Source organism: Notolepis coatsorum (assembly GCF_963971535.1).
Source record: "Notolepis coatsorum genome assembly, chromosome: 19".
Lineage (NCBI taxonomy): Eukaryota > Metazoa > Chordata > Actinopteri > Aulopiformes > Paralepididae > Notolepis > Notolepis coatsorum.
In genome coordinates this window covers 81,915,188-81,987,276 of record NC_140183.1, presented here as the reverse complement: position 1 = coordinate 81,987,276, position 72,089 = coordinate 81,915,188, and the positions used below count along the sequence as shown (strand labels likewise).

The window sequence follows — 72,089 nt, the reverse complement described above, 5'->3', positions numbered from 1 at the left end:
TTTTCCGTAGCAGAATTTCACAGAGACGATCTCTGATTGGCCGAATCCAATTTCTAATGTTCCAATTCTAGCTTATTCCAATTCTAGCTTATTCCTAGGTTGGTGATGCAGGCAGCTGTTTGTCTTAGAGCGTGCCGTGCCCGTGACTGCAAGTTCTTTAGACTGTTAAGCTTAGGCACTCTTTCAAAGTTGGTTAAGGTTAGAGTTTGTCTTAGAGCATGGCGATAGAACGCCAGGTAGTTTGCAGTCTGTTCGAGCGGAAATGGACAAAGGAATGAAGTACTTGTGTTGTGTGGTGCTTCTGCTAACAAGCTAACACTTGGCTAACAAGCTATATGGCGGATGCAGTCTGGACACAGTGGACAGTGGTCTGGAATTAAACATCAACAGTGGATTATACACTTTATCAAGGCAAGCCCTGGACGTGTCAACTAAACAGTGAGTCTCTCTCTCTCTCTCTCGCTCGCTCTCTCTCTCTCTCTCTCTCTCTCTCTCTCTCTCTCTCTCTCTCTCTCTCTCTCTCTCTCTCTCTCTCTCTCTCTCTGTGGTTAACGTTAACGTTTGTAAATAGTTTTTTTTAGGAGCAGTACTGTTAGGCTACTGCTGGCCATTCATGAAGCGAGACATTGCTGATTGTTTATTTATTTTATAACACAAGACTATGACTACCAACTGCCTAGCCAGCCGTGTATCAATCTTGGATGCAATAATAACGTTACCACACTGACTGTGTCGATGGCTCATTGATTTAACTACTGCAGCTCTCTCGGATTGAAAATACGTGGATTATGGCTTGTTCAATATCGTCTATGTTTGAATGAATGAATGAATGAAAACTTTATTAACAGATTGCAGAATGGGTACAATACAGTACGGCTCAATACACACAATTGTTAAGGGGATGCAGACCAGAGAAAGACGTTTGTCTTGTTTACATCAGGGTCCCAGATTTTCGATTCATATCGATAGTTTAATAGCTAGCCTTGGCTCGTTTAACAATATGCAAAATATGTGTACAGCCCTGTACTCATACTGAAGTTATTCTTGGTATATAATAGGTCTGATTGTGTAACGAATCGATTCCACGTCGCGCTGTGTGTGAGAGAGAGAAGGAGAGAGGGAGAGATCTGCCTGTGTTTGGAGACGGGCGAGTTTTGTTTCTAACTTTTCTATTTATATATTGTGTTTCAAGTTGTGAATTAGAGTCTAGACTATACTTTATTTGACTGGTTGTGTGTTGTTGTAGTAACAGCTGAGCGACTCGTTCATAAGAGCCGATTCATTGCCGTGAGCGTGAGTCGAATCGCTCACGTCTTGCCATGAGTCTGTTGCGTGGTACTACCGTACTGTACATGTTTGCAAAATGTTTGGTATAGCGCCCCTAGTGGCGAAGCACCCACCGGCCGCCACTGGACCACAGCGAGGCCTGGCTGGAGACGGAGCTACAAGCTAACTTGGAAGCTAACACGATGAATATGCAAGCAAACATTCGGATCAGGCTAGAAGCAATGCAGAACGCTAACGATGATAACATGCAAACCAACACGCAGACTGGACTCGATGCAATACAGAATATTCAGAGGAGCATGGAGGCTAATTCAAAAGAAATAAAACAAATGACCCCCAAAAGAAGGACAAAGAGACGCTGGATACAACCGGACCAGCCAGGGCTCGGGCACCGAGGTCAACCGGACCATCTGAGATGCAATCATGGAGATCGCCCAGACCGGCCAAGATGCGAGCATTGAGGCCACACACACCAACCGGGATTCGAACAACGAGATCAACCAGATCAGCCAGGATTAAAATAACGAGATCTCACACACCAAACAAGACTCGAGCACTGAGGTCACACACCGATCAAAATTCAATACCACGTATGCATATTATTTGATAGTGAATGGATGTTATGACTCGAGACGCCGTGCAGATAACACACAGACCACTGGGAATACAGACAAGGCAAGCACATTAGTTCGGAAAATTGGGTCTTGATTCGCGACATATAATATAAATAACACGTACTAGACTAAACTGTAGACACTAACACACATGACGCACAACTAAGACGACGGGGAACATGGGGAAACACATTCGGCGACCTGACCGGGAGCTCTGGAACTGTACTATCATATGAAAGATAAAAATTCAAATAAAATGTTGGACAATAATAGGGGCATTGGAGAATCCCCATTGGGGATATCTCCGTCGTTATAGGAGGGCCCTCTCCAGGAGAGTCTTATCCCTCCAGCCCGCCAAACGGGGGTAAAAACCTGGGAAGTGCCAATTGTCTTTAGTCTTTTTTTTTCCTTTCTTTGAGTCATGTTTAGGCTGCGGTTACACTAGGGCCAGTTTCGTTTTCAGTTTTCAGTTTCAGTTTCAGTTTTTTCAGAACGCTACGTAATGGCAGGCAAGTTAGACATCGTTTTGTCTCCTGACCACCGAGTGATGTATATACATGTAGTACAATGCCAAAGCAGTAGGTGGCGATGTAGTTCAAACATGAAGGCCATTTTCAACCAATCAGAAAGGTTGAACGAGTCACTCCACATCCTGCTCAAAATCTCAGAAAAGCCACCATCTTTATACCTCGCATGAGCCATTTAGCTACATAGCATTTATTTTTCAGCAAGAAATAAAGTGCAATAAACAAAAACGGATACATTCACTGTGTGTTCTGCCTCATTTGTTGATGATTTGTTGATGAAACAAAACTAACATCAACACAATTGACCACCAAGAGCGGAGTTTAGTCTCACAAAAAGATCGCAGATTTTGTTAGCTTACGTGCTAACGTGATTGGGATATGCCATTATAACAGTATAGCATTGTGGCTAGCAGCGTAGTAACGTTAATGCTAGCAGAATAAATGGATGTAAATGTTATTTAACATTTGGGTGCAGAATGGGTACAATACAATACGGCTCAATACAAACAATTGTTAAGGGAATGCAGACTGTTGTAGTTTGGAGTACTGGGTTCCTTATAACAATAACTTGACAACACGTTGGTAGCCGCAGCTACTTGGGACAGCTCTGCTGTAAACACTGGAAATAACCGTGCAGGTCTCTACTGCGCATGGGCATTGGGCAGAACGTCTCCGTATCCGGCTCATGCAAATTACATGGCACCATTGTGTGCGAGTTTCGGCGAGTTTCCAAAACGAAAACACCTTTTGAGCGTTGCCACTAGGAAAACGCGTTTTCCTGCCAAAACTGTGTTTCTTTTTAACTTGGACATGCACACGTAATCATTCGAAAATAGAACGTTGCTGTTTTAACCCAGTGTAACCATGGCCTAGCAGTTGCTTTAAATGTACATATTGACATTGTGACATGGGAGGTAGCAGGCTTGGCTCGGTGGGGGGGAGTGCCCATAGATATCTATATAGAACACTAGATAGCTTACCCGCGCTGCCGGCCAATGTAGAGCGACGTCGTCGTAGGGCGGCCATCTTGCTCGAGGCAGCTCAGCTACTGATAACATTCATGTCTACTTTTTTACTTAAAGGCTGTTTTTTTTTATTTATTTTTTACAAACCGCTTGAATCATAGCCACGTTAATAATGCTTGTAATAAACCAACCCGTTTGTAAATCCGTCAATATTTCAGCGAGTTATGAGTATTTTTGTCTGTGCAGCTCACTCACCCTCACTCAAGGCTGACTCGAGCAAGATGGCGGCGGTTCAGTGACGCTGGACCGCTGGTGACTCCGCCTTAAGCTATCTAGTGTTCTATATAGATATCTATGGGAGTGCCCCTCTCCTCTCCTCTACTGAGCCTAGCCCAATAATTCAAGGGACCCATGTCACTGTATTGTTGTATGTTTAGTGTTGTTTAAAGTAGTGTCTAAGTGTTTTAATTTGTGCCAATTGTCTTTAGTCTTTTTTCCTTTTTCTTTGAGTCATGTTAGAATAGCAGTTGCTGTTGTATGTTTGGTGTTGTTTAAAGTATTGTCTAAATGTTGTAAGTCAATAATTGTTAATAAAAATGTAAATAAAAAAGAAAAAGAAAAAAATCCTTTTTCTCGTCTTTTTCATGGAATTAATCCTGGAACGGTATAAAACGGAATCGTACCGATGAAAAAAACAATCTGTTTCGGGCATGTTGACTAGAAGCAACTCACTGTGACCCGACAGCGTTATTAGACCCATAGATATAATATAAGATATATTTTAAGCACTCGCAAATGTCGCAGTCTAAAACTATATCCATTGAATAAAGACCTGGTGGTCAATGTGTTAATTCAAATTCAAATGTTCAACATAGAACATTTTATCAAAATATTGACCTAGCGGCCTAGAGGTCGCTGTTTACTATGTGGTAAGAACGCCACCGCTTTAAAGAATAGGGATACATGGCGGTGTTTGCAGGGCTCAAACTATATTTTATATCATAGCAATGGATATAAAACTATTGCCCATTTGACATCGAGTATCTATCGTTCAATTTGTGAAAAAGAAATAATTATTTCATCCATACATTCCCGTTTTATACCGTGGTGAATATGAGTATGGTTTTAGAGTAATCCTGTGTAATCCCAGAAAATGCCTCTATGCAGCGTTTAGTGCATTTCACTAGAAACTGTGGCGTTTCTCGCATATATCAACAATCAATCTGAAATCAACGCTATATTATCGGTATTATGTTTCATCATGAATGCGTGAAAGGGTGGGGGGGTGGTATTTCTTTTTTGTATCCACTTTTTCTCCTTATTTTTCTATTTTTCTCCCATCCCAATTTCGCCTCGCCAATTCTCCCTTCAATTCTCCCCTCCCCTGTCTCGAACGTTGCTAGACTATGCCTCCCACTGGTCGGCTGCAGTGAGGACCAAGCCTTGCATCACGTGTCCCCTCCGGTACACGAGGAGGCAGCTGTCGCATCTTTTCACCTGAACAGCGTGATCTCTCAGTGGCGAGGAGTAACGCGTGGGAGGCTCACGCTACCCCCGATACTTCCTGATTCTGCTGTACAGGCGCACCAACCGACCTGTAGGAGTCGCTGGCCACAACGTCCAATCCCCACCCACCGGCTTTCCCACCCTCTAACACTGCCAATTGTGTTAGTATGACGACTGGCCAAGCCGGTAGCAACGCAGAGAGCTGGGCTTGATACCAGCATCTCCTGCGTTAGTGGCGAGCGCCTTGCCCACTGCGCCACTCAGCCGCCCTAGTTTTTTGATGCTCTGATCGCCACCAACGGCATACATTGTGGAGTAATGTTACAGTAACACTTTCGGATCACAATGAAGGCATGCTCGGATCAACGCAAGATTGATACCATATAGCCCTTACCTTGACTAGGATGTACTGCAAAAAGAATATTCCAATTATCTGATCGCCATTCCAAGTATTGATGCTGATTGTGTTGCCAACATAATCCACCAAAGAACATGAACCGAAAGTGCTTGATTATCCTCAATCCATGTGTTATAACCGCTCGCCATGCCCCACTAGGAAAACCCGGACCGGACTTTTTAGATCGACGTACAGGCAGAGCAGAGTTTTCAAGGATGTGCAATACCGGCCGCAAGGCGGCAGGCGGCGGTATTGGACGTCTGCGATCTCAGACTCATTCCCAATGATAACATCAGGCTCCCTCGATGGATTATGAAGGGGAATATAGAATAAAAGAAATAACGATAGAAAACCCGACTTTTCTCGGGTTTGGCGCTCAAGCGATGGCGAGTTAAGGTTTTGTTACAAAACACACACACACACACACACACACAAACACACAAACACAATCAAACTGAAACATCTCTTACATGCAGTCTGTCTGCAATTACATGCAGCTATATAAGAAAATATAACTCAAAGTAAATAGCACTCAGAAACACAAGGATGAGGGGGGAAAAAACAACATTGTCCCACAGTGCATCGGCAGCAGAGCACTCACGCTGATTCTGTAACTGAGGGAACTGGGCCTTGCATGTCTGGAGGCTGCACACCTGAGCGGACTTGGTCACCACCTCTTCAGTCTCTGGGTGACCTACTGGCCCAGCCGAGTCTAGAGGAGAGACAACGTCTGTTGTCAGGAACGACTTCAAAAAGAATGGTCAGAACAGCAAAGCATTTGGATGAAAAGTTGTTAACCACAAATCAACACTGCAGTGCAATCCTCGCATACCAGCGCATCCCTCCCAGTATTCACTTGTTTTTTGTGAAGCCAGGGAGACCTACATTCAATTCATAATCAGCCTCGAGTCCATGAACATGATCCAACATGGGCTCCGTTTTCACCCCTGTTGCCATTGATCCAGGTCTGTGTCCCTGGGAATACTCACATTTCATTCCCAGGATGAGGATGACCAGCAAGAGGAACAAGCAAGTTATGCTGAGGAAGACACACACGGCATGGTACACACGCACACTCCCAAGGCCCTCCTTATCTGGTGGGGGGGGGAGAGAGACCATGTTATTCTATCAGCCGCCACCACAAGTCTAGCCTCAAGGCATGCATACCGCTTGTACGGGCCTACCTGTCAAGCTCCTTCAGTTCCACCGATTTGGGTGATAATTTAGCATGTGTTTCATCTGATCGTTTGGTATCCACAGCATAATTCTGGCAACATTTTATATAAATGTCTTCTTCTGTCTGTAGCCCTTCTGTCTGTAGCTTGGGGGTGTCTGTGAAGAGTTGTTTACTCCGCCTGTTCCCCTCTTCCTGTGTGGCTGGTTCACAACCACAGACAGTGCCAGAGAGCGGTTTTTATACGCCCTCCCCATGGTCTCTATAGTGTGTGTGTGTGTGTGTGTGTGTGTGTGTGTGTGTGTGTGTGTGTGTGTGTGTGTGTGTGTGTGTGTGTGTGTGTGTGTGTGTGTGTGTGTGTGTGTGTGTGTGTGTGTGTGTGTGTGAGTGTGTGTGTGTGTGTGAGTGTGTGTGTGAGTGAGTTGTGAGTATTTTTCTGTTTGGGCATGCATGCTCATGTCATGTTACAAATGAACACATGTGCAAGGCAATACTGCTTGTCTGGGCTGCATTCCCCCTGAAGACTGGAGAGATAAGATAATACAACAACATGAAGACGTGGAGAAATTAACATGGAAATCTCACATAGCACACGTTAAAAAAAAAGATGTCCAAGAGTATTTTTGTTATGAATAAAGTAAAGGATGTGTTAGAGTATGAGGCAATGAGAACACTCTACTGTCCACTCATCTCACCTTATCTCAGTTATTGTGTTGAAGTATGGGGGAATACTTATGGGACCAATATAAAACCATATATACTACAGAAGAGGGCTGTAAGAATCACACAAAAAGTGAATTATCGAGAACACACAAACACATTATTTATTAAATCTAGAATAATTAAACTTGAAGACATGGTCCAGTTTCAAACAATGTTAATTATGTTTAGGGCAAGAAATAATACACTGCCAGAAAACTTTTCATTTAGAAAGTGAGTTTAGTAGGAAAAAATACTATTTTAAGTTTGCACGTACTTAAACAGATGTGTCCTTCAGTTATTGGTGTAAAGTTGTGGAATTCTCTCCATAGCGAGCTTAAGGGATGTAATAGTGTTTGTCAATTCAAAAAGAATTATAAAAAAAAAAAAATTAGTCAGTATGAAAGTCAAATGTGATCTGAATAGTGAGATCTTTTCTTTTTTTTTCTTTCTTTTATTATTTATTCTTTATTATTATTGTTGTGAAGGATCAGATTAAACCGAATATATATATTTATTTATGGATATATATTTAATAGTATTTGTATATCGTTTGATATCCCCTGTATATTCCTTGTACAATATGCACTGAATATCCCTTTAGTCTACTAAACAGCCCATAATAGTTTCATTCTACCATTGGACGAGAACCTGGCGCCAGCAGCCATACCCCTAGGTTCAAGTTCAATCGTGCCGCCCAACATGTCGTGGCAAGCCCGGTTCCGCGTAGGAATACGTCTGGCGAAATACGAATGGTACTATTTGTTCACAGCGCATATATATATGGCGCAAGTAAAGTAGAACTTTCTTTTAGTCCATTAGTTCTTTACCCTCCAACCGAGTAACAGACGCGAAGCCTCACCCACGACGCACGTGTGGTGCAGTAAGGCCTACTTGGCCTCAGAATAGGCATTGAGATATCGTGTGGATTAATAGTTGAATTGTCATAGTTTGGCACTATACCGTCGAGTTGGACGTATTTCTATTAAGCTAATAATAGTCTATTATGTATGGTGCATCGTCGGTTAGAGTTATAAAGTGAGCAGCACCCCCATCGTTCCTGACGTTATCTGGAGTCTTAACCAGGCTGGGCAGACCACTAGTGGTGCTTGCATCCGAGGAGCTCCGGGCCAGGACGAGGAGACCTGTACATTGGATTACTTTACCCGGACGACGGCGAGCCTTCCACGGCTTGGATTATGCTTTGGGTGCTTTGATTATTCCATGGATAACGGCCAACACTGCTGAGTGTTGGAACTACCCCCCGGAGAGGAGTCAAGGTGAGACGGCGCTCTACACCAGTGAGGTCGCCTCACGTCTCTCCGTTGTGGACCGGCAGCTACCGTCCACCAGAGGGTCCAGCTGTATTCATCTGCGGACCGAGGTTCTGTGGGCACCGTGTTCAAGACTTTGAATTCTCCCAAGAAATCGTCGGCCAGATGGGATACCGCCAGCGGCTCTTCTAACCCCCCCCCTCCTACTGTCTTACAACCAGCGGGACCCCCCCCCCCCTTAGTGTATCCAGCTATAATCATTTAAGTACCATCGCTATAGTTCCCTAAAGAACCGGGTTGTATACTTACTCCCTGCGTAACCAGAGATTGGACATTCAATGTTGATTTACCTACGAATACTCATTTGCCATACAAGTGCATTTCAAATCATAAGTGTCAACAAGTGAACGTTGTATATACCTTTTGCTATATTAAATATTCGATTTGTACATTTGTGTGGACTTCGTTTCATCAGGTGGGAAAGTGTTCATCATATCTATATCATGTACTGGATGGCCAGAAGTTAAAGTACAAGAGGTAGTGGTTTAATAATACCATACTTATCAATACAGTCAGGGAATTGTACCCCTCAGTTACAATTATTATAAAAAATATTCTTGTTTAAACTGTGGATTGTTTGTTTCTTGTATATGGTATAAATTATTATTTTGTGTAAATTAGGTTGTACGCTGACCATCAAGTAAATACTTGTTTAGTTTAGGAATAAGGGGCAGGTTACGGTAACTATAAGATTTATTCTTCTTCCTGCTCCTTTTGTCCATGGTATGATATTTATGATTGTGTATGAAGAAACTCTGATTGTATTGATTCCATGTGGCAAATAAAACTCTGAATCTGAATCTGAAAAATCTGAATCATATCAGGGCCTACAGCGTCTGACTGTGGTGGTGCAATGTTGTTCCCCAGAGTAATGAAACAGAAGCACTTGATCTACTGTAGGACCACACTGTGACGTGCACAAATACATGATACACTCAGACCAACGATGGAGAGATGGACTCATAGGGTTACGTTACAGTTAGCTTTGGGGGGGTTTGGTGGGGTTTGGTGATCAAATATTGAATATTGAACTATAATAATCAGTGCAGGAGCTCACTTATCCTTGAAAGACACTTTTGCGCAACGGTAAAAAATTATAAATAAAAGAAAAATAGGCATTAAAAAGGGCACTTTTTTATGCGGCACAAAAGGGCAGGTGCTCAAGCACCTTTTGGGCTCTATGTGTGCACGTGCCTGGCAGCCTGTACAGAAAGGTCATGTTGTACCTGGACTTTGGTTTAGTGCAGCAGGCCGGCCAACAGCAGCCTGTGCTAGATATCCTCAGATGGCCGGCTCAGTTTGGAATAGATAGAAGGCCTCTGCTTCCTCTAAAGCCAGACAAACACAGACACGCAAAACAGAGACAGACACAAGAGAAAGTGAATACATTGCAAACACAAAGAAATAAATCCCATGCATTGCCTTAAAAATATTTTCCACCAAAGATGATGTTGTTGTTGTCTTTTTTTTTTTTTTTTTTTACTGGTTGAGGCGCAGATCAATATGTATCAGTTGTCAATGTCAGCCACCAGTTGTTGGATCATTACCAGTAATAATCTATGTGTGATGTGATAGAGGAACATATTTTGGACCTACCTTCATCTTGGGTCTGGAGCACTGGACCACTTATCCTGGGTGATGTGCTGCATCTCCATGGCTCTCCCTCCTGCTCTGCTCCTATAACTCTCTATTTCCACAGAAAGTCTTTCAAGTCTGTCAGGCCGACCAACTGAAAACTGTTACTTATAATAACTGTTCTCTCTCTCACACACACATTCTAGTTACTGCACTCGTAAGACGGCACTCCTTATTGCTCAGTATTTGCAATTAAATCCTAAACACAAAACTAAACAAAGATTTTGAAAAAAGATGCTTGGAATATCCCCAAACTCAATAATGTCCTGTTGACCATATGCCTCATCTAGTCTGACCACTTCCCTACTTCTTCTTTCTCTTTCCCCTTTGTTTCATCATCACCCGTACCGACACCGTCACCATAATCACAAGTTGTTTGTGGTGAGAACTTTATTGGAAATTAAATGGGAGAAATTCAAGCAATATCATTTTGAAATCCTTTAGTGCAACAAAATCATACTTCTTAAAAGAAATAAAAATTGAAATAGTAAACCAGTAGTACTAATTTTGTTACTTTTAGATTTTACCCCCCTCCCCCCTCCTTACAGTTTACTGTAAGTGACAGTACTAAAATAAAAATAAAACCTATTCAAGTGAAAGTAGAAGTCAATGATCAATATCAATCAATTTAAAGGTAGCTATAAACAAGCACTTATGGACACATAAGAGAGGAGCTTGAGCAGTAATGCGACTGCCTATTATTTTGGGTTAGGGTTAGGGTTACTATTATTACTTTCCGGCAGTCTAGACGCCTGTCGGCGTATTGCTGCATCCGGTCGGCCACCAACTGTTTGGGGCATTACCGCCATCTTCCACATCTCCTTTGGAATAACCTCATCTTCAAATTGAATCACAATAGTCTCCGTCTCCTTCTTCTCTGCTGCTCTTTTAATCCTTTCAGCATTTTTTACTTTCCCATTACGTTTGTCACTCTTTAAATCTCCCACCACCTGCTCCATACTAACCTCGATTGGTATCCCAGTTATCACCCCCTTACACCCACCATCCCTCTTCTCCCCAACTCTTACTACTTTAGAGATATTGACTTTACCAATGCTACTCATTTTCCTTGCATTATTTTTTCTCATTTGGATATATAAAAAACTGTACCTTTATTTTATTTTTCATTATTTGTTATATTATTTTTATTTTTATTAAATTATGTCAAATATTGTAAGGAAGGGGCAGGGCTTGATACGTTGTTTTACTTCCCCCTGTTCCTTCTCGAACACTTATTGTATGGAAATAGTCTTTGACTTGTTTTATGTTTCTATGTTCGAGACAAATAAAAATCAAATCAAATGATTAGAAATCGACTCAAATAGAAGTACAGGTACAGGCTTTTGAAAATACTAAAAAATATTATTATCTAAAGAAGGATGACTCAATAATACAGAAAAAAATTTAACCAATTGTGAATTTATCTTTTAACCATTAGTATAGGAGACTATAGAAAAAACTGGACTCCCAGCTAAAGATTTTATATCAATAGCTACTTGTCAGTGTATTGATATAATATTGGCATGTGATATTATCGCAATACTATGCTGTATCAATTCCCCCCTAATGTGCATGCATTAGGATAATAATGATGATAATGATTAAATTACTAGTTCCTTTTAGGCCTATACTTTAAAGCAGGGGTGGGCAATTATTTTTCCCGGGGGGCCGAATGAGCAACTGAAAATATGTTGGAGGGCCGGGCCAAAATTCCAAACTCAATTATGCATAATATACATTTTATTTCTATATAAAAAGCAGTAAATGGCATTGTTTTGACCCATGGTAAGAGTGTATGTTATTATTTGGCAATTAAAATGTGAGGTTAGCTTTCAAAAATATCATTTATTCAAATAGAATTTATTTCCAAAATGATAAACAAAATGTGAAACATTAATAACAAAGGGCATGTGTGAAAAAGTGCTATACAAATAAAGTTATTATTTTGAGTTTCATATACTATTGAAACAAGGATTTTCTTAGCTTTCTAAAGACATCACATCATCTTATAGCCAAAATAAACAAGACATGTCACTGAACTGTGTAAAGAAAAGTGTCCCAGTAGCCTTTTTTACTTTACATGCCTATATTAAACATTTAATGTTTTCAGAACTGTGAAAAAAAGAGAAAAAGATCAAGTGTCCCATTTCACTTGTTATATTTCCACATTTTAGTGTTCTTCAGCTTTTTTTTTTTTTCATTCAGTGTGATAAATCCAGTCTCTGTTGAGCTTTAACAAGTCCATCAAAGTCAGGTTGCATGTCTGAGGTGGAGATGCGAAGCACAGCTGCCAGATGTTCATCAGTGAGAGAGGATCTGTACCTGGACTTGGTAAACGTCATGACTGAGAATGTCTGTTCACATATAGGTGGATCCAAAGAGAACCAACATCTTCTGAGCATGTCTCCTCATGTTTGGAAAGTTCTCCTCCTTGAGAGCAGAGTAGAACTCTAGCAGTGATGCGGACTTAAAGTGCTCTTTCAGTAGTGAATCAGACTGCAGGTCAATGAGTTCAAGCTGAACATCAGTGGGTGCACTATCAACACTGCAGGTAAAGGGAGAGGAAACCAGCTGCATTTCATCCTCAACCTTTTTGAAATCTTGAAAACGCCTTGAAAATTCATCATGCAGTGCTCCCAACATGGATGAGTACCTGTGCCGGTGATCAGCTGATGGTGACTTCTTTCAGGGTTTTCATGTGTTTGAGATTGTTGCTGCCTAGCTGCCTTGAAATGTATTGCAACTTTGTCATGAAGGCTTTCACATGGCTATGCATTTCATGAGCAAAAATGCTCTTGCCCTGCAGTTGTGTGTTCAGTAGGGATGGGTACCGTTCACATTTGAACCGATACAGTACCGGTACCTGTGAATCGATACCGGTACCCAACGGTACCCTTTTTCTGTACTTTAGTCTCCAAAAATGTAATCTACCTACCTCAGTTGTGAAAAAAGAAATCCAAACTTCAAATAACCACACTTTCTACCGTTTTCAGCTTGCCCCGACTGCTTTGTTGTTGAATCAAGTAAAATCCTAGGTAAGCGTATATTGTGCGTGTGAACGTTGACACAAAAAAAAAAGTTAAAAAAAAATATATATATATAAAAAAAAATATTTTTTTTTTATTATCATATCTTTCGCGGGCCGGTCAGAATCATCCCGCGGGCCGTACAATGCCCAGGTCTGCTTTAAAGGCTGCACATGGAGTACTGTATTGTTAACAGTTGTTTTGTACAGTTCAGTAACAATGCAATATATGCAGAAAATGCGAAATAGCCATGGAAAAGCAAAGTGAAAAATATAGAATATATTGTGAATCGTGAAAATGTGTAGAAAAAGTTTGATACATTTTGGCCACATCACCCCCACACACACAGTGAAAACAGGGTAAATCAGAAATTCATGCATTTTCATCTTTATTTTCCACAAAAGTTCAAGATATTAATTTACAAAAGAAATACTATTTGCATTAAATACAAATGAGTGAGAGAGAAAGATGAAAATTAAGAGAGCTCTTCCCTTATCATTCAAATAACTTTTCTTTAAAAAAAAATTTAATTGTCTTTTCACTTTTTCTCTTCCTTATTCAACCAATAATCCTAAATGGTTCAAAGTATACTGACACACATGCTCACCCCCCACCCAAATACTGCTAATGGTAGAACCCTGTATATAAAACGTTCCCACCCACACCCCACCCTGAAGCAACAGGTAGCTTATCAAAGATTTAAAAGGGTCAGTTCACCCAAAATAAAAACAACCCAGAGTCCCGTCGTACATCCAGATAGTTTCAGTGTGATTCGCCACATTTAGGAGATACTGTATCTGCCGTCACTCCCAATACAATGGAGCTGAATAGCACTCAGTTTGTGTGAAACAAAATACATTTTAAAAACTCAAAAGCAACATCTCTTTACAGCCCCATAATAATGAATGGGGATGTTCCTATGTGACACTGCTCACAACAAGGTCTGTGAATTATCTTGAGTAACCGGGTCATGATTTATGGAAAGAGACATTGCTTAAATATCTCCAAAACCAAGCATATCGCACCAAAACTATCTGGATGGATAGATAGCACCCCGGGTAAAGGGGAAAATATGTTGGGTTTGTTTTCTAATTTGGGTGAACTGCCCCTTTAATATCAGGATAATAATAGTGGCTTGAAGCGTTACAAACACAGCCTTGACTTTTCACACTAGCCTCTCCGGGCCTTGTCTCTTCGTCTCTTAGTCTCTTCGTCTCTTCATCTCCTCTCTCCCTCGGCCCCTCCATCCTGCCTTTTGTCCTCCCTCAGGCACCATAGACGCTCTCGTTGCTGTAGGTCATGTACAGAAACAGGTCCTCCTCGTGGTGTTCCTGGAACCAGACCGGGGTGAGAAAGAGTCATCAACACATTGAGCACATCCAGTATACAGTGTGATGATGAGCACACAGTAGGGGTGCAGCGGTAAGTGTATTCGTCCCGCGACGTCAGAATAAGTCTAGTTTTGTTGAGTTATTCTGCTCCTAAAGACCTAGTGCAACGTGCATCTGTCGCCACAAGATGGTACTAAATGATCATAATAAACATCTGCAAGTGTGACCCTGGTCAGGAGGTGAAGGGTCAGAGAGCAGATGTCTCCGAGATCTACATCCAACCATCAACCATGATGGCAACTGTTGAAATATGACACGTATATCACGTACATTTATAGCAGAGACATTCTCCCATCACTCCACCATAAAAAGCCCAGTTCCCTTAAATTCTCTCTCTAGCCCAGCCAGAGGGCCACTCACAGATTCTTATCAGTAACCATAAAAAACACACACACACACACTCACTCCACACCCCCCATACTCTCAAAGCACACACACACAAACCTACACACACACACATACATACACCCTCACTCTCAACGCGCACACATTGACTCCTTTGGTGAGAGATCTCACCAGACTAGCCCGGATCAAATAATTCAACTCATTGTGACAAAATGCCACAAGCCAACTAATATACGACCCGGTCAGTTACTGGTCACATACTCCAGTCTCCATTAATCACAGATCGTTATCATAGAGACACACACGCACAAATGCGCACGTAAATGTGCGTTCCACGCACTTGTGCACGGCGGACATACAGGCGGACCAATACACACAGACACACAACGTGCACGCAGGACGAAAACCACAACCACACTGATCGATTGGGGGACCAATAAAACACCCTGACAGAGAAACCACTGGACTTCTTCTTCACTGCTCTGCTTGACTTGGACACGACTGCACTGACTGGACTGGACAGACGAGACTAGACTGACGGAACAATAACCAGACTGCATTTTCTTTCTTTTATATTCGACCGGCCGGTTGTAACAATCTAGATTTCAATTGTACCTTGCTATATTCACCTTTTATATTACATTGCTTGTTCACTTTTTATAATAAATACATTCAAAAGTGTTTCATCTCTTATATCTTTAAATATCTTATTACAACGTTCACGACTGAGTCTAAAACGTGACAATTTGGCGTCCCTGGGTGGGCCTTCATTCGGACTTGCCAACCTTTTCCGCGGACAATATTGACTGAACATCCACTCAAAGGATCCACTTTCAAAGGTAAGCAGGACCTGTTACCATAAGTCGAAATCTGCATAGTTAAAACAGCCGTTATGAGTGGATGCATTCTCATTGTCTTGTGAATAAGTTGCTAAAAATATAAGTAAACCCATTGAATTGTGTTGTTGAAATGAATATAAGCAAGGTGCAATCTACACTTCTAAAACTTTTTTTTTCATTTTTTTCCCTCACACCTGCCACTCTCTCTCTCTTTTTATTTTTTTCTCCCCAAATACCACTATTTAAGTTAGAGCCGCAGGTGGAAATACCACTATTTAAGTTAGAGCCACAGGTAGAAATACCACTATTTAAGTTAGAGCCACAGGTAGAAATACCACTATTTAAGTTAGGGTAACCCAAAGACCTCAGGGCCTGGCTGTAATGTACAGGGACTTGAACCCTGGCCAGAGTTATTAAGTAGACAAAAACATAGGATTGTGGGTCAACGTTATAGTTCAAAATGCCAAACAGTCAAAGTTATCTTCGTGTCTGTTATTATACTACATGCTACAAGATGCAAAAATGCAAAGCGGATTCTTAATTCGCACATCATTTTGGAATCGTTAGCATTAAGTCATCCGTGACGGCAAGTGGACTTAAGCCGAAATAACCAGTGAAATAGCCACGCTTTCTCAAATCAGCTAAAATAATGACAGAAAATGTGGATTTTTTACCAACTTTCTTGGCAAAGATTGGATGGAATATGGATCAGGCATATCTCGGGGCTCAGCTGTCTTTGTAATCGATACATGAATCATACAAATGTTTATATATTCTCACTACTTCTGATAATATTTATTGTAATTGGTTCATGTTACAAATTCAATGTAACTATCAAATCCAATGTAACTATCGATATCATTAACATTAGTTAGCTATTTTTGGATCTGGGTAGCAAATTTGAGATATTGGGCCTCATTCAACAATACTCTTATTATTTTTCTTATATTCTTGCTTACCTGTCTGTTAAGAGAACAATAAGAAAAGCCACCGCCACATTCATCAAGCCATTCTTAAAGTCCAAATCTGTTCTTACCCAGGTTTTTGGAATGGTGAATCCCACTCATTCTAAACTGGATGCGCATTCTCGCGCAAGGCATTTGCATACAGAGACACGCCTCGCGGGCTCATTATAATACGAGAGCCGTGGGTCTGCATCGGATCCCCCGGCCGTATTCAAGCGCTGGAGCGCTTTGCGATGGATCAAAATTAGATAGGAATCAAATCTATTGTCATCATACAGCACCTATAGCTATATTATAGGGGTGTAACGGTACGCGGATACGTACTGTACCGCGTCAATGTGGACCTCCGGTACAGTACGGGCTGTGCACCGTACGATTGCAACGGTACGGAACCTTTTTTTGCAGAACTTAAATCCCCCCGGCCCCACGTATTTATCAACAACACTGCGGTCTGCTGTGAGCATTATAAAACAAACGTGTTTAACCAACCGTTAAAGGTTTAGCCATAACGTTACCTTGGCTAAAGTTGAGGCTATTCATAATCCAGCAATAATGGCTGCAGACCTGCAAGCAAAGTACAGCAAGTTGGCAAAGGAATATTCCAACGTAAATCACATTTTCACCAGTAAAGTTACAGTCTTTCCATCTCTCGGTAGCTCATGCTAGCTAACCTAGCTCACGTTAGAGTCGTCACTAAACCACCTCGCGTACACAATTAATGACATGTTGCGGACAGCCATATCGGTGACAATGTTTAGCTTTTAGTGCCAAATGATAAGAGTCTGAGGCGGAGTCTCAAAAGAGAATGTTGAATATTTATTGTGCAAAAATCACAACAGATCCTCTGTGCTACTTCAACGGAGCCTTGTAGACTGAGTAGGGTATATTTGCAGAGCCACTGGGTAGCGAGTGCAACACCGTGTAATGTCCGTGTGTGGATCATTGGAGTAGGGCAGGGGTGGCCAACCAGTCAGAGACTAAGAGCCACAAAAAAATGACTGTGGTACCACAAAGAGCCACACCATATACCAGCGTTTCTCAACATTTTTTTTCAGTCACGGCACCCTTCATGTGTTTATAGGTCTCACCCTCTGGCCTTTGAAGTTGCTAATGTCTTTTTTATTTGGGCCTCACAGGGTTAAAAGTACCCTGTGAGACCCACGGTTGCAAAATTACAAAATCACTTTTAGCCATTTAAAAAAATAATGTTTATTTAAAAAATGTTAAAGGGGAACTATTTTACTATTTCTTTCACTATTTGGGCACTTTTACACAATTCCTGTGAGTCTATGGAACACCTAGGTTTTTTTCAAAAAAAATGCATTGTTTTGTATTTCTAATCAAGTACTAAAAACCGCATTTTTCTACCTCAAGATCTTAAGCCGTTTTGAGGCTGGGCTCCAACCACTGTGTGGCCTGGTGCCAACTGCCACATCAACTGCCACATTATTATGCAGCTGAGAAATCTCTGACATCACAGATATGCACATTTTCAGATGACTCAGTTCAGTGAGGGTGAATATTGTGAGAGGAGAATTGGAAGAATTCGCCAATATGAGAATTAGAGACATATATCCTATTAATATAAGTTCACATAGCTAAGAAACAATGGTAAACACTGAAAAAAGCCATTTATAAGATAGTTCCCCTTTAAGCACATGTATAGTCAATTGGTCCTGTTGTTCAGCCTCACAATGCTATTTGATAGTAAATGTGTTTATATGTCCCACCCTCTGGCCTCTGAAGTTGCTAATTTCTTTTTAATTTGGGCCTCACAGGGTTAACCTCTTAAGCCCGAGATATACAGTAAAAGTGTATATTTTCAGCATTATGTTTGTTTACCAATTATTTTAACTGTTATTAGTGAAATATAAGATTATAGAAATCTCAGGGCATTGAGTCGGAAACCGGCGCATATTGACAGGAGGAAGTGGCACAGCCAAAAGTGAGTGTAGTCTTTTGAAGGAAGAGACTCAGGGCTTTCAAATTTCGAAAAACTACCCTACCCAGCTCACACCAGCCCCTGTCAATCATCTGACTTCTGGATTTACTTTTTAATTTCTCTTATTTTTTGGGATTATCTCCCACAAACCTGAACGTTATTGCCATAAAACAGAACGCAGTTAGTTTCTCTACCTTTCTGTGAACGTCTTGCAAAAAATGGTGTTGCAATATGATGAAAAATGGTGGAGAAATTTACATTATAAAAAAGATGGCAGAATTCAGTACTGTATCTACAAAACCTTCTGTTTAATCATCTTCCCTTTATTCATTTGCTTAGATTTTTCAGGTCTGGTCAATTTTAGCATGGTGTTATTTACAGTCAAAGATTATTTTTTTTTAAATAGAATTGATATTCTCCTTTGGTTCATTACAATTTACTCAAGCCTAGTAACAGACACTATTTCTGACACTGATCCATATATGTCCCTAGATTCAGATACCAAGAACATGCAAATGGACCATTTAAAAAAAAATTGTAAATGTTTATTCTACGCCCTTATGGAATGAGTGACATAAAAAAAAAAAAGTAAAAAAAAAAAAAAAAAAAAGTTAAAAAATAATTAAATTTTTTTTTTTTTTTTTTTTTTTTTTTTAATGGATGGAAGAGCCGCACATTGACGGGCAAAGAGCCGCATGCGGCTCGCGAGCCGCGGGTTGGCCACCCCTGGAGTAGGGTATATCTGCAGTGCTGCAGCCCCATACTTATATAGATTTGTATTAGCATCATTAAGCAATCACCTGTTGTTGAATAAATACCATTACTTTCTAGTTATTACTAAAAAACAGTATATATAAAAAAAAGTATAATTTATATATTTTTTTATGTATGCACTGGTATCGCCCCCCCCCCACTGTACCGAAAAAATACCGAACCGTGACTTCAAAACCGAGGTACGTACCGAACCGTGGATTTTGTGTACCGTTACACCCCTACTATATTATATAGCCTATATAGTGGAATATACTGTATTAATATAGTAATATAATAGTTGGCTAGTTGCGCGCTTCTGGCCACCTCCCACAGTGCGCGCATACACACGTACTGTATACAGTACGTGCAAAATGAATCGTTCCAGCAAAGTACTGTAGGCTTTGTCAATAGTACGACTGTGCGTTGTCAAGAGCCAATCGCACAGGTTGCTACTCATCTGGCTCTGCAAATAGATCTAGAGTCTGAATATCTCCGCATATAGCCTGATGACTGGCAGTGCGCATAGTGCGTGCTCCAAGTCAAACTGGATGACACATCTCTCTCAAATCCATTCTGAGAACGGAACGCAGTGCCCGCGACGCGGGTCTTGATTGATTGAAAATTGTATTAACAGATTGCAGAATGGGTACAATACAGTTATACAGTACAGCTCAATACACACAATTGTTAAGGGGATGGAGACCAGAGAAAGACTTTCGTCTTGTTTACATCAGGGTCCCCCATTTTCAATTCATCATAACATATAGGACATACATGACATACAGATAGACAGTACTGCTACATCTAGACATTTATGACATACCAGATTTACAAATACAGTACCGTTTGTGATACAAAAAGAGTAAAAAAAAAAAAAAAAAAAAAAAGTATATATTTGATGTAGAAACTGTACATTGGATGAGGTGGGGGGGGGTTGGGTAGGTGGGGTGGGGGGGACTGTACATTGGAGGTGGTTGGGTGGGGGTTGGGTAGGTGGGGTGGGGGGGGACTGTACATTGGAGGTGGTTGGGTGGGGTGGGGGTAACTGTACATTGGATTATCAACAAAACCTGCTTGGTCCAAGAAGAGGGTCTTGTGTATTACTGGGTTTAACACTTTAAGGACCAGCCACGTATATATACGTGTTTCGGTGCCATGCGTTGTGGACCAGAGGCACGTATATAGCCGTGGCAAGTTGTTATTGTTTTATTCCATATTAATAACCGGATCAAGATCCCCGATCGACTCTGCAGATCTACCCGCCTCTGTGGAATCGGCAACATGCAATACCGGCCAGATCCTCTTAGGGGCGCCATCGATGCCTCCTGTTCGAGCCCCGCTCTCCACATTGCTTTCAGTTTAGCTGGTCGTCCACAGTAATACACATTGGCCGTATTACGGGGAGGGAAACTGAAGGGTGGGGATTGGGCGTTGTGGACAGCGACTCCTACAGGTCGGTTGGTGCGCCTGCGCAGTAGAATCAAGAAGCGACGGGGGCGGGGCGGGGCCCCTCCAAAGCCCAGACCCCCGACGCTGAAAGATCGAGCCGCGCAGGTGAAAAGATGCGACGGCTGTTACCTCGAGTATCGGAGGGGACTCGTGCCATGTATGACTTAGTCCACATTGCAGCCGGCTTGTGGGAGGCAAGAAACAACGTTCAAAGACAGGGGAGGGTTGAATTGGACGATATGAAAATTGGGATGGGAGAAAAATAGAAAATTGGAGAAAAAGTGGATAAAAAAAAAAGGGCATTTCAGTATCTCATTTGTCAGTTCGTCAAATCCCGAGGCTTTTCCCACTTTCAGAGTAGGGCTGGGCGATAAAACGATAACGATAATTATCGCGATATATTTTAACCCTTTAATCGCCAAGGACGAGTTAACACGTCATTCTCTGCCATGCGTAATCTGCCAATGACGCCGTAACACATCATTGAGATCAATATTTCAAAAATCTGTGATGGCAATCATATTTCACCCGCGGAGACTTGAGATCTCCTGTTGATCTCCTCTCAACTCTCCAACGGTTCAAGAGCGCCATCTGGTGGCCGATCGGCGGATCGCCCAAACAGCAAACCGGAAACAGAAAGTGGTGCTCATCCAAATTCGGTCCGGCCACTCGCTATAGCTCCCGGGGCTCCATCTCGACACACTGGATAATCAATCGCTCGCCCTAACTCAATAAACAACGTTATTTGGACGTATATAGTATTATACAACCTGGAAATGGTTAATCTAGATCAACATCCCATAATAGCAAAATGTCTACTCCAAGCTGATCGCCTAACGGCCCGAGGAGACTGGGGTAAGTTTCAGCGTTTATTATTACCGTGTTCGATACAAACTGCTCTGATGATCATATCACCCACACTACATGAATCATCGAACGTTGGCCACGGAATTATATACGACCCCCCCCCCCCCATCCGGTCAACATCAGATGATGAGTAGTAACTTCTAGAAGCACGTACATTTGAAATTTTTTATCTGGCGCTGATCGCTATCAAACTGTATTTGATCATCAATATAATGCATTTATGGCTATAAATCACGTTCTGCAGAATGCTGCAGAAAACGATAAAAACATATTTATACTTTAGACCATATTTTAGTATGAATATGTGAATGAAAAAGTAGAACGTTGCTACATCCTAAACGATAGATACTTGACGTTGAATGGGCCATAGTAATGTCAATTTAGCAATACAATTTAAAAAGTTATAGCCCTGCAAAGAAGGGGAACATCTCCATAGACTTTCAACAGTGGCAGATAGGGGTATATGATCAGAATAATCCCTGGCAGATAAAGGGTTAATACTCGATAATAAAAATAATATAATATAATTTTTTGTATTGTGACCTGCAACAGGGCAGCTTTAAAACTAAAAGATTTTATCGCGGATTTCTCTGGAATTACTAGAAATCTCCAAAACTATACTCAATATTCAAAAGGGTATAAAACGGAAATGTACTGATGAAAAAACAATCCGTTTCGTACATGTTGACTGCAAGCAAGTCATTGATAAGCGACGGGTGTATTAGACCCATAGCCATAATTTAAGATATACCGGTAGTTTAAGCGTTCGCAAATATCCCCGTCCTCCCATTGACTTCAGTGCTGGCACGCTAGACCTAATTTGGTCATATGGGTGTAGTGTTGTCACGATACTGGAATTTCTACTTCGATACGATACCTTGAAAAGTATCGATACTTTCGATACTTTCAATACCAAAAAAAAAAATTATAATCTTTTTTTATTATACATTTTATTTTATTTTTTAACAAATTTTGCTTTTGTTGCTGGTTGATTCTCCTCAGCTTCTCTCTGGTACTATACGAGAAGATAAATACACTTTTAAAACCCTTTGTTTATCTTTAGATCAGAGAGAGAGAGAGAAAGAGGCTGCTGGAGATTTTAGGTCTACTGAGCGCACCTTCCTAGTTATGACGAGAGAGAGAGAGAGAGAGAGAGAGAGAGAGAGAGAGAGAGAGAGAGATTTCTCCGGAGCTATGCTCGGAGCATTTATTAACGTTACGCGTGTACTGGTGTAGGATGGGCTCCGGCTCCGCTCGACCGAACGTTGGCAACGGGGTAGTTGTGTCGAGTTCATGCGTGTACTGGTGTAGTGGGCTCGGCTTGACGTTACTCCGTTTCCATGAAGTAATAGGTGGCCAGCTAGCTAGCATTAAGCTAACGGAGGAACGACAGCTAACGTTAGCTAATAATAGCGTTGTTTACAAACTGAAGACAGGGCTGCCTGCCCGGCTGTGAGGGGGAGGAGGAAGAGAGAGAGAGAGAGAGAGAGAGAGAGAGAGAGATTTCTCCGGAGCTATGCTCGGAGCATTTATTAACGTTACATAGCATAGCATAGCTCCGATGAAATCTCTCTCTCTCTCTCTTCCTCCTCCCCCTCACAGCCGGGCAGGCAGCCCTGTCTTCAGTTTGTAAACAACGCTATTATTAGCTAACGTTAGCTGTCGTTCCTCCGTTAGCTTAATGCTAGCTAGCTGGCCACCTATTACTTCATGGAAACGGAGTAACGTCAAGCCGAGCCCACTACACCAGTACACGCATGAACTCGACACAACTACCCCGTTTCCAACGAGGAGGCTGCAGCAGCTTGTGTCTGTTGCTCTGAGCGAGCAGGAGGAGGAGGCGGAAGGGCCAGGCTCTGGCAGCACGTCTGTCTGTCAACAACTTGCGGGAGCAAGCCAGCTGGTACCGATACTGCAGAAAGTATCGGTACTTCGGGAAATGAGTATTGAAGCCGTTTTAAATATTCAGTATCGATATGTATCGATACTTCGATATTTTTGACAACACTATATGGGTGTGGCTCTGAATGAGTTAATACTCATCAATAATTATCTATATCAAAACATTGATCTAGAAGAGGTGAAGAAAGCTATTGCCACCCTGAAATAGAGCTGGGCGATATGACCAAAATTTGGCCCTATTTCAGGGTGGCAATAGCTTTCTTCACCTCTTCTAGATCAATGTTTTCATTTAAAGCATTTCCGTCGGTCCTGGAGTGAGATGGTTGGTTCTCTATGAAGGAAATCAATGATTTTCATTTGGTTTATAACCGATATATAGAGATGAGCTTTAAGAGGATAATACCATTATCATCATTTTTAGCATGTACATATGTCTCCAGTCAAACTGGGCAGAGGGCCGTTATCAGCTGAGTGAAACAGAGCAGAGAGGTGAAATGGTAAGCGTCCAAACAACAGCCTAATTAATTGAAAAACCAAGTAGTTTGTTGATCCTGAAGGTTGATTAAGGATGTCTATGTTTTTCTATATGCATATAATGTATATATATATCGGTGGGTGACAGCGTCTACTGAGACGGATCTATAGATCTGTGTTGCAGCAGACTGACACCACAGAGGCATCAAGGTCAAGTGTCGACAGCAGCGCTGGCGCCACATAGCAGGGTAATCACAGAGGGGGGATGATATCAACAGTGCCGTTGCTATAGTGATCTGGGTCAAATAGCTGTGGTCAAAGATGGCCGTGTCCAGGGGCGTAACTCACGCCGGGGACATCGGAAAGTGTCCCCCGCATGTTTTCAGAATGCAGTTATGTACCCCCCATGGTTTACCATCCAAAGAGCTGAGTCTGACTACCTGTCCTATTATTATGCAAATAGCAGTAGATGGGGGTCGCATTCTTGCCCTGCACGGGCCAAGTACCCACTTGCTAAAGTACTCGTCTTTGCATAATAATAGCTCGGGTCGTCAGCCGAGGTGTGTGTTAAAATACGTCATCACATACAGTATAAAGAGAGATAAGATAAGACATTCAGTGCTATGTCCGACTCCTACCTGCGTGCATGCAACAACGAGATGGCACCGTCGCCCAAGAGGAGAAAGCTACTTCTTCAAAGCAAACTAAGTTTTGCTATGCTGTCGCCTAGAGCTAAACCAGCAGCAGTGACGACACCACCACGAAACAGGAGGGCAACGGCAAGTAACAGCATTTTAGCAGATTTTCTTTTTTTAATATAGGCCTAATGTATTTGTCCAGATTGACTAAGCTATAGCTATTTGCCTGTTTGTTTCTCTTGAAAATAATCGTGGTTCATAAGTCCATGATTGATTGATTGATTGATTGAAAAGTTTATTAACAGATTGCAGAATGGGTACAGTACATACAGCTCAATACATACAATTGTTAAGAGGATGCAGACCTGAGAAAGACTTTCGTCTTGTTTCCATCAGGGTCCCCCATTTTCAATTCATCATATGACACACACGACATACAGATACAGTACTGCTACATCTATACATTTATGACATACCAGATTTTCAAATACAGTACTGTTTGTGATACTAAAAAAATCCAGAAAAAGAGTGTACATATACATTTTACATAGAAACTGTGCATTGGAGGAGGTTGGGTAGGGCTGTACATTGGAGGTGGGGGGGGGGGGGGTTGGGTAGGGGGGGGGGGGCACTGTACATTGGAATACTGACATACATTTGAGATAGAAACTGTACATTGGAGGAGGTTGGGTAGGTGTTCTTTGAGAGTGTTTTCAGCAAGACATAATCATTTGCAAGATTTGCAAACAAGATACAAACCCATTGTAATCATCCTGACTAATAATGATGAATTGAAAATGGGGGACCCTGATGTAAACAAGACTAAAGTCTTTCTCTGGTCTGCATCCCCTTAACAATTGTGTGTATCTGTATGAGCTCAGTGTGTCGTTTACATGGAGAAATGGCGCCACCGCCTGGGAAAATGCGGTATTGCACCCCTGGTATTTATAAAAAAAAAAAAAAAAAAAAAAAACTCTAGGTTTTTCCCCCTAACCCCCCCCCCATCGACGTCACTCGCCACGCCCCCAAATCTGTCCCCCGCACACATTGAGAGAGAGTTACGCCCACATGTCACATAGTAATGAGGAAAGGGGGCGGGCCCGTCGTTGCTATGACGAAGATCAAATAACTAAGTGTTCTTCCGCGTATGAGTTAGACTAAGAAACAAATCCCACAGGAGAGAAGAACCATCAGAGACTCTCATCCCTCTCACCCTGGCCAGGGGTGGGGGAGGGGAGATGACACATCATCATTAGCTTCGGCTAACGGGAGAAGGGTTTTGGCTAACGACAAGGCCTTAGCCACTATTGGACTGAACAGCAGAAGAGACAATAGCAAGGACAATACAATCTGATAACATCTGATCTGAGGCTTTTGTTTATGTAATAAACAACGTTTTTCAAGAAAGGTACTACGCTGTCCAGTGTTGAATACTTATGGTTACGGAGTTGCATATAAAGGGGAATGACAGTCAAAGAAATAAACACAACGCAGAGTCAGCGGATGGAGAGGTGACAACACAAGCCAAACAGATGAAGAGGTGATACTGGCTGATTGATCGGAATCTAACATCTAGCTGGGATTTGAGAGAACAGATTTCATCAAAGAAAACTGAATCAAAACAATCTCCCTCTTGGTTCCCTGAGAACAATTCTGTAAAACTTTTCTTCCATTCATATAACACCCGAGGAACATCTGAAATTAATTGTCCCTTGGCCTTACCATCATACACTTCTAGTGGTATTTTACTTTGTCTTTTTGGCCCAAGTTTATTGATCCGATCCCAGAAACGCTGAGGATTGGATGCGTGCGTTTCTTCCACTTGTAAAATATAGCTGTTATACTGTCTTTTAAAGTATCGTAACCTAATATCAAAAAGGTACTGTTCTTTCTGTTCTTTATCCCCTTTATATTTCAAATAAATATTTTCTGCTTTACGCATTGCCTTCCATAGGTCCCCTAACTCCTCATTCCAAAATGGTTTATTAGGCCTATGAATTTTACTGGGTGACTTTGGTTCTGTGACTTTACCACCTAGCTCACTATGTAAAAGCTCACAAACTCTACTATACCATATGTCTATGTCATCTTGTGTGTTTTGCACCGCCTGCATACATTCAACCAGTTCTTTTGATTAACTTAAAACATTTACAATATGTATATATATATCGTGGATGATGGTATAATAAACTTTAATAATAATAAACTGTTTGTATAGCACCTTTCATACAAGAATTGCAGCTCAAAGTGCTTCACAGTAGTAAAAAAATATATATAAAAGACAGGCATGGATCCATAACAGTATACCTTCCAGCCCTACGTACATCTATGTGGGCTGCAGGTGTGAGTGATGTGTGAGTCTGGAGGGGGACCCTTACCTCGTAAACAGCCGAGAGGGGGGAGCTGGACGGGGGGAGCGAGTTGTTGACAAAGAAGAAGAGAGCCTCCTCAGGTCTCATGGACACACGCTGTCGTATAAGGAAGACCAATTGGCCCACTTGAGGGAAGCAAAAGAGAGCGAGAGAGGGTCAGTGAGTGGTTTCATATGAAGAGGGTCAGGTATCTTGTGACAGGAAATTTAACACCAGACACCAGGCAAATGCTGGTACATTTGGTCTGTGACTACGTTTGTACTAGACAACATTTTAACACTTAACAAACAGACTCACGTTTGTCCACTCTGCCGGACAACACTTTAACAATTAAACAAACAGACTCTTTCCTATTATAAAGATTTCGTTTTTTGGCTGGTGGGATCACGGAAGTGTCAGGTAAGAATTTATGATCCGTGCTTGTGACACACAGATTAACCAAGAGTAAAAACAAAAAGAGAGTAAGAGGAGAGTTATCTGTTGAGTGTTAGACAAGGGGAATTATTTGACATGAAGACACACCACAAACATGACACCAAAGAGAAAGGGGAAGGGGCTTAGGGGGGGAAGTGAGAGAAAGGATCGAGAAGGGTCATGGGGGTTGAAAAAAATTGGTGTAGATAACTAGGTTTGGAGAGTGTGTGTGTGTGTGTGTGTGTGCTCGTCAGAGAGATGAGTTCCACCTGTTAGATCTGAAGGCACGAGATATTTCTTCTTGTCCAGGTCAGGAGCTCGTGACCTTGCAGCTCTCTCTACTATGATCTGGTTAAGAGAGGCACAGCAGAAACCACTTATTACAAACAACGCATTCACACTCCACCAACGTCCCTGTTGACCTAAATGACTAGATTTTTTGTGACCTGCAACAGGGCAGTTTTAAAACCAGAGACAGTGGACAGACTTGTCTTTTTTGCCTGCAACTTAAAGTAATGGCTTTGCTTGTCCAAATGACAATACTGACCAAATTGAGATTTATTTTTCTCTTGTCCATTTATTTTGTTTGCTTTCTAATTTAAAATACAGTTTGAAACCGTCTGTACACAGTAGGCTATGTGTGCTAGCAGAGCTAGTCTCCAGTCACGAGTCACTGTGCGGTGGTGTGTCCACCAAAAAAGTGCCAAAAGATAGAAAATAAACTAGCAGAGCCAAAACTATTCAACTCCCCTGGAGCCACAGCCAGCAGAGAAGCATGTTTACTTTCGCTTTCAAACCAGCTACAGCCTGAAAACTGGAGTGTGAGGGGCTGCAACGACAAAGAATTGCGGCAAAATAAACATACATCTGTTGTTTAACCCTTTCACTGCCACACTACCAAATGGTTAACCCTTTCACTGCGACAATACATAAGGTTAACCCTTTCACTACCACACTACAGAAGGTTAACCCTTTACTATCACACTACAGACGGTTAACCTTCTGTAGTGTGGTAGTGAAAGTGTTAAAAAATATATATATATGTATTTAAAAAAAATATATATATATTTTTTTTATACTTATAACAATATCGATAATTATCGATACCGGGTGATATGATAACATTATCATATCGTTATCGTGATATCATTTTTGGCCATATCGCCAAGCCCTACCTAAAACCATTTAACTTCAAGCATAAAATCAACAGAAGAAATTATCTACGTAGTCGATTTTCGATGCAAGAAATAAATTATCAATTTGTTCGTTGTTTAATATAATTTCCCTTATGCCCTTTCACATTTTGGTTACAGCCCCAAACTGTATTTGGGGAATGTGGGGTACATTCACATACAATCTTAATAAACAAATATATTATATGTACATATGGGGTACATTCACATCAACAATCTTGATGGGTTTGATTTGTAGAGGGAAAATAAGATTATTGCATGTTAATCTAGAATAAATGTGTTTGTTTTTTACTCCAATGTGTACAAAACGTACCAACATAAACAAACCTTTTACAGACCCAAACAAATACAATGAACCTCATACCTTCCTGTTGTCTGGTGGTAATCCTTGTATCAAGAGCTCATTAAATCAACTAGAGAAGGTCTCTATTCATTTCTTTTTGTGGTGGGGCTACTCATCGGTTTAGTTTTGGAATGTGGATTGGGATGTATTCACCTACATATCCCATCACCTGCCTCTCAAGTCAAATGGACTGCAGCGGGTGGTGGTGGTGTTTCCCACAGGATTGTCAGATACTATGGGGGGTGAACCTCTGGGGGGGGCCGGGGGCATGCCCCCCCGGAATTTTAATTTGTTTGTACATTTTAAAGTTAAATGCATCAATCTGGTGCACTTTGAGAGCAAAATAAAGAGGCTAGATCTATGATGAATTTTGTGGTCAGAACACAAAAATCGACTAGACTAGTGCTTCCCAATCCTCTCCTCAAAGCACCCCAGCCGTTCAATGTATTTGTTCAATTCCACCACCAGCACACCGGATTCAACTTAACTAGCCCTTTATTAGTTGAATCAGGTGTGCTGGTGGTGGAATTTAACAAATACATGGAACGGCTGGGGTGCCTCGAGGAGAGGTTTGGGAACCACTGGACTAAAGCATACATTTGAGCCATCAAAGAAATTAACACTTTAATCGCCGATGACGTGTTTAGACGTCATTCCTAGCCATGCTCATTCTGCCGAAGACGCCGTAACTTGTCTTTGATATCAATAATTCAAAAATCTGTGATCGAAATCATATTTCTCCTCCGGAGACATGAGATGTACTGGTGAGCTCCACTCAACTGTCTAACGGTTCAAGAGCGCCATCCGGTGGCCGATCGGCAGATCGGCCAAGAGGGAGGGGCGCGCCAAACAGGAAGTGCTCATCCATAATCCGTCCGGGCACTCGCGATCGGTAGCCGGACCCCATCTCAACACACTGGATAATCAATCGCTCGCCCTAACTCAATAAACAACGTTATTTGGACGTATATACCGTAGTATTATACAACCTGGAAATGGTTCATCAGGATCAACATCCCATAATCGAAAACTGTCTACTCCACGCTCATCCCCCAACGGCGCGAGGAACATACGGTAAGATCCAGCGTTATTTTCTAACGTATTCCATATAAACTGCTCTGATGACCATATGACCCACACTAGACGAATGGTATAACGTTGCCCACGGAATTATAAACGCCCCCTCGCCCATCCGGTCAATATCAGATGATACGTAGTAACTTCTAGAACCACGTCCAGTTGAAATTTTTCATCTGGCAACGATCGCTACCAAACTGTATTTGATCATCAATATAATGCATTTGGAGCTATAAATCAAGTTCTGGAGAAAGCTGCCAAAAACGATAAAAACATACTTATACTTTAGACCATATTTTAGTATGAATATGTGAATGAAAAAGTATATCGTTGCTACACCCTGAACAATGGATATAGGACATTGAATGGGCCATAATAATGGCAATTTAGCAATAGAATTTAAAAAGTTATAGCCCTGCAAAGAAGGGGAACTTCTCCATAGACAAATAGAGCTGGCTAGGGATGGTAAATTATTAATTTGAACCATGGCGATCAAAGTGTTAAGCAAAAGTGGTTACCTGTGTTGAACTGGTTTATTTTTTAGAAAATAAAAAAATATAGTGGATTACTATTACGACTACTACCACTGCCAATACTACTGATACATCCCTATTGGCAAACTTTATATTTAAAAGAAACTGTAAAAAAGAATTTAAATGTTTTTATATATATATATAAATATAAATTGGTTCATTATACAACTGTGCCTGGACTAATTAGCCGCCACAGTCTAGGTCATTAATGGGAAACCCTTACTACTGACCGGGATTTTGTCAGGATGCTTGGCCCGCACTCGTTCCCCCTCCGCTCGCCGCACCTCCAGAGGTACAGTACACTGGTACTGACTGCCCATCTAAGAGAACACACACACAACAGCACAAGTTAGGTATGTTACTGAGGGCCGTCCACCACCAGAGAAGTCCACTAGTAGTCGCAAGATTTGTCGACTGACCGCTTAGTTGATTTCGACGACAAATATGTCCAATTAAAAAAAGAAACGACCTGAGTAGGGCATGACCCTTTGGTGGCCTGGCACACTTTTCCATAAATCAGCACAAGAAATTATCTGCATAGTCGATTTTCGATGCAAGAAACAAATTAAAGGGCGCTCCTTGTTTAATATAATTTCCCTTATGCCCTTTCACATTTTGGTTACAGCCCCAAACTGGATTTGGGGAATGTGGTGTACATTCACATACAATCTTAATGTTTTTTTTTTTTTTTTTTTTTTATTAAAGAATTATATGTACATATGGGGTACATTCACATACAATCTTGATGAGTTTGATTTGTAGAGGGAAAATAAACTTATTGGAAGCATGTTCATCTAGAATACATTTTAATTAATATGTTTTACACCTTACTCAATTGTCAAGATAGACCGCGCTCTCAAAATTCCAAAACATATTTGTTTCAGGCTGCCATTAAATACTTGAACCTGAGAGTGCTGGTCCAGCTTCACTGCTTCTTTTTTATATACTCCTTACTCAATGCAATAATACACGCAATAATACAGAATTACCTTTTTTAATCTAGTGCTTACGAGAGATATGCTCATAGTTTTTTTAAGGAAATAAAATCATTTGGCATGGGAAAAAAACAACATAACAATCGACTAATGGAGTAACAAAATCGTAGTAGACTAAGACCAAACCGATCAATTAGGCCAATCGACTAATTTACCTATCTCAAGCCCTGCCCTATTTTCTGTAGGATCAAGAAAAGAGAGCAAGGCTTGAGATAGGTCCATCGACTATGAGGGGGAAGCCCTAATGTTAAATACAATATTAATTAAATAAGCTCATTTGTACTATTCAAATGCTCTTGGGCAGTAAAGGTGCTATAGAATAGATAACATTCAGCCACAAGATGTCACAGAGCACCAGCATTTATCCAATCAGGTGCATTCCAAGTGGGGAATTGGGAAGGGAGGGGATACATGTAAACAACAACATTCATTTTGGAACCGCAAAACATTTAAATGATACATTCATTAATCAATACTTTATTTATTTATTCTGTACCTTCCTAAAAGCTCTATGAATGTATAGTATTGTTTGAAAAAATTATATTACTCTACATAAAAATCTATAGCACCTTAAGTCATTATCTCTCAAAATAGACAGCTGTCTCCCTAAGGTTGAAATCAGAGCATTAAGACATGAATCTATGATGTAATGTCAGCAGGTGACACTTTGACAGGTCCATTGCCAATGAATTAGTGACAGAGTTTGTAGGTTAATAATAAAGCACATTAGGGCATTTCAGAGAGTGGACACAGTTTCTGTTCATTCCAAATGTTAAGATATAGCCTAGTTCATTTGAATGTATTTTTCAAATGTACAACTCTCATAGTTTTAAATGAAACTGAAACTGTTCTTGGGCCCACTACCTGAAATTCACACTATAGATTTCTACATCCAAATTAGTTTCATCTAAATGTAGTGCTGGTGTAGCGTCAGCGAAGCGTCGAGAAACGAAGAGGGACAAAGAGGAGGAGTTATCCTGGAGTTCACCGCCGCGTGATCCACCGATCCACCCAGTGCTAAGTACACCATAATCCTATATTTCCCTCCCACACTGCTATTCCTCTACTTCCTCCCTGCCACTCTCGACAATACAATGTGTCTCATACCTATATCCACAATCTGCTCCTCCAGAACTGACTCTACCCATCCACGCCAGTTTGCTAGTAACCCGGCTAATCTCTCCTACCCTCCTACAGCCACTAATACACCTGTCACAGTACGGGGAGGCTTATGGAATTGTCAATCAGCAGTCAAGAAAGCTGACTTCATTACTGCCTACGCCCATAGTCTAAATCTGCAGCTCCTGGCTCTAACTGAGACCTGGATAACCCCCAATAACTCATCAACACCTGCAGCATTATCTACAAACTATAACTTCACTCACACACCTCGACCTTCCAGACGGGGTGGAGGCACTGCCCTCATGACATCTCCTTCATGGGCTACAAACGTAACACCACTCCCAGAACTGTCACTCTCCTCTCTCGAATATCATGCAGTATCTGTCTCTAATCCTTTCAATCTCACCATTGTTACACTCTACCGCCCTCCAGGTCCGCTCGATCACTTCACAGATGAGCTGGACATGCTTCTTAGCTCCTTACCGGAAGATGGTACCCCTCTCCTTCTACTGGGCGACTTCAACCTGCCTGACTCATCTCAGTCAGTCATAGTAGTCTCCCTCCTACAATCGTTTGACCTGACTCCCACTCCCATGCCTCCCACCCACAAAGCAGGCAACTCCTTGGATCTCATATTTTCCCGTAACTCCAGCATCATTAACACCACGGTAACTCCCCTACATGTATCTGACCATTCCTTCATATCCTTCTCACTAACTCTCATGCTTAACCGAAAGGTCTTCACCCCAACTCAAACAGTCTCACTCAGACGCAACCTGCCCTCCCTATCCCCCTCCACCCTCTCCTCTGACATACTATCCGCTCTACCTTCGAGTGACACCTTCTCTGCTCTCTCCACAGAGATGGCAACCTCCACCCTCCTTTCAGCCCTTGCAACCTCCTTCGACAAGCTCTGTCCCCTCGTTGAGAAACCTGCCCGCCGTTCCCCACCCAGTCCATGGCTGACAGATCCAGTGAGAGAACAAAGACAGGTCCTGAGAGCAGCTGAAAGGAAGTATAGAAAGTCACGCCTCACTGCTGACATCGACACATATCACAACCTCTTGTTAACATTCTCCAAAACCATCACTAATGCCAAAGCTTCTTTCTTCCACCATAGGATCGAGGCCTCTGCCAAGAATCTTCGCAAACTGCATGCTACCATGTCCTCCCTCCTCACTCCCCCCCCACCCCCCCCTCCCTCATCTTTCTCTGCCGAAGACTTTGCGATCTTCTTTGAGGAAAAAGTGGAGAACATCCGCAGCTCCTTCTCCCAACCCCCACCCATTCCAAATGCTGAATCGAGAACCTCATCCTTCACTCTGTCATCTTTCTCTCCCATTACAGAAGCAGAGACCCTGACACTGGTAACGTCAAACCGTCCGACTACTTGCCAGCTGGACCAGCTACCCTCCCCACTCCTCCAGACCATAGCACCAGACATCCTCCCATTCCTAACTGCAACCATCAACTCCTCACTCAACTCGGGGGTGGTCCCCACCTCCCTAAAACAAGCCAGAGTCACGCCGCTCATAAAAAAACCAACCCTGAACCCTACTGTCATAGGCAACTACCGTCCTGTCTCTCTTCTCTCCTTCCTTTCTAAAACACTTGAACGTGCTGTATCCAACCAACTTACTACTTATCTCTTACAGAATGACCTCCTAGACCCTAATCAGTCAGGCTTCAGGACTGGTCACTCCACAGAGACAGCCCTCATTGCGGTCACAGAGGCACTTCACTTAGCAAAAGCGAAAGGCCTCTCCTCTGTCCTGATTCTCCTAGATCTATCTGCAGCCTTCGACACAGTCAACCACCAGATCCTCCTTGCGGCCCTCGCAGGAATGGGAGTGGCTGGCTCTGCGCTGACATGGCTGTCATCATACCTCAATGACCGCTCCTACCAAGTGTCATGGAGAGGGACCCTGTCGGCCACCCGCCCCCTGCGGACGGGTGTCCCCCAGGGCTCGGTCTTAGGACCCCTTCTCTTCTCCCTCTACACTAAATCACTGGGTAACATTATCACGTCTCATGGCTTCTCCTACCATTGTTATGCCGACGATACTCAACTCTTCCTCTCCTTCCCTCCCTCAGATATCCACGTCTCTGTGCGGATCTCGGCCTGTCTGTCCGACATCTCAGCCTGGATGACGTCCAACCACCTCAAACTGAACCTAAGCAAAACAGAATTGCTCCACCTGCCGGCCAAATCCTCCCCCCTAACCGACCTTTCAATCACAGTCGAGAATGCAGCTGTGACTGCGTCCCCGACCGCCAAGAACCTTGGTGTTGTCCTCGACGACCAGTTGAACTTCTCTGCTCACATCGCAGCGACGACCAGAACCTGCCGATTCCTCCTGAGCAACGTCAGAAGGATACGCCCCTTCCTGACAAAAGAAGCCACCCAACTCCTCGTCCAATCAACAGTCATCTCCCGCCTCGACTACTGCAATGCACTGCTCGCTGGCCTCCCGGCCACTGCCACTAAGCCTCTTCAACTCATTCAGAACGCAGCGGCCCGCCTGATCTCAAACCTACCGAAGTCGGCCCATGTCACCCCACTTCTTAGGGACCTGCACTGGCTCCCCATTGCTGCACGAATCCGCTTCAAGGCCCTCGACCTAGCATACCGTGCGGCAAAGGGAACCGCTCCCGCCTACCTCCGGTCAATGGTCTCTAACTACACACCCTCAAGACCCCTACGCTCTGCATCTTCTGGCCGCCTCAGACCTACTCCTATCCAAGCTCCGGGAGGGTCATCAAAGAGAAGTCGCCTATTCTCAGTCCTTGCCCCACAATGGTGGAATGAACTACCCACCCCAGTTAGGACAGCCGAATCACGTCCAATCTTTCGCCGTCGACTAAAGACGCACTTCTTCAACCATTATCTGAATTAAAAAAAAAAAAAAAAAAAAAAAAATCTAACCCTAACTAACCGTACTGTCATGCACTTGTCCTAATAAACTAACCTACACTGTAGCACTCAACACTTTGATGTACATTGTTGCTCAGCTGATAGAGTTGTGCCCTTCCTGATGGCTTGTCGTACAGAACTTGTAAGTCGCTTTGGATAAAAGCGTCAGCTAAATGACTAAATGTAAATGTAAATGTACAACACTTGACATTTTGAAAATGTACCCATATATATCCCAGTAAAAATCAGCATGGTGTGTCCAGTGAGCCGTTTTTATTATTCACAATAATATAGTATGGAGCAGCCACACTATGTCAGATTCAGATTGCTTTATTAAGCCATTTGTGTAAGTTGTGTGTGTGGAGCAGCAGCACACTGTGTTGTTATCTTTTGTTGACGTCATCACCACAAGAGTCTTGTTGACTCCCAGCTGTTGTCTCTCAGCTCTTGAGTTTAAAAGATATTCCTATTTCCAAATTGAAACGGAGCTGTACGTTATTCTGAAAGTAATATAACGATACTTCTACTTTACTTATGCGTCGAGAAAGAATAGCAGCAACTATCAGCTGACATTACACGAGTTCATGAGCTGATTTCAACACGATCAAGGCGGGGCCACGTCTTTTGGACAACAATGCTGCTGGCGTTGTGGCTTGCCTTGTATTTGTATATTCTTCCACGAAGCGAATGTACTCCATAATACTAACAACAAGTCATTTGTGCGGATCCATATCACAATCTGTTTATCTTCTAGTGTCTACAATATAATATACTTTAAAAAAAAACGATGTAAGTTAGTGGCGTTGGCTTGCTAACCGTTAGCTGCAGCTGAACAACAACACACGACTTACCTTCGAAGAAAATGAGGGAGACAAAAAAGAAAAGAAAAATCTAACTAATGTCAGTGCAAATTCAGATGTATCCCAATGGTTCTTCGTATGTTAAAGTATGTGATGAATAATACATTTACATACAAAGACTCAGAACGCCCAGAGGAATAAGTCTGTTTTAAGATGTCGTCTGTATTTCTCATGGACAGAAACAACAAATACCGCAACGCCCTCCTACCAAGACGTTGACCAATGAGATACGTGTCTGCTGATTGGCAGTGTAATGTATCCAATTGGTGGGGAGCGGAGGCTGTGTCCTAGTTTGTTGACAGTGCGGGCATTGGATTGAAATTCCCTTTGCTCCACATTAAGCTTGAACGACAGCAAAGCGAACCAATTATTTGAGTAGGGGGTATCTGCAGAGCCGCAGAGCCAGGCGTGGACGGGTTGGAGGCGGGGCTTCGTGGTCTGGACAAGTATTAGTGGTCTGGACAAGTATTGCGGATGAGGGGGGGGGGGCTATGTACCTATGTAAACGAGACGAAAGTTAAGTTTACTCTATTATTTCGCCGTCGACTAAAGACTCACTTCTTCAACCATTATCTGAATAAAAAAAACTAACCCTAACTAACCTTACTGTCATGCACTTAAAATACTCACTTCTTCAACCATTATCTGAATAAAAAAATAAAAATAAAAAAAATCTAACCCTAACTAACCTTACTGTCATGCACTTGTCCTAATAAGTTAAGTTTACTCTATTATTACTAGATCTGGTATGTCATAAATGTCTAGATTACTAGATCTGGTATGTCATAAATGTCTAGATGTAACATTACTGTCTATGTACCTATGTAAACGAGACTAAAGTTAAGTTGAAAATGGGGGAAGGTAAGTTGAAAATGGGGGATCTATGTAAACGAGACGAAAGTGAAGTTGAAAATGGTGCGCAGTAGTGCAAATACTTGTCCAGACCACTAATACTTGTCCAGACCACGAAGCCCCGCCTCCAACCCGTCCACGCCTGGCTCTGCAGATACCCCCTATTGGAGTATTTGGTTGAAAAGTGGGCCAGGCCAACAAAGGGTCACGCCTTACTCAGGCTACGTGTATTGCGTGCCATTCTTTTTGGACAGTAGCAAAAAGGTTCCTCCCCGTCTGTCTGTAGTACTGTACAGTTTTGCGTAAATAGCAGCATAGCATTGCTCTAGCAATTTATTATGTATAATGCAAAAGGTCACAGAAATGGCTCTATCAAGGAAAGCGACTGTCAGAACATGCGTGCTGATGATGAAACTCAAGTCTGTGATGAGACATATGAAACATATTTTTATTTAATACATTTAAATTTCATGAAATGCTCCCTTTAAAGTATAATATATCCCACATTAGTTTCTGCACACCGTGAAATTGCACTTCAGTCTTTATGATGTTGTATAGTGTGCTTGTTTTTCATCTTGTCCGATAAACACAGCCAGCTTTTCAACAGATATCCACCATGATCCATTAAGTTCTATTTAATATACAAACATTATAAATTTTTCCAAAAACAATAATGACATTTCTCAGAAAATACAATTTCCCTCTCAAAACACAAGTACATGGACTCCAGTTGGCCTACTGTACATATATACCTGTGTTCCTTGATTCACCTCGATTACCTTATCACAGAGAAAACACATCTCGGTGCCGCCCACATTTCACATTCATAAGGCTCCGACGACCTTCTGTTCATACCATGTTCCATAGCATGCTTTCTGTTGGGTATAATAGGGTTCAATCGAGAGAGAACAAGTGATTCCAAGCACCGCTTCGACGTGCATCACTGCAGTCTTCTGCTCTTTCCTGAACAGACCCGAGCACTGTGGCTCCTGGTCCACACCTGGTCCACACCTGGTCCACACCTGGTCCTATCCGTGTGCAACGTGGGACTGCGTCCCCGTTCTGGTCTCCGAAGGTGCAGCCTCCTCACACGGCAGCCGTGGCGGTGTTGAGTTTGAGAGCGTCCAAGAGGTTACGCTGTCTGACTCTAGCGTTGGTTATGGTCTCGAGGTGGGACTCGGGCATCCAGCCCCGGTGTCGATCAGCAAGTCTGGTCCCCTCCACCCAACCTGGGGGAACAGGAGACGGTTGAACAACGATACTTCACCCATTCAAAAAGCCCAGTGATGTTCCACAATATTTATTAAAAAAAAAAAAAAAAAAAAAAGGGTGCATGCCCCCTGATGTGACAGAATTCACCATAGAATTGTATCATCTTGAGCCATATTTGATTAGGGGCAATCTAGTCGTATAACATAATTAAGAGTTGTAGGTCTGGGAGAAAGGTGTGACTTGGAGACAGGGGGATGTGTGACCCGTGTTTATTAAGGACCTGTTTATCAAGGAGGTGTATGAAGAAAAGGGCAATAAAGGAGTTGGGTTTCAGAGATAACAGCGGTGGTCAGAGACTAGAGAGGTACAGAGAGAACTATGGTCAGAGACTAGAGAGGTACAGAGATAACAGCTGTGGTCAGAGACTAGAGAGGTACAGAGAGAACAGCTGTGGTCAGAGACTAGAGAGGTACAGAGAGAACAGCTGTGGTCAGAGATATGGGAGGTACAGAGATAACAGCTGTGGTCAGATACTAGAGGTACAGAGAGAACTGTGGTCAGAGACTAGAGAGGTACAGAGAGAACTATGGTCAGAGACTAGAGAGGTACAGAGAGAACTGTGGTCAGAGACTAGAGAGGTACAGAGATAACTATGGTCAGAGACTAGAGAGGTACAGAGATAACTATGGTCAGAGACTAGAGAGGTACAGAGATAACAGCTGTGGTCAGAGACTAGAGAGGTACAGAGATAACAGCTGTGGTCAGAGACTAGAGAGGTACAGAGATAACAGCTGTGGTCAGAGACTAGAGAGGTACAGAGAGAACTATGGTCAGAGACTAGAGAGGTATTTACACCATAAGAAAGGAATTTCAATGACATCTTGGTATTGTGGATTATCTAGGTCTCACCTCGACCATTTCTATGAGGGCAATGAATCTTACATGCACATAAAATGAAAATGGTGAATACCTAGGTGGTCACAGAACAACGATTCTGGAGGTTAGAGTAAATAGATTAACAGCTGGGTGGGGGTGGGGATACATTGGGGTCTCTGGCCACTACCTTCTATAGTCAGTTTTAGGGACAGGCAGAACTCAAGAAAAACTCATATATAGCCAATTAATAGTGCATTGGGTATCAATAAATTCAGTCTCTCCAATACAATAATTCTCTTGTCATCATATTTGTTGATATTTGATTTATTTACCACTATGTGTAAATAATCATGAATTTGTTGGCATTATATGATAACGTCATAGTATTATTATTGGAAATTTGTCATAAAATATGAATTATTATAATGGAATATGATCATCGAAAGAAGTAGTTTGTGTAACCTATTACCCCCCCCCCCCCCCCCCCCCCTCTCTCTCAGTACAACTCGGGATGGTGATCGGCTGTTTGCCTCTAGGAATCATGGGAAAGGTAGTTTAACGCTCTTACGGTCACCGCTCTTTTGGTGCACCAGGAGGATGTCAGCTTTTTCTAAGGACAGCTCATCTGGCTGCTGGGCGACAAAGGCCCGGATACACTGCATCTGGATGAAATCTGGGGGTGACAGGAGAGAAGGGGGGAAAGGTCAAACTTACAACCACAAGAGAAAAAAAAGAAAAAAGGTTATATGTTAAAATGTAATAACATTATGTAATGATGCACAGTGGGAGAGACCACAAGCAAACACCTCTTTCACGCACCACTCATTTATCACTTCTACCACTTACGGCTTAGCAACAGTTGCGATCAAGAACAGAGGGCGGGGTTCAAGATTGGTCAAATTCAGCTATATAACAATTTAGACAATTCCAGAATTAATCTAGATTAATTAATTACCTAGTGCATTTCAGAATTAAATAAGTGCACATGTATACATGTGTATATATCTGTACAGTAATACAATACATATTTTGTCTCACTGTGTATATATGAATCTGTATATAAACACTCAGTTTACACATTATCCGTAGATGTTGGTTGATGTAGTATAGAAATGTCAGTGTGTGTAAATAAGAATGCAACTCCCCCGGGGATAATCAAGTTTCTCTTAATGCAAACAAAGGTCTGTTCTGTCATTATTATCATTACATTTCATAGACAACATGTTAAAGTCAACTTTGCTTTGTCTAAAGACATAGATGAGGCATGGAAACTTTTTAAAGAGAAATTTCTATCAGTGCTGGATTTACTGGCTCCAATTAAGCACATTCGGGTAAAGCACTGCCAAATGGATTACTCAGGAGATATTGGAGTCCATCAGGAGTAGAGACAGAGCCCATATCAGGTTCAAAAGAACAAATCAGCAACAAGACTATGACGATTATGTCAGACTAAGGAACCAAGTAAAATACAAAATAAACAAACCAAAGTCAAATGACTATATAACCGCTGTAAACGAAAATCTGAAACAGCCTAAAAAACGATGGTCTGTTCTTAAAGATATTGGATCCTCATGTACTAACAAAGGAAAGGCTCAAAACATTTAGTCTAGAAATAGATGGAGCTATTATGTCAGGACAAAACACAAGTCACAAATCACTTTAATGACTTTTTCACCACTATAGCCTCCTCCTTGGTAGATAAGTTAGAAGCAAGTAAGGGACACTATGGTTTTTCTTTTGTACAAAACTTTTATCAACGACTGAACATAGCTAAAGATGGTTTCCAGCTCAGCAAGGTAACGGAAAACGATGTTCTAAATGTTCTAAATAAAATGAATACGGCTAAAGCGACAGGACTAGACAATATGCCAGCAAGATTTCTAAAGGACAGCGCCAGTGTAACAGCTAAGATCCTGACGCATATCGTGAACCTCTCAATAGGGACTGGAAAGTTCCCAAAGGATCTTAAAGCAGCTAGAGTGGTTCCCCTGTATAAAAAGGGCAGTAAAAGCCAGGCTAGTAACTATAGGCCTGTGTCAATTTTAAATAGTATATCCAAAGTATTTGAGAGACTGGTACATAATCAGTTAGAGGAATACCTACTCAAACACAAAATACTGTTTAAGTATCAGTCAGGATTCAGAACCGCTCTCTCCACGGACACATGTCTGATTGATCTTTTGGATCACATAAAAATGGTGATAGAGGAAGGGAACTACACCGGTATGGTCATGCTAGATCTTCAGAAGGCGTTTGATACAGTTGACCATCAAATTTTACTCATGAAACTAAAATGTATAGGCCTAAAAGATGTTGCAGTAAATTGGATTGGATCCTACCTCACAACAGAGAACAGGTGTGCAAAGTGGGAGAGGCTCTGTCCACAATTAGAGAGGGCACATGTGGGGTACCACAAGGCTCTATTTTAGGGCCTTTATTGTTTTTAATCTACATCAATGACATGCCAGCAGCAGTGTCATGTAGAACAATGATGTCATGTATGCAGACGACTCCACAGTACTAGTATCAGGAAAAGACACAAATATTTTTGAGGAAACTCTCAGTAGAGAACTATCTTTAGTTAGAGACTGGTTGATCGACAACAAGCTGACACTACATCTAGGGAAGACAGAATCCATCCTATTTGGCACAAATAAGAGGCTGAAGAAATGTGAGAAAATCAAGGTACAGTGTGAAGGAAACATAATCGAAAGAAAAATAATTGTCAAATATCTTGGCGTTTCCCTGGACCAAGCTGTTATTGGGGAGGAAATAGCCAGACTAAAGCTTGTTTTTAAAACAAAAGTAAAGGCGCTTCTTTGGGAAGAAGTGTAGGTTTGAGATTTTAAAAGTTGTCCATCTTTCTCTTAGTGTAGTGCAGGGTACGAAATGTATTTTATGTCTTGTTTTATTGTGTTTTTATTGTGTTTGTTTTTATTGGTATTGTGTTTTACTGTGTTTTTATGTTTTCCATCAAGGACCACTTTGGAAATAAGTGTTTTAAGTAATGCTTACTTTCTGGAGTGCAGGGTCATGATACTACAATGTTGTGTATGATACTGTGGTTTTCCTAATAAAATAAAATCAAAATCAAGCCTCACCTTGTGCAGCAGAAAAATCTATTGGAGGATGGGGCCTGGACACAGCTGATATCCACCGCAGCTTATCACTCCTGAAGGAGGAAACAAGGGGGGAAAGTGTTTACTGTATTCTGTTTGTAAACAATTAATATAGACAACTAACAAAATTAATAATTTGGCAATACTGAACAAAAACAACTACCAACGACTATACTACACGCCTTAGCAAAACATTGTCACGTCGTAGCTAATACTTAGACTCAGGGGATACGTAATGTTAGCCTAAGACCAGCTAATGTAACGTTACTGTCTAGTCTGAATGTTCAACGACATCTAACTAACTAAGTCAGTGTACCTTTCTGCATAGACATAATTACTAGTGGTTAACATAGCAGTTAGCTACATGATCCTTCATTTATAGAATAGAAATACTTTTATTATCCCGTGGGAAATTTGACACTGCAAATCGCTCAACATTTAAACATTTAGACAGAACAGGTCACGAATTAGAATAATAAAACGAATTAAATCAAGTTGCCTAGGATAAGAGTAAGAGTATATATAACTTTCATCCACCTGAAAGCATTTTATGACGATCCCTAAGTACCCCTGCTTGGTGGTATTTTTGAGTTAATCAAAAGTGTGAAACGTCAGCCTAATGTAGCCCTCCAACACATCCGAATAATGGGATAAATTGATGCTTAGAGACAGAGCTATTGGCAGTAATAGCCGTGGATATCCAAATATTAAACTAACTTTACCACTGTAAATATAACAAACAAATAAGTTATCTGGTCCAGTGGCTGAACAGGTTAACATTACTAGACTAGGTGGTAATAAGTTGTCTGGTCCAGTGGCTGAACAGGTTAACATTACTAGACTAGGTGGTAATAAGTTGTCTGGTCCAGTGGCTGAACAGGTTAACATTACTAGACTAGGTGGTAATAAGTTGTCTGGTCCAGTGGCTGAACAGGTTAACATTACTAGACTAGGTGGTAATAAGTTGTCTGGTCCAGTGGCTGAACAGGTTAACATTACTAGACTAGGTGGTAATAAGTTGTCTGGTCCAGTGGCTGAACAGGTTAACATTACTAGACTAGGTGGTAATAAGTTGTCTGGTCCAGTGGCTGAACAGGTTAACATTACTAGACTAGGTGGTAATAAGTTGTCTGGTCCAGTGGCTGAACAGGTTAACATTACTAGACTAGGTGGTAATAACTGCCAGCTGAAGAACACTTGAATGACAATGAATGGGGGGAAGGCCTATCTGTAAATGACATACTATTACAATATTAAAAGGGTTAATGAAATAACCCTGTTTACCACTGACTTGTCACCACACCCCACCTACTTGCATCAGTTGCATGCTTTGGACGTTTGCATATTGCAGGTGTGAAATGAGATGTGACCACAATGTGGACGGAATGCAGACAAAGAGAACGCATATGAATAGGGAGGTGTAGTGGTTACGTCATTGCCGTTTTTCGTGTTCCACCCTCTGTTCCAACCCAATGCATTTCCCCATTGCCCATTTCTAAATCGTCTCGTTTAAAACAAATAAAGCATTAACATTGACATGGTGTACCTTTCTGTGGTTATTCATCCACAATCTATAGCTCAACGTGAAAATATTCGCAAGTAATTTTATTTCAATAAGAAAATGCTTAAAAAATAATGTTAGTGATAGAAGGGAACTCATTTTGGAATGAGTGGAACGTTTTTCAAATTCCATGCGGCAGAATTGTTACAATAGCCGATAATCCATTTTCCCAATGATAAATCCCTATACGGGTGGAACAACCAGTGACTTCAGACTACACCTCCCTATAACAGGTGTGAGTTCTTACTGGTTGTCGGTCCTGAGCAGCAGGGCTTTGCTGGAGAGGTGGAGACGAAACAGGTTCTTCTGTAGGGAGTGTAGTTTGACGCGGCAGTTCTCAGCACGCAGGTCTGACACGGGAGCGTGGTCTATCACCGTGAACCGGCCTCCTCTGTACACAGCGGGAGAGAGAGAGAGAGAGAGAGAGAGAGAGAGAGAGAGAGAGAGAGAGAGAGAGAGAGAGATGACAAATACACACAAGAAAATAGGATGAAGGGATGGAAGAAGTGGGATAGGAGGGGGGAGGAAAGAGGAGAAAATTATGAGGTGCTGAACAGTGCATTTATTGGTGGTACATTTGATGGTACATTTGATGTTCATGGTCACTTTACAAGCATGTGCTTGGTAATAATAATTAATGGATTATTAATTAATGAATGAACTAACTAACTAACTAACTTAATTACATGTATTTATGTGTACTATTCATCATCATCATCCTGTTCATAGACTCACTCTTTGTGTAGTGAGACCAGCAGGTAGTCATTGAACAGGTGAAAGAAGACACTCCTCTCTGTGTCCTTCAGGGAGAAGTCCATCAGCTCAGTCACTGGCCCCTCCCGCACCAGCCTCCGAGACTGACTGATCAGGGGGAGAGTCTGGACCCCACAGACAGACAGAGAGAGAGAGAAAAGAGAGAGAGAGAGAGAGAGAGAGAGAGAGAGAGAGAGAGAGAGAGAGAGGGAGAGATTTTTAATCAGGAAGCCATAGATTCGCTTTCACTTGTCCATCATCCATTCACAGAATCATCTATCATCACAATGGACCATGGGAGATTATTACTCACCCTGCACTCAAAGTCCACCTTGGCACTGAGGGACACCAGTGACTCAATGCTCTTCATCTGAGTGATGCTGTCGTTACTTTCCTGGATCAGCTGAGGGGTGAGAAGAGGGGGAGGGGGTGGGGGGGTCAAGGGAATCTGTGTGAGATGCTGCATGACTGTAGTTCAAGTTTGTTTATTATTTTGTCACAATAAAATACATGTACTTTACGGTGAAATGCTTGGTTCTGTATGAGCCCCTGAGAGTGTGCTTCATACAGTAAAAAAGTAAGTAAAAGAGGAATATACAATATACAATACAATATACAATCTAAAGTACAATCTAAGTACAGTGAGTAAAAATGAGTAAACAGTGAGATACAAATGCAGTATGGAAACATTGTAAAAGTGCATCAATTGACCACGGCCATTTTGCTCTTATGTCGTGCTCTGGTTGGGATCCTTTCCTCCCAGTCAATGAAGTGAGAGAGAGGGAGAACAACAGACCTTCTCCAGTAGTCTCAGAGCCTTGATGGCCTGCATCACCTCCTCCGTCCCAGGGGCAGTTCTCTTTACTATGTTCTGTACAGAAGAAATACGTGTGTTCAGGTGAGACAATATTCAAAGAAGGAAGAGTGATCCAAAATCCATACAAGGTTATAGTAGAACGCCACTGCATACACACACCCGTGCGCGCACGTACACAGACACACACACACACCTGGACCAGCAGCTTGATGCGTGTGATCCTCTGGAAGGGGAGGATGAGGAAGGAGCGAAGAGGAAGTCTCTGGCAAACAGGACTTCTCTCCAACTTGTCCACAACCCTCTTAAACCCTTGATTCTCATCCCTGAGAGGCAGAGAGAAATAGAGGAAGAGGGAACAGGGAGACAGATGGACAAAAATAGTTCAGAATGTTTAATTGAAAATCACAGACTATAAAAAAAAATTGTAAAGTAAGTAATATACGTGTAGTGTAAAGTATTACATATTTTCATAAATGATAAGTATTGCATTATATTCAAATGAGATTTGTGGGACTACATATATATTTCCTGGCACCTGTAGAGTGATTCAGCTTAGTATGACCGCGTGCCAAGAGAACACAACGACATGACCTCATCTCAGCACTAAGATGTCAAACGCCGTGTTGGAAATCAGATAAAACCACAAGGACATAGTCCACCACTAATGAGCAGGTTGGCACATTGCATGGTTGCCTCTGCCGTGTGTGAATGTGTGAGGCATTCTTGTAAAGTGCTTTGGATAAACACGCTACATAAATGCATCCATTAATTAACTCATTAAATTCATTTTTTAATCTTAACCTAAAAGGTTCAATGAGAATTTTGAGTCGAGTCTCGCTGTGGCCTTTGTGGCATGTTGTATAGCCTCCAGGGAAATGGTCTGAGAAACCCTCTACTGTAGTAAAACATTGTTGCTGGTAATAGATGGTAAGTTGACGGTAGTAGGTACCGTTACCGTTAGTAGGTACCGTTATCGTTGTACCGTGTACAACGATACTTACCTTTTTTTAGGTGATTTGACAAAGTTGTTGTAGAGTTGTGATATGCCATTTTCTTCTGGCATATCTGGCACTCTGCTTTTTGGGCATTGTCTTTGCATATTTTAAAGTGTAACCACACGTCTGATGACTTCTTCGTCGACATGTCTGCTGCACATGTCCTTGTTGTTTTCAACACAGATAATCTCCACGTGCTTGTTGTAGAGAGGTGGAGTCGAGGAGCCGCTTACTTTCGTTTCATTGGAATGGAGGCGGGAAGGCGCCGCTTACTTTCGTTTCATTGGATGGAGGCGCAAGATTTTGGAGTTTTATTTTATTTTTAAACTTCGATTATTTTTTTATGTTCGAAGCTCATGCCATCGAACGAAGCTTCGAAGCTTCGAAGTATTTAAGACAGCCCTAGTAATGGTAGTAGGTGGTAACAGTAGTAGATGGTAACGGTAGTAGATGTTGACTGGAGCACTCTTTTTGAATCGAGAAATTAGTATGTTGATAATTGCTCGACTGGCGCTTTCAGTATAATACAATGGGTGCAACAAAAGATTCCTCTGCACGTTAAGACATAACAACATTGGTGTTACTGTACATGTGATTCATCATCATAATCATCTCCAGGCCTTTCGGTACAAGATGACAACGTCACCCTCTGGCAAAAAAAAAAAAAAAAAACGTCTGGATTTCCCCAAACAACATTTAGATGTCACTCACAACAAGACGGAAATGTAACTTTCCAGTCAATGACGTGAACCCTCACTACTGGGTAATACACCAGTACTGGTATCTTATGCTCTCTATACTGGGTAATACACCAGTACTGGTATCTTACACTCTCTATACTGGGTAATACACCAGTACTGGTATCTTACACTCTCTATACTGGGTAATACACCAGTACTGTTATCTTACACTCTCTATACTGGGTAATACACCAGTACTGGTATCTTACTCTCTCTATACTGGGTAATACACCAGTACTGGTATCTTACTCTCTCTATACTGGGTAATACACCAGTACTGTTATCTTACTCTCTATATACTGGGTAATACACCAGTACTGGTATCTTACACTCTCTATACTGGGTAATACACCAGTACTGGTATCTTACTCTCTCTATACTGGGTAATACACCAGTACTGGTATCTTACACTCTCTATACTGGGTAATACACCAGTACTGTTATCTTACTCTCTCTATACTGGGTAATACACCAGTACTGGTATCTTACACTCTCTATACTGGGTAATACACCAGTACTGGTATCTTACACTCTCTATACTGGGTAATACACCAGTACTGGTATCTTACACTCTCTATACTGGGTAATACACCAGTACTGGTATCTTACACTCTCTATACTGGGTAATACACCAGTACTGGTATCTTACACTCTCTATACTGGGTAATACACCAGTACTGGTATCTTACACTCTCTATACTGGGTAATACACCAGTACTGTTATCTTACTCTCTCTATACTGGGTAATACACCAGTACTGGTATCTTACACTCTCTATACTGGGTAATACACCAGTACTGGTATCTTACTCTCTCTATACTGGGTAATACACCAGTACTGGTATCTTACACTCTCTATACTGGGTAATACACCAGTACTGGTATCTTATGCTCTCTATACTGGGTAATACACCAGTACTGGTATCTTATGCTCTCTATACTGGGTAATACACCAGTACTGGTATCTTACACTCTCTATACTGGGTAATACACCAGTACTGTTATCTTACTCTCTCTATACTGGGTAATACACCAGTACTGTTATCTTACTCTCTCTATACTGGGTAATACACCAGTACTGGTATCTTACTCTCTCTATACTGGGTAATACACCAGTACTGGTATCTTACACTCTCTATACTGGGTAATACACCAGTACTGGTATCTTACTCTCTCTATACTGGGTAATACACCAGTACTGGTATCTTACTCTCTCTATACTGGGTAATACACCAGTACTGGTATCTTACACTCTCTATACTGGGTAATACACCAGTACTGGTATCTTACACTCTATATACTGGGTAATACACCAGTACTGTTATCTTACTCTCTCTATACTGGGTAATACACCAGTGCTGGTATCTTACTCTCTCTATACTGGGTAATACACCAGTACTGGTATCTTACACTCTATATACTGGGTAATACACCAGTACTGGTATCTTACACTCTCTATACTGGGTAATACACCAGTACTGGTATCTTACACTCTCTATACTGGGTAATACACCAGTACTGGTATCTTACACTCTCTATACTGGGTAATACACCAGTACTGGTATCTTACACTCTCTATACTGGGTAATACACCAGTACTGGTATCTTACACTCTATATACTGGGTAATACACCAGTACTGGTATCTTACACTCTATATACTGGGTATAGTATAATCAAGGGAGGGCTGGTTTGCTAGACAAGTTGCCTGTACGGTTCGGCGATCAAAGTGGAAGTACTGGTGCAATGGCTCACATGAGTCTCTGGTAGGTGGCGTCCTGATATGACTGGTTGGTGAGGTAGGGCACATAAACCATTTTGAAGCGCTGGCAGTGGCGAGCGATGATGTCACACACGGCAAAGAGCATGATGTCAGACTCCACACGCTCCTCCAACTTTGAGAGAAAACTGAGGGGAAAAACACAAGGATCGGTTAGAATCTAGCTCTCCCAGATTCACATACAGTACAGCAGAGGAATGAGAACATTCCACTTGCATGGCTCCAGGGCTTCTCTTGGTTCTTTTGTTATGCAATAATAAAGACCATCGTAACTAGACCACCGTGGGTTCGAGTCCCTGTGATCATAAATCACAAAAGCTAAATGTGACGGAGTGGCTGTGTCACTGACTGCATACATTTGTGTATATATTAGAGCTGGGCCGTTAACTAGTATCGCGCGATAATATAATTGACGCCGTTAATCTTTTTCTCAACGTTGGGTCTGTATTGTCCTTAAATACTTGCCGTAGTTCACAGCTGTGGTACCCGGAAGTGATTGCACAAGTATGTACCGGAGCTGTAGTCAGAATAATGTGTTAAACTAAAGTAGTGGTCCGGTAATCATTGTTATACAGGTGAGGTTAAGAAGTCCTCAGGATATAACACAATTCGGCGATGAGGACGTCTGAATCTGCGCAATGCAAGAAAGAAGTAGTCCGTTGGGAGCTTTGTTTACATTATTAACGTTAGCTTAGCGAGTTAGCATGTTAGCTCACGTCGTGGCCCGGCACTTGGAAACATCTACAAGAGGAGGAAATCCACTTTACACACTAAAGGAAGGATCGACTGGACTATCGTGAGTGTTTACAACAGAAATGGCTTGGGTTATTGGAAATATTGGACCGTTTGATGACAATGTGGAGCAATATGAAATGAAAAATGGGGGACCCTTTAGAACGAAGCTTAGAATGTCTATAAATTTTTTTTACTTTTTCTAAATTTTTCTTTTATTAAATCAACTTTCTTTAATGAATATAACTCAACATAAATAATCCAATAAGGGCACGGTTGGTATGAAAGTGATGGTGACGTCTTATGTATAATATTATAATATTAGTGTAGTTTACACAGATTGAAAAAAAAATGTTTTTTAAAAAAAAAAAAATTAAAATTTTAATAAAAAATAAAAAATTCGCATGTTGATTTAGAATTCGAATGTCAACATTATGATCAAAGCTTCGAAGCTTCGAAGCATTCGGTACAGCCCTATAACCTAGTGAAGCGCCTTAAGTGTTTGTTTGTTCTGTTTTGTTATTATGAGTTATTATGAGTCGGTCTTTACCTGCTCAGTTACAGTGAGTGAAGGTAACCTTGTTTGTTTAATAACTTGTTTAGTATTGTGAGTTATTGGGGAACTCATTTTAAATAGTAGGAATAGTGTATTTTTTGTTTTGTTATTTCGCTTGTGGCAATTTTTGTAAAAGAATGTCACCTCTGCACCGCGGGAGGCCGGCAAATAAAACACCGTTTGTGGGAGTTTTGAGGAGTTTGAGAAAGAATCCCGCCACACTAAAGTTAAAAGGATGTGTATCAGTGATAATCAACCCGTAAACAAAGAGGCCTATTGAGATGTTAGATCCTAATATTATGTAAAACTATGTGATTTAATGTTCTATGCCTTATCTTGACTTTGTCTATTTTGCTGCCGTCTATTCTACGCTTATTTTATGTCTGCACTTTATGCATTGCTCAATTCTGTGCTCATTTTATGCCTCTTGTTTTGCTGCTGTGAAGCACTTTGAGCTGCAATTCTTGTAATGAAAGGTGCTATACAAATAAAGTTTATTATTATATACATGCTTTATGACATTTCATTTCAATTGGTCATTTGTGTATAAAATCTGCCCGACATCTAGCATACATGTTACATCATATCTGAGAAACAGTGTGCAGCTACTGTATAAAGAGAAACGTATACTGTGTGTGTGTTTACTATGAAATCAGAGACCTGTGGCTGATGGCACGAACGTCAGCCAGCCGGGAGAAGAGCCAGCTCCTGTCCTGAGTGGTCAACAGCGACCCCAGCTGCTTGGACTTGACAAAGTGCTCCACCACGATGTCCAGACTCCTGCAGTATGATGCTTCCGAGGTCACAACCTCAAACCTCACCTAAGATAAGAGAAGATGAGATGTTCCTTTATTAATCCCCATGGAGAAATTCAGGCGTCGTGGCAGTGTGGGGAAGGGGGATAGGAGGTACAGGCAGGGTAAAAATATCAGAGTAGGGGGAAAAGATAGAATTATGTATACCAAAATAATTAAGGTCAGGGTCTGTTGCATAGTGTACTCTATCGATAATAATACAACACTGTGCCAGAGTGAGTGCGTGGGTTCAGTAGTTAAGAGTCAAACAAACCAGGGCGGCTACGTGGCGTAGTGGGCAAGGCGCTCGCCACGAAATCTGGAGACGCTGGGCTCGCCTGTTCGAGCCCAGCGCTCCACATTTGCTTTCAGTTTAGCTGGTCGTCCGTACTAATACACATTGGCCGTATTAGGGGGTGGGAAACTGATGGGTGGGGATCGGGCGTTGTGGACAGCGACTCCTACAGGTCGGTTGGTGCGCCTGCGCAGTGGAATCAGGAAGTGTCGGGGGCAGCGTGAGCCTCCCACGCGTTACTCCTCGCCACTGAGAGATCGAGCCGCGCAGGTGAAAAGATGCGACTGCTGTTACCTCAAGTACCGGAGGGGACTTGTGCTATGTATGACTTAGTCCACATTGCAGCCGGCTTGTGGGAGGCAAGAAACAGCGTCCGTGACAGGGGAGGGTTGAATTGGATGATACGAAATTGGGATAGGAGAAAATATAGAAAATGGGAGAAAAAGTGGATAAAAAAAAAAGAGTCAAACTAACCATAGATGGAAGGGTAAAAATAAAGGGAAAGAAGTTCGAAAAAGCAATTGGGATTCACAGGGAACCAGTTAAAGACTACGTGGGTGTAGCTATGGTGACTGTAGCTATGGTGACTAACTTAGTTCACTAGCACTTTGAGCTGTGGCCACACATGCAAAACTGATGGCGAGTCTTTCACAGGCCTCAGATTGCACAATGACCCAGTTGTTGGAAAAAAAGAGATTGGAAATTCAGCGGAACTGTACACCCGAACATCTGGCACTTTAAGACAGAACAACATTGATGTTACTGTACGTGTGCTTCATCATCATAATCATCTCCATGCCTTTTGGCACAAGGCGACAACATCACATTTTCTCTGGCAAAATTTAAAACAAGGACTGGATTCCCCCAAACGACATTTAGATGTCGCAACAAGATGGACATGTGACTTTCCAGTCAATGACATGTGAACCCTCACTACTGGGTAGAGCTGTCCCCAAAGCCTGTTTTTGGGATTCGAACTTCGCCAGGGTTTTTCTAACCGAGGTTCGAACCATTGTTTTTAATCATGCAAAAGATGTGCTCCTAAATAATTTTTCTGGTTCAGTACTGTCGAGAAAATGTTGCCCAATTCATAAATGGGTTGAAATGGAGATATTGGCAATGTTGAGTGCTTTGAAATGTTCTCTATATGTCTCCTTATTTGCAAAACTTAATACGACTTGTAAATGCGTTAATTATTGTTAGATTGTCCGACAGTATTTTCCTCGCTGTGTGAAAAAACTACAGTTGCGTCTGCGGGGAGTGGCCACTGGCTAGGTACTTTCTGTCTCGGGCATCGGAGAGAAGAAGCATATAAATGAGGAGAGGAGACGCACCAAAATCCAAAAGAATGATGGAACAGTCCACATTCATTCACGCGTCGCCTCGCGTCGTCCAGACTCCGTTGACAATCTGCGCATGTGTATGGGGAGTAGGTGCTGGAAAAGGGACTTGATCTCGGCCGATTTAGTTCTGATCGATTAGGAATGGGTCGCGCCGTGTTCAGGAAACTCGGGCGCATAAAAGTCTATTCGATCATGTCTCCAGCACCCCCACAGCCGTAGCTGCAACCACTTACATCACGGCTCTCATCCACATTCATTCATATGCTCCCCCCCGCTATCTCCTCCCCGATTTCAGAATCCCGGAAGTGTTGCGGTGGTCTATCTCAACTGCAAGCAGGAGCAGTGTCTCTGTCACTCTGCATGTCGACTGCTCCACTGTCTGTGTGTGTCTGTCAACTGAACTCTGCTTTGGTCCAATCACATTCCCCCACCCACAGTCTGCGAATCAGAGGCAGAGTAGGGTGGGTCTTCACGACAGTTTGGTTGTCTCTCACCTGGGGCAGTGCAGAGCCAAGTTATAATAGGCGTGTTCGAGATTGATTTCGGCTCTCGCCTCGAAAGTAGACGAGAGTAGCCGAGTGAAGCCGGGGGGAGGAGTCAAAACGTCGGACACTTCAGATTTGACGACAGCCTGCTCGTCTAGTCTCGCATGGCAGATATCGCCTTCACGTCACCACACACACATTACACACCTGTCCAGCTCATTATAATGTGGGGGCCGCGTGCACAATTAGATTAGATTCAAATGTATTGTCATCACACAGCACACTAGAGTCTGTATTAATATACCATATTTATATACCAACTTGTTGCACGCTCCTGCCAACCGCAGCGCGCACGCACACACAACACACACACAGCTGAATAATTCTGTTTTGCATCAATATACTGTATATTGAGTCAAAACAGAATTATATATACAGTATATATTGAGGCAAAACAGAATTATTCAGCAAACGCTTTATCATGTAAGATGTGCAACAAGATATAGGCCTATATATTATAGTTTTGGCTAATTATAATTTCGAGAGCACTGATGTTTGGCCAGCTAATTATCTTTTGGATTTTATGTGGGGGGTATAATGAGAGCAGGTATACAGAAATACTATAACAGTCACTCATGCACACAAATTGATGTGAATCAAGTCTTAATTTATAATTGGACACAGGAGTTTATATACCAAGAGCTTCTGCAATGAACTTTCCCATTTATATTTGGTTCCGGGGGGTTGATACTGTTATTTGATTATAAACTCCATTGCAGAGATATGGTTATTAAGACAGCATTTATGAGGAATCTGTAAAGCGTGAATGTCCGTACAGTTCATGACATTTATCTTGGAATAATGATGGATAAGATAACGTTGTTTGAAGAAGCTCTTATTGGTATACTCCTGTATCCAATAATAATAATAAACATATCTGATAGACAGGTAGACGGGACCCGTACTGTATTGTACCCATTCTGCAATCGGTTAATAAAGTTTTCAATCAATCAATCAAACGTCTCATAACTTCCTGGCTGTCACGTGGCTGGTGACTGACAACTTTTCTGAGCCAATAGGCACTTTGCGCGACCATAGCAAGTCGTTCCCCATCATGGATTTGCGTGGAGCAGTCGGGTGAGAGGTACTGTGGCGCCTCGCTCTGAAGGCTGTGCGTGGCTCGCTCCCGTGAGAGTTCCGCGGCTCGCCTCGTCAGATTTTCAGAGCAAGTGGGACAACATTCTAACCGTCATGCACTCATGCAACGCGCTTGGCAAGGCCGTAGTAAAACCTGCGCAGATCTGCGTCCGCCTCGCCAATCTCGAACACGCCTATTGAATCTTTTTAGAAGGCTGTGGGGCAGAACCCATTAATTAAGATTTGAGTGCCAACATAACAAACGTTGAACGTTTGGGCTCAGCTCTACTGCTGGGAATACATTAGTACTGGTAGCTTACTCTCTCTATACTGGGTAATACACCAGTACTGGTATCTTACGCTCTCTATACTGTGTAATATTCAAAGAATCATATTAGTTACATCTGCTTCATCATAGGACATGGAGAGGGTACAGAGGGTGTTCTCCTAAGATACCGCACACCAAATAGCTCCCGCGGAAGGAATCTTTACTATGCAGTAACGTTTCGAGCAGCAAGTCTGAAGTCCTATTTGGTGAGCGGATCCACATCCACTTAAGGTATCTTTTTGATCCAGCACCCATCCTACTGGGTATCGGGATGTGCGTGTCCTAGTGTGTTCTCCTAAAGTGTTGTTTGTGGTCCCATCACGACTGTCTTACCTCCTGTAGGCACCTCTGGTCCCCAGTGAGCTCCTCCAGCTCCACACTGTTCCTCACCCCCGGCAGGTCTTGCCAGAGCGTGGCCGACTGGCCCAGAGAGATGGAGAGGCGCGGGGAGGAGGACGGCATGCCCTCACTCCTGGGGGGCTCCGGGGGGGACAGATTCTGGGGGGCGCTACCGCCGGTGACGGAGCCCACGTGGGACAGGGAGTGCGGGTGGGGAACCGCCGGCAGAGGGGGTAGGGGTCTGCGGGCAGGGGGGGGTGAGGGGGCAGGGGAGGTGGGGGAAGAGGGGGGAGAGGAGGAGGGGACGGGGGCGATTTGATCCTCGCTGATAAAATCGCAAATCAAAACGTCGGAGCGAGCCTGGCGCAGGATCTCGTTGTTCTGCGCCGCTTCGCTGTACTGCTGGTAAAGCTGGGCGGCATCTGAGAGAGAGATAGATGGAGAGAGAGAGAGAGAGAGAGAGAAATGGAGATGGATGGAGAGAGAGAGATGGAGAGAGAGAAAAGAGGGGAAGGTAGAGTAAAATGAAAGAAGGAGAAGTAGATGGCAGAGAAGAAGTGGGTTAGCTAGGAGTCTATGTGTTTGCATTTGACATTCCCCTCACATACATGTTGGAATGCAAAGCCGTGGCAGCAGCTGTTTTTTCTTCTACTTAGGAGATATGACTTCTACCTGCAGAGACCTGTCTATGGCCCTGGAGCACAAACACACACACGCACATGCGCACACACACACACACACACACACACACACAGGATGCCTGCCCCATTTAACGCAATATCCCCATGACTCAGTGGACAAGAAACCTGCCAGTAATTTAGGAAGTTTAAACAAGTTGGGAAACCAAAAGCAAAACTGTATACATGTTTCCTTCCCTTTGTATGTCCCCTTCAAAACTCTCTGACCCAGCTTGTACCGAGTTACGGGTCGAGTGCAGGCAGCTCTGCGTGGGTCAGTCGGCGCCGGTGGAGAAAGCAAAACAAGGCATCTTGACGACATTGCAAATTAGGGTAAAAACCTCGGCGTCCATTTCCAGAATAAACAAACGGTTTCAATCAAAGCGGGGGGAGAGCATGGTTTCCGGCAGGGCAAGGTAGTTGGAAAGCGCCGCTAGAGAGCCAGCGGCCACACTAGCATGAATCACAGGTCAAAGGAAGTGCTTTGCGATCATGTTGCCATGCCTGTCCCAACCACAGATTATCTTCTGTGGAGACGACGTCACTGTTTTGCCAACATACAGAATCTGATTTTATGACTTTTATGACTATGACTTTATCCTGAAATGATGTTGTGATTCTTGAGAACATGTTGGGACTGCAGAAGCACTTAAGACTTAACCTTCACACACACACACGGAATACTCTCTCGGTATGTCGAAAAGTGTTATCAATTTCCAAAGAAAATCGTTTTTTTTTTTTTAAAGGCTTTTAGATATATAGAGTGATATCTTATTTACTGTAAATGAACAGTCAAGATGTTTATTAAATGTTAATAAAACATTTTTTAAATTGAGAAAACTTTCAAATTGTATCACCCACATTATTATTCTTCTGCAAAACATCAATGCAATCATATAGAGACCTCTGTAAAGAACCAATCGGTGAGCTAAACATTAACAAATGGTTAGTCCCACCACCAAAAACAAGGAATAGTCATTCTCTAGCTGATGGACTAAGCTTGTGATACAAGGGAATAACACTAGTTAATATACGTTTTTAATTGTATTTGCTGTATTATGTGGCTTATATAGGTTTGTTTACATTGGTAATGTTTGTAAGCACTGGAATGAAACAGACCTGTATTCTGATTTACAATGTGGTGAAAGAAGTATCGAAAAAAAAGATCACGCATCGGGGCTTTAAATCTAGAGCAGTTTAAAGACCAAGGCATACTTGTGAATATCACTGTGATGCCAAAAGAGTGTTTCTAATTTGACAAGAAATAACCCATTCAGCATAAAAAACAAAACACAACAACCTAAACAAAATGTCCACTATGACACTAATAAACAAATAGTCAGCATATGAACTATGAGGGGGGGGGGCAACATGTACGCAAACCTAATTGTGTGAGTGTGCTTTACGAGGGAGCAGAGATACTCACTGAAGAACTTGGAATTCCTCTTCCTTCTCCCCATTGTGTCCAAAACATTCCTACAGACAAGAGTGGGAGACATTTAGCAGTGTGATGACTAAACAAGAGCAGAGGAGCAGCTAGTCTACACCGCCTACTAGTGAATGCCACTGCACAGACAGTACAGAAGAAATACAGCCTTCAAATGGATCAGATTATTTATTTTATAACCCAATTTTGATCCAAGCTGGACTTAAAGAGCAAAAGTTCTAAAATAAGTGAAAGGATTCCAATGACTAACTGAACTGGCCGACTACTGGTATTTTAGTCTGGTATTATTGTGTCACACACGACAACACACTGTATTCTATCACATCACAAGTTAAGTGTTCTGCTCACCTGAGGTCTACTTCTCCCCAGCTCGCACTCTTTCCATCTTCATCATCTGGAAGAAGAACATATTGTCTACTGCGGAATTCTCTAATGCGATACAGCACCATAACCTGAGTTATGCACTATACCCAAAAACGAGTGTCAAATACCACAATGGTCCAAAATAAATAAATAAACAAACACAGCTACAAAAAGCAGAGATTGGGTAACAAGGCTGTTTAGTGAGATGTGATCGGTCTGCGAGACGAGGAAATGTGTTCTGATTGAGGAAAAGGCTATAACCCAGCCTTTTATAGCACATGCGATAAGGTTTTGGTTCTGGTTTCCCTGCACGTTTCCTCAACCTACCATCACCTGTCACCACATGCCCGGCTGTGACGCAGTCTGCCGCTATCAAGAAACCTGATCTGCTCAGTCAGTTGTGAGCAACGGTGATGCAATTGTGGGGAATTATCAGGAAAACCTAACCTGGACTGTAAAACAGAGAACGTGAGTCTTTACGGTCATTTGTTCCCAAGGGGAAATCACAGATGGTTTGATAAAAGATATTTTTCCTTTAACCACATTCTAAGTGTCTGTCTGTGTGTGGTCATGTTTTCAGCATAGTCTAGTTCAAATAGCCATTTCCTCTGTGTGGCAGTCTAGGCTGAAATGGGTTGGGAATGGATGATAAAAGTTATGTGATTTGAAAATGCATCACATTACGGATCAATCGGCAAATGATTTGACACGATAAAGCAGTGAGTTGATGTAATCATTTGGTTATCAAAGCGTGTAATTAAAGGAACAACACATCTAGGCCTGTACCGAATGCTTCATGTTAAAAAATGACATTCGGTACAGCCCTAAACACATCTAATTTAGTAGAACCCTGGGCAAACATACAAATGTCCTTATCAATAATTGTATCAACGCCGGGTTGGTTTTTCCCAGTTTCCAAAATCTGTATTTCAGGTTTCACTGCATGAGAATGATATTTCAGATAAATTAAAACGGATTGCAAACTGGGAGCAAACAGAGAGCCATCCCACGTGTCTTCAGTTTTCAATAATATCATCCTACAATTGATGATGTCATTTTGACACACAGAATCGTGAAATCCAAACTTGGGAAACCGTACAGCAGCACAGTTTGCCTAAGGCTTCTACTAAGTGTTGCCTTCCTTTAATGAACACTGAGGGAGATTGTTTTGAGCAGGTAATCTCTCCTGCTTCCATCTCCCATCTTTTGTTTTTACCTGGTACAGTGAATATTCTGGTTCTGCGATCCCTTCCAACACCTTCCTCTTCTTCCTTCTCCACTACATGCTCTTCTTTTCTTCGTTCGGTTGTTTTGCGTATTCCCCTCCTCCTTAAACGAGCCTCAGGCCCCAAATCTCGGAAACTACAACCGATGCTTTTCACCAGCTTTACTACTCTCCCCTCTCCTTTACTTTTGCTCTTCTCCTCGGTTCCCCGATCTTGGCTCCCCTGTTTCACCTCTGCCTCTGGAACCCTCTCCTCATGCTCCGCTCCCCACCTCTCTCCCTCCTCACTTTCACTCGATCTCTCCTCCTCTCCCTGACTATCAACCTCTACACTGTCTACAGTGGGGACGGGGAGGTCGGACACCAGGTCGCAAATGAGACTGGGGCAGCTGCTGGGTTTGTAGAGTGTGTTGCTCACAGAGAGATACATCTCCACTTCCCTCTCCCTGCTGGCTTCTTCTTCTACTCTAGTCATCTGAATCTCATCCCCTGCCTTTTCCCCAGCATCACCATCTCTGACCCCCTGATCTTTTGAAACATCTATCTGGAGACGAATACTAGGGTTGTTTGTCGTGACCTTGGGAGGACCATGCACCTCCGCCCTGTCTGTGTCTACCGGTGTCTCAGTGTGAGTGTCTATGGGTGTGTGACCATGACTAGCTGTGAGCAGGTCTACATGCATGCCTGCTTGCATCAGCCCCATACCTCTCTGCTCCTCCACCTCCAGCGGCTCCATCTCTTCCACCTCATCCAACTCCGCCTCTGAATTCCGATTGTGCGTCTCTCTCGCCTTTTGCACAGTGGCATAAACGGGCAACTCTCCGCTATACGCTGCCGCCACCTCCTCCTCCTCTTCCACCGTCGTGGTCCCTCTCTCCGGTTGGTTGACCTCCTGACCGCCCCGTGACGCTACCTGAGGGTCATCGCTGCCGTGGTCCTCCGAAGATCCCAGGATCTCCCTCATCACGTTTTGGGCCCACTTCAGGTGCGGGGCCTGGGAGCGTCGCTTGGCCTCTTCGGCCATGCTCCAGGCTCCGCTCATACGGATCCGGATTGCCACCTCCTCCTCTGGGGTCATGGTTGTAGGATTGTTCGCATCCGGAGAGGCTTGTATTGGTACAAAATTCCCCTGAAAGCCCACCTCGCCGTAGGGATCGATGGGGCTCGGCGGCAGACCCCGTTCTCTCTCACTTTCCTCCTGTTCGTTTCTCTCTCTCCATTCCGCGAGGAGCTTTTCAGTCTCAGAGTCTCTGTTCATCGGTCCTATCTCGGCGTACGGGTGCTCCGGCGTGCTCTTCTCTCCGTCTCCGGTCTTTCCTTCTTGTGAAGAGATTCCACACCGGACGTCCATCTCTGACGTTTTGTCCGTGTGAGATAACTCGTCCGTTGGTGTGTTGCACTCGTCCCCCTTTCTCTTGGTCTCTCGATTGTCGTTTGTGTTGTATTCGTCATCTCTACCAGGAACAGGCTGTAACTCATTCTGAGCTCGGTGTGTAATGTCATCACTGCCACGCCGACTACTTCCTGAATTTGGGTTGTTGTTGGTCCTCGGTCTCTCCGTTGGATCCAGTTCCGACTCCTGATTGGGTTTTGACTGGGGCAGGGTTTGTCCAATCACGCAGAAGACATATTGGGGATGTTTCTCTGCCCCATGTCCCTCTGCCCCTTTTTCTCCCTCTTCCTCAACCTCCTTTCCACCAGTGGATTCCTCTTCTCCATCCCTCTCACCCTCACGCCCCTTGGAGCCGTCCCAGAAGTCCCTGCAGTCCTCGAAATCCTCCTCGTCTCTCCCGCCCTCCCCACCTCCGCCACTGGACCCGGTGACGAAGCCGTCCTCTCCCGACAGAATTCGGTCCCTCTCTCGCTCCCACCCTCTCTCACTTCCCCCTTCACTCCCCGAACGGCTGTAGCTGTCGCTCCCTCCCTCTTCCTCTCTGTCACTCGCTTCTGTGTCATCCGTCACACGCTCTCGCTCTCTCTCACCGAGCCTTGGCCCGCTTCCCTCTGTGCTCCCTCCATCGCCACTGGGCAGACGTTCCTTCCCTCCTCCGTCTCCCTCCCTCCAGGCCTCGCTCACCTCCTCTCCGTCAACACTCACGCCCTCCGTCTCGCACCGTCTTTCCCTCCCTCCCCCTCTCTCCGTGTCTCTCCTCTCAGAGTCATAGTGTTCTCCTCTGGACTTGCTTTGGTCCGAGTGGCTCTCCTCCACTTCGTGTTCCTCTCTTTCTCTCTGCCCCTCCCTCCCCCTCTCTTCTCCTCCTCCTTGCCTCTCTTTCCGCCCTGTGCGTCTTTCTCCCCCTGTGACCTCGTCTTCTAATGATGAGTCTTTCTTGTACGTGCCCGGTGGTTCTAACCACATCCTTTTGTGCTCTGCCCGGGCCGCCATCCTGTCTTCCTCTCTCTCTCTATCCGTTCTGCCCCTTCTTTTGTGCTCTCTAGGGCCTCTTTCCACCTCAACCTCAACGTCTCTCTCTCTATCTGCTGTGCCCTCTCTCCCGCACTCCCTCTCCTCGTGACCGTCTCTCGCCCTTTGCCGTCTCCTCTCGCAGTCTACATCGCCGCTCCACCCGCCGCTGCTCTGGACTCGTGGCGGTGGCCTGGGGGCCGTCTCGCCCGGTGGTCGGCTACACCTGCCCCCTGCCGCTTCCTCCCGTCTACCCTCCGTTTCTCTGTCCCCGTGTCTTCTGTCCTCCCCCTTCCTCGCTCGGAATTGGTCTCCCTCTCTCCTGTCCCTGGGCTGTCTGTCATCTCGTCCGCTCCCCCGGATTTCTCCAGCGTCATCCCTCTGCCTTTCGCCCCCCCTCTCTTTTCTCCTGGCCATATCTCGGTATCTTTCCACGTCTCTCTCCGCTCCCCTCTCTCTGCCCTCCTCCCTCGCTCTGGCTCTGTCCGCTCCTCTCTCTCTGTCCCTATGCCTCTCCTCCTCCTCCACACAACGGAGTCTCTCCCCGTCCTTCTCCCTCGTCACCTTGCCCTCGCTGTCCCCCTCGCTCCTACAGTGTCGGAACCGCAGCTCCTCTCTCTCTCTGTCCTCCACTCTCCCCCTCCTCGCCTCCCCGTCGCTGTCCCCTTCGCTCCTGGTGTCCCTCCTGCCGTCTCTGCCCTCTCTCTCCCCACTCTCTCTATCCGAGTAGGTATCTCTCTCTCTTCTCGTCCGTGGCGAGGGCATCCTCCCCTCCCTCTCTACGGAGCCGGGTCTCGGCCTCTCTCTCTCTCTGCCCGTGTGCTTCTCTCTCCTGCTCCACAGGTCGTTGCCCTCCGAGTCCCTCTCTTGCCTCCTCTCTCTCTGTCTCTCCCTCTCTCTCGACCGCCCCCCGGTCCCCTCGCCGCCCCCCGCGGGTCGCCCCCCTCCTCTCTCCCTCTCCCGGTGCTTCTCCCCCCCGTCGCCGTGCCTCTCTCTCCTCTGTGCTCGCTCTCTTTCTCTCTCCCTGTCGTCCATCTCCGTCCAGTTCTGCCGGCCCGTCGGCCTCTTCCCCCGTCTCTCTGCGTCTCTCCCGGTGGTGAACGTATCCATTCTTCCGTCTCTCTCCTTGCTGTGTTTTCTCATTCTGGGAAACGTGTCCCCTTTCCTTCCCTCCCCCCTCTCCAGCAGTCTGTTGGCCACCGTCTCTAAGTTGGACACTGGCCTTCCTCCATTCGGCCGTTTCTCAGCGTCTTGCCTCCTCTCTCTGTCCCTCCATTCTCGCTCTCCTTCTCTCCCTCTGGGCGCGGGAGGCCGGTCTCTCTCTGGGCACCTCTCCCGTGGCTCTGCGTCCTTCCCTCTGTGTCGCGTCTTGTCTTTCATCCTCTCCATTTCTCGCTCTCTCCTCCACTCCTCCTCTCGGCTCCGCTCCCTCTCTCGTTCCATCGGGGGGGCGGTGGGTCTGGGACTGGGCTCCCTGGGGGTCCGTCTGCCCGGCTGGTGGCTGCGATCTGCAGCGTTTGAATTGGACAACGTGTCAAACTGGGTCCGATTGGGCCTTTTGGTCTCCATCATCGTACCATAATTCTCAGAACCTAAAAGAGTGATATTTTGATTAACACCTTAAAAATAATGTTTTGTCTTCCGAGATAAAGAATGACTTGCATTGTTTGTAACAAGTCCCAGATTGAAAGGTTGAACAAGCTGTAAAATTTACAAACCCTGGCCTACCGAGAAGAGGATTTGGGTGCAATCTAAAACACATTAAAAAAAAAAAATCTACTGCGGACAACTCACAAGCAACATAATTGCGTATTCACATTCACAAGAAAGCACTGTGATCTATAACACGGTAATGGCTCATAAAGCCGCCTTTATAGCATACTTCGCCATACAAGTCTGCTTGTTCTGTGGGCTGTCGGCTGCATTCATATCACCAAGATCACCAAGTCCAAGCCGAGCAAACGGTCAAACGTTTGAAGAGGCAGAATTGGGCCAGAGGATAAGGTGACACACCCTCTACAGTACAAGAATAAAGCAGCACAGTCCTGCATAGCATCGCATACCTAAGCCTTGAGAAAGGGCCTCTGTCCCACATGTCTCATTGTGAACCATAAATAAAACCAGACCTAAAATCAGTGTTGTTAAAGCAACACAAGTGTCAATCTAAAATGCATCAAAAGGTAGCAGCAAGACTCACCTGAATGGAGTGTTCTGGGGAGAACTTGTCTCCCCCTCTGTCCTGCTCGGCTCAGTGGTGTAAATGCAGGGGATTGCACAACACACAAGCATTCCTTTCCTGTTTTCAAATCAGCAATGAAACCAAATGTTCTACTTTTTCTAGTCCAATCCTACATTTTTTGTCTTACTCTCTCGTCACTTTTTAACTCAAGTTATGTTCCTTTGATAAACCTAATGTTTACGCCTGAGCACTCCTCGCTTTTCCCTCTCACTCACTCTCTCTCTCTCTCTCTGCTTCTCCCCTCCCTCCCTCCCTCCCTCCTCAAATTCCAAAACAAGTCTGAACAGATTGACACTTATCTTCCCCCTCCTCTCTGTCCTGCCTTCACAGTCACTGTTAATGGACGCAGGAATCTCCCACTTAAATCAAACGAAATCCTGTCGAGCGCTGCCCACATATCAATCCTCTTCACTCCCCTCTGTCGCCGACATGATCAGTCTGTGTTGACCCTTGTAAATAAAAAAAAAAAAAAAGTTGACAACTCTCTCCTTCTCCACTGCCTGCTCCATTCCGCTGTTGCTCAGCCAACACAGGAAGTTGCACCTCTCGGTTGTCTTTCTCGCTGCTGTGGTTGGTTGATGTGGAGTTGTTGGGCGTGTCTCTGCACTGAGCACACAGCCAGGTAAGGGCTCTGGGAGGGGGAGGGGAGGCGAGAGTAGTATGAGAACACGGTTCAACACGCAGCACACTATGAGGGGCCACGCGCTCAGGCCACATTATCCACATTATACCGTCACTGTCACATATACATATTGAAATGTGCCTCATATGCTACTGAAAAGCATTCGCGTACTACTGAGATCTGTCACATATGCTATTGAAAAGCTGTCACGTATGCTACTGAAACGTTCTTACGTATATAGGCCTACTACTACTGAGATCTGTTACGCACACACACCACGCATGCACTCTCACAGCTTTTGGAGAGCAAACAGCCTTCACTTGGGCCTATAAAAACTTCCCTAACATTCCCAAGAGAAGTAATAAAATGGGAAAGGGAGAGCGGGGGGAAATCTGGAAATCTGTTTCTTAGAATGCCAAAGAACAGGATGAAGCAATCACGGAAAAAGGAGACTGCAGGATTATGTGGGTCATCTTGAATGTCAGTGAAATGCTGATTTATTTGTGTAAACAGGGGGTATTTTCACTTCTTCTGTGCTGTTTGTGAGTTCACATGCTAGTCTAGTAAAGGACAAGCGGTATTTAGCTCAGTGGCTAGAGTATTATTTATGTCCATATCCCAAGGGGGTAGGATTTTATTCCTGATGGTTCCACTCATAGATATATATAGATATCTATGGTTCCACTGCTATACCCACACACCAAATACGCACAACCTATTAAATTACTGTAATGTAAGAACCATTCCCATGTGTGTCTGTTCCGTTTTCTACTCTAGTCTAGTGAATAGTTTTATGTATGCAAGAAAATCTACAGTGATATCTGAATCAACCTAAGGGGCAGACACTATGGATGAGTGGTTTATCATCTTTAATCCCATCACTTGAAACTTCAGCTTGAGTATCCCCTTATGATGCAGTATCAGAGGAAGAACTAGGTGTTTTGTAATGCAAAACAGGGCTGTCTGATACTTGAATGGTTTGGTGTAGACCAGAGTTCTATTGTATAGCAGCCAACAGGAGGGTGATGGTCTATTAGTTATGGAACGAAAAATCATTATTCGTCAAAGGTCCTGAGGTTAGGCCACACACGTCCATCGGCTGCTCCAAGCTTTTTTCCTACACAAATAGCACAAAACTACACAAAGCAGTTTGTGAGTTAATGCCACCCGTCCATTTGGTATTTCAAGCAGATTAAAGCAGGTTTAATCTGTTTATGGTTTGATTGATTGATTGATTGAAAACTTTATTAACAGATTGCAGAATGGGTACAATACAGTACAGCTCAATACACACAATTGTTAAGGGGATGCAGACCAGAGAAAGACTTTCGTCTTGTTTACATCAGGGTCCCCCATTTTCAATTCATCAGGACATATATGACATACATGACATACAGATAGTCAGTACTGCTACATCTATACATTTATGACATACCAGATTTGCAAATACAGTACTGTTTGTGATACAGAAGGAGTCAGGAAAAGGGAGTATATACATTTGACGTAGAAACTGTACATTGGAGGAGGTTGGGTGGGGGGGGGTTGGGTACACTGGGATATTGACAACCATACTGGGTAATCTACATTGGAGGTGCATGGTTGGGGGGGGGCACACTGTATAAACAAGCAAAACTGTACATTGAGGGGGGGGGGGGGAGACACTGTACAAACAAGCAAAATTGTACATTGGACTATTGACAAAACCATACTAGGTAAATGACTGTACATTGGCAAAACTGTACATTGGGGGGGGGGGGGACACTGTACAAACAAACAAAATTGTACATTGGACTATTGACAAAACCATACTAGGTAAATGACTGTACATTGGAGGGGGTTGGGTTAGGATATTTACAGGGGCCAGTGTTGAATTGCAGTCTCCCGTAGGTGTCCCTTGAGAGAGGTTTTGAAAGTGGGTAGTGATCCACATTCCTTTACAGCTTTGGGTAGGGCGTTCCACATTGATGTGGCATAATTGCGAAACGTGTTTAGTCCCTTATTTGAGCCGAATCTGGGTTTAACATGATTTGTGGAGCTCCCTCTGGTGTTGGGATCGTGGTATTCACTGACCTTTGGGAAGTATTTTGACATGTACATGGGTACCTTGGTCGTGTAGTGTATCTTGTAGACCAGGCCCATTGCAAGTTGCTGTACTCTGTCGTCTACTCTAAGCCATCCTAGGTTGTCAAAGTGGGCAGGGGTGAGGTGGGTTCTAGGAGTAAGGTCAAGCAGTAGTCTGACCAGTTTGTTTTGAGATGTTTGTAATTTTGTTTTTAGCGCCTTTGAGGTGCTTTGGTACCATGAGGTGCAAGCATAGTCGTAGTACCCCTGAATGAGTGCTCCTGCCAGAGTCTTCAGGGTATTCTTGTTTACCAGAGAGGAGATCCGGTACAAGAATCGAGTTCGTTGGTTGACTTTTTTTATTACATTGGATGCCATTTTGTCACAGGAGAGATTAGCCTCTAGGATGGAACCCAGGTAGGTAATTTCATCTTTCCTTGTGACAATATTGTCACCCACTGTAACTGAGAAGCCGTCGGTCTTGCTGAGTTTGTTATTTGAACCGAAGAGATTATTATCATATTATTAAAATACTTCCCAAAATACTTGCATATATTTGCATATCGTATATGTCACAAATGTAACAGTACTATATACCTGTATGTCATGTATGTCCCTATATGCCATAAATGTCATGATGTCATATATGTTGTGTATGTCATAAATGTCACTATATGAATTGAAAATGGGGGACCCTGATGTAAACAAGACAAACGTCTTTCTCTGGTCTGCATCCCCTTAACAATTGTGTGTATTGAGCCGTACTGTATTGTACCCATTCTGCAATCTGTTAAATAAAGTTTTCATTCATTCATTCATTCATTCATTCATTCATTCATTCATTCGTTCATTCATTCATTCATTCACACCATAGGAGTTTCTCAAGGTGACAGGCTTATATGGTTCCACTTATACAATTGGTCTGACATTAGACGGGAACAAAGCATAATTAAATGAGATCTGGGTTTTTCCATTTCAGAAAAATGAGGAAAAAGCCATGGGTACAAGACTGTGTACTTAATGAAAAACTACATCTTTCCAGGAAAGGGTTAGTTGCATTTGAAGACCATGTCTGGAGCGAACGCTGTAGAACTGAGAGGACAACGTCACAAAACCAAAATAGTCAAAACAACAGATATAATACAATATTGGGATTATATACTCATGATTACCTGACTTGTTTGTTTTAATTGAAATCAAGTTTAATTGATGGTTAAAGTGAAAACAAAGACTGCAACAAATGCCGCAATAGGGAGGTGTAGTGGTTACGTCATTTTCGTTTTTTCCTGTTCTCTGTTCCACTTAATGTATTTCCCCATTGACCATTTCTAAATCGGCTCGTTTTAGATAAATAAAGCATTAACGTTGGCATGGTGTACCTTTCTGTGCGTATTTATCCACAATCTATAGCTCAACATGAAAATATTCGCAATTAATCGTAAAGGTAGCAAAATAACAACGTTTATTTTACACTGCTATTTGGCGCTGCTGACTGACGTCACCACAGCGTAGCCTCCTGCCTGTAGTCACAGACCTAGGATCAGATTTCCCTTACATTCCATAAGCTTTACAATTCGTACAATGGGAAAATAACTGACCCTGAATCTGTGGCTAGTATCTGTTTCACCCAACACTAGTGCTCCGGTGATCATAGCCATTTATCTCTGTAGAGGCCCTCTACAGGAAGGGACAGAGCAGGCTGTTCTTCCTGAGGAGACTCAGGTCCTTCAATGTGTGCAACAAACTGCTGCAGTCTTTTTACCAGTCTGTTGTGGCCAGCATCCTCTTCTATGCTGTGGCATGCTGGGGAGGCTACATCAACTCAAGGGACACCAACAAGCTCAACAAGCTGGTGAGGAAGGCTAGCTCCGTGGTGGGAGTCGAGCTACCTAGACTTGAGGTGATGGTAGAGAGGGGGATGATAAGGAAGCTGGATGCCATCATGGAGAACCCCTACCACCCCCTCTACGACGAGCTAGTCAAGATGAGAAGCTCGTTCAGCCACAGACTCATTCCCCCCCGACACTCAACTAACCGCCTCGGACAGTCCTTCATACCAGCGGCCATCAGGCTCCACAACAGTGGGCAGCGACTAGCAGCCTCCAGGCTCCACAACAGGGGGCAGCGAAAGCGACTGCTACCAGACATTGACCTGGGACTTATAGGAACCCAAGGGGGACAACCTACACTACCCTGGTACTTTGATTAATGTATACTCAGTAGATAGTAAATTATAACACTACCTCATGCATACTGCACCTTATGTGACACTGTGAATAATGTGAATATTCCTCAGCTAGTCAGATAGTAAATTATATTGACCATATTGATCAAATTGTTTACACTGCCTGTGTTGTCTTTTACTACCTGTATACTGTGTTGTTTTACTACCTGTACCCCTCCCCCCCATGCTGCTATGATGCCTGAATTTCCCCAAGGGGATCAATAAAGGAATATCTTATCTTATCTTATAACCACTATTTGTAAAAGCCACAACCACGTTACCATATTTGTATTTATTATTTAAATCGTATAACGTTATTTCGCTGCATATTAAATCACTGTAAATACTAATGTAAATCATTGTTTCGTTGTACATATTGTGTATAGTTTATAACGTTATTGTTTTTTACATGACGTTAGTAGCTAGCTAGCTTGCTAGCCGGCATTCCCGAAACTCCTAACATGCCCCTATTTAAAATGGTTCTCTCCTCTTTGTATACCTTTGTCCTCACAAACAAAGTATTCTGCCAGGGAAGTTATGGACACAACAGTAGTAGTAGTTATAAGGTTTTTGAGCTTGTAACGTTGTAGCTAGCTAGCTTGCTAGCCGGCATGATGCGTGTGCAGTGCTTGCCCCACAGGTCTGAGAAGAGGACCTGCACATTTTACTCGTTCCCGAAACTCCTCTACATGCCCCAATTTAAAATGGTTCACGACAGACATTGCTAACGTCTAGTACGTTTAGCTAGGTAATCTTAACGTTAGCTTACACGCGTTAAATTACAAACATCTCAAAACAAACTGGTCAGACTACTGCTTGACCTTACTCCTAGAACCCACCTCACCCCTGCCCACTTTGACAACCTATAGGATGGCTTAGAGTAGACGACAGAGTACAGCAACTTGCAATGGGCCTGGTCTATCTATGCCTCTGTCTATCTCAACTGCAAGCAGGAGCAGTGTCTCTGTCACTCTGCATGTCGACTGCTCCACTGTCTGTGTGTCTGTCAACTGAACTCTGCTTTGGTCCAATCACATTCCCCCACCCACAGTCTGCGAATCAGAGGCAGAGTAGGGTGGGTCTTCACGACAGTTTGGTTGTCTCTCACCTGGGGCAGTGCAGAGCCAAGTTATATTTGTGGTGGTGTACAGAGCCAGAATTGTGAACATTTAGTCAATGTCCAAAAAAGTATGGTCCTGACTGTACCTGCAGAAGACACATACAACACAATAATTGTAGTCTTCTTGTCACTGCACATATTGTATAACCATACATATTGTATATGTACAAAATTAAATAATACATTTGTTTTCCCCCAAATAAATAGTGCAAGAATCTTACACAGCTCCACAAGAGCAAAATGACGGAATGCAAGGAATGCATGGAATGGCTCCATAGCGAACTTTAGAAGTTCTATCATGGCAAAATTGAATTTAACTATTACTAGTGGTCAAATTAACACAAATATCATCAAACCATGTAATAAAATTAACGTTAAGAATTATGCATTACAAGTTACAACTTAAATGAGTTATACTTGGCAGAAAATAGTAAAATAAGGGAGCTGTATTTCAGAGAAGAACCTACCCTCAGCAGAGAGATACAAAACTGCTGAGTGGGTACGGTAACACAACAGGGACATACAGTGCAATATGGTGGCTCCAAGGTGGCACAGACAGTGGTTAGCACTGCTGCCTCACAGCAAGAAGGTCCTGGGTTTGAACCCCAGCAGGGGGCCTTTCTGTGTGGAGTTTGCATGTTCTTCCTGTGTTCGCGTGGGTTTCCTCCAGGTACTCTGGTTTCCTCCCACACCATGAAGACATGCATGTTAGACAGGGATTACAGATGGAAACTAGCTCATTAGCTAATTCTGGCACATTTACATTGATGTGGAAACTGAAGATGTTGATCAATGTGCACTGTCCCTGGGTAAAAAAAATATAAATAAACATGTGTAACGGATGGTACCGCGAAGCGCAGTCACAAAGGACTTCACATGTTGTGAAGTGACTGGGGTGAGTAGCGGTACTATGGGTTAAACTCACTCTCATCCTCAAAAGACACATAGACACGTTACAAAGCAATGAATTCACCTCTTGGTATAGCGGTCTGTACTGTTGCCCAGTGTGGGAGACCCGGGTTCGAAACTCCCTCGGGGCATCGAAGTTTGAGGTGACGATGTCGCAACCGCTACACATGTACGTTACGTATCTATTCTATTCACATATATGCTTACTACATGTATCTATTGCTATGTCTGCCCACCACAAACACGCAAACTGTCTAACGCCTCTCCTCGTCTCTGTGAATGGATGTCTCGTGGTGATGACCAAGGTGGTGGATCCCCCGTGGTGATGGCCAAGATGATGTGATCCTCTCTACGTCGCCCCATACTTCAAATGGATCCGAACGGAATACATACTCATGTGCAAATGGAATATGACTCTGATATTTTGAGCTCCGAGCCTTGACATTTAGCCTTTATCCTATTTTTCATACTAGCGCTCATTTCCCTATGCTTTCTCTTTTGTTGTTGTTGTTCTTAGCTCTATTCAATTCAATCTTCAATCTTTCAAAAATGTTCTTATGTACCCCAGTTGCTATTGCATGTACATATTTGTGTTTTATTACACATACATACATACCAACTATTTCGCCTCCCTACCCAACTTCAAAACTGCCCTCAAAGAGCACCTACGGGAGGCTGCAATTCGAAACTGGCCCCCCGTAAATGTCCAAACCCCACAACCCCGTCCACCCACCCAACCCCCTCCTAATGTACAGTTTCCTCCCCCTCGAATGTATATAGTTTCTGTCAGGATCTCTGTTAGACAGTACTGTATATTTGTATATCTTGTATGTCATAAATGTAACAGTTACAGTACTGTATATCTGTATGTCATAAATGTCATGATATATATCTGTATATCTGTATGTTGTGTATGTCATAAATGTCATTATGAATTGAAAATGGGGGACCCTGATGTAAACAAGACGAAAGTCTTTCTCTGGTCTGCATCCCCTTAACAATTGTGTGTATTGAGCCGTACTGTATTGTACCCATTCTGCAATCTGTTAATACAATTTTCAATCAGTCAATACTGAAAACGCCTTGCCTTGGTGATCTGGTTTCGGGAAAATCACTACAGCACACCATTGCTTACAGCAAGTTTCACCCAGTGTGTCAAGTATCTCATGACTGTGACAGACTCTTTCACTCATTCTCTCATGGAAGGCCTTCAACATCTCTCCATGTAATGCAAGACACGGGAAAGGGTTCTATCTTCCAACTGCCTGTCACAGATCCTTCTCTGTGTGGGCAGGTAAAGAGTCTTTCCCAGGCGGAACCGACTGAGCACATATGTGGCATTGCTGCCACAGCACAGACCTTTTATCTAGCCTCCCATTACACGTGGATTGAGTATGCATGTGAATGGGGCCGCATGAGGTCTGAGCATTGACACTTATTGGGGTGTGTTTCTTGCGACCACTGGATGACCCAAAGGCATTTTGGACAGAGGCACTTGACATATCCCAGACTTGGGGGAGGAGACTTGTGCAGG

The 72,089-nt window shown here is 43.1% G+C and overlaps 2 protein-coding genes across 2 annotated transcripts; both read right to left on the bottom strand.

The window, feature by feature from the left end:
* Positions 1-13,535: 13,535 nt before the first annotated feature.
* On the bottom strand, positions 13,536-36,730 carry LOC311245864 (gamma-aminobutyric acid receptor-associated protein-like 1). The gene is made up of 5 exons (XM_084335884.1): positions 36,544-36,730; positions 30,892-30,981; positions 27,785-27,863; positions 27,108-27,226; positions 13,536-14,495 (listed from the first exon to the last, which is right to left on the bottom strand). The coding sequence occupies exons 2-5, from the start codon at positions 30,979-30,981 to the stop codon at positions 14,430-14,432; spliced, it is 354 nt and encodes a 117-aa protein (XP_084192010.1). The 5' UTR covers positions 36,544-36,730; the 3' UTR covers positions 13,536-14,429.
* A 1,158-nt stretch (positions 36,731-37,888) lies between these two features.
* Positions 37,889-62,145, bottom strand: arhgef5 (Rho guanine nucleotide exchange factor (GEF) 5; the record flags this gene model as incomplete). The annotated part of the gene is made up of 14 exons (XM_084336734.1): positions 37,889-38,633; positions 40,061-40,165; positions 42,594-42,664; positions 44,420-44,563; positions 44,908-45,050; positions 45,239-45,328; positions 45,722-45,796; positions 45,936-46,065; positions 49,231-49,383; positions 51,204-51,364; positions 55,259-55,686; positions 57,368-57,417; positions 57,737-57,782; positions 58,968-62,145. The coding sequence occupies 14 exons, from the start codon at positions 62,143-62,145 to the stop codon at positions 38,491-38,493; spliced, it is 4,917 nt and encodes a 1,638-aa protein (XP_084192860.1). The 3' UTR covers positions 37,889-38,490.
* Positions 62,146-72,089: the final 9,944 nt, after the last annotated feature.

What these genes read in the sequence shown, in the direction of transcription:
- LOC311245864 (XM_084335884.1), bottom strand. Translation starts at nt 30,981, where the DNA reads ATGGGCAGTCAGTACCAGTGTACTGTACCTCTGGAGGTGCGGCGAGCG. An exon ending in CGTGCCTTCAGATCTAACAG is followed by an intron (nt 27,227 to 27,784) that starts GTGGAACTCATC and finishes GCTTCCCTCAAG; the next exon opens with TGGGCCAATTGGTCTTCCTT. An exon ending in CCCTCTCGGCTGTTTACGAG is followed by an intron (nt 14,496 to 27,107) that starts GTAAGGGTCCCC and finishes GTCTGGTTCCAG; the next exon opens with GAACACCACGAGGAGGACCT.